The following is a 69972-nucleotide window of genomic DNA, read 5'->3' on the forward strand; positions in this document are numbered from 1 at the left end:
TTTTTTCATTACATTGTAGTTGTGTCGGCTTCGTTTTATAGTCGTAGTCTGAGCTTTCTTCGTCATTTCTGTTTTGTTGTGTTCCGTGTGTTCCTTTTCGTTTTTGTTCTGTTGAGCCTTAGCTCGTTTGTGTTCTCCTTCGATTTTGTTTCTGTTGAGTCTTAGCTCGTTTGTGTTCTATTTCGATCGTGTTTCTGTTGAGTCTTAGCTCGATTGTGTTCTCTTCGATCTTGTTTCTGTTGAGTCTTAGCTCGTTTGTGTTCTCCTTCGATCTTGTTTCGGGTGAGTCTTAGCTCGATTGTTTTGCTCTTGTATCGAGCGGATCTACTTGTGTCCGTCCAGTCCTTCTGTTCTGCAGGTCTGCTTCAGTGGTCGGTAGTGATTCTGTGGGTACCTGAGATTGGAGCAAATGGCTGAGGAACTGGAAGAGGTATTGAGGAGGTTTGTGTTATCTGAAAAAGAGGCAGGATGAGTACAAATAGGGGGTGAGGATGTTCTTCAGAGTGTTGAGGAATGCAAACGCAGTATTATTGGAAAGGTCTATGGGGATAAGGTGGCACATATAGTGGGAATTAGAAGCTTTGCTAGTAATGTGTGGGCCTTTGCGAAAAATTTGAAGGTGACGGAAATTGGAATTAATAAGTTTCAATTTATATTTGATAATATGCAAGATAGATAGAAGGTTCTGGGGGGAAGGCCATGGATATATGATAACCAGCCTCTAATAATACTACCATGGAGGGAAGGGATTGAAGGGGATGAGAAAGTGTTTACCAAAACTTGGATATGGATGCAGATTTGGAATTTACCTATACACTGGATAACCAAGGAAGCAGGGAAGAAAATTGGGGGTATATGTGGGAAGGTGAAAGAAGTTATAGTTCCTAATGGAGGAGGAAAGGAAGGGAAACATTTAAAGGTTCTAGTGGAAATTGATCTGACTCATCCTTTGCTAAGGGGAACCACAGTAAAGATGAATGGAATAATGAAATGGATAGATTTTAAATATGAAAAGTGCCCAGACTTCTGTTACTGCTGTGGGCTCATGGGGCACAATGAGAAAAATTGTAAGGACAAAGGTATGTATCTGAACAAAGAACCTCAGTTTGGGGTATGGCTCAAAGCTAGTGGACCTAAGAGTCCTAGTAGGAGACAAACGTCAGCAGAACAGCCAGTGAGAATGGGCAAAGTGGATAAGACTGATCAGTCTGAGGATAGAGGGAGGGGGCAATACTTGTTGACGTGGGGGTCAATGGGGGAAACGTATAGGTCAGGAAGGGCGAATGTGCTGGGTAATAGTGGGGATGGAATTACGGAAAGTTACAAGGATAAGGAGGGAGGAGAAGAGGGATTCATACAGGAGGTAGGACAGGGCAAGGGGACTGGAGGGGTGCGGGGTGGCACAAAACAGGGGATAGATATTAGAGAGACTAGGGAAGGGACAGTGGAAGAGGGGGGAGGACAGGAGGGGAATTTGGGGGACAAGGGCCAGATAGGGATAGAAATGCCTCAGAATGATGTCAGTGATGAGCAGGATATAATGTGGATTGATGGATGTCTGAAAGGAGAGGATTCACGAGGAAGGGAAGGGTATCAGGAAAGTATAGGGGCTGAGGGTAATGATGCAAGAGTAAGAGGAGGGAAGGAGAATAAAGGTGGTAAATACAAAGGAAGCAAAGCATGGAAAAGGCTGGTCCAGGAGGTGGGAAAAAGAAAGCCACTTACAGAATGCAATGAGACTTTAGAGATGGATGTGGATACTGGGAAAAAAAAGAGTGAGTGTATAGATAGGGAGGGAGAATGTGCAGCTGAGGGATTTGGTGTGCATAAGAAATCCAGGAAGGTGGTTCTGGAATGTAAGGAGAATGAACTGGTGCAGGTGGGGGAGCCCAACCTTAATGGGGCTCCACAGTACCCATGAAAGTTCTGGTGTGGAATTGTCGAGGTATGGGAAGACCCTTGACAGTTTCCCAGATTGAGGAGGTGAATAGACTCCACTTCCCAGAAATTATATTCTTGTCTGAAACCAAAAATAAGAAGTGCTATATGAATAAACTAAAAATGAAGCTGAAGTTTGATAGCTTGTTTGTAGTAGACCCGATAGGGAGATCTGGAGGCTTGGCTGTGATGTGGAGGAAAGATGTTCAGATCAAAAGAGTTTTATATACGGACTTCACTATTGAGCTATGCATTGAGGACCTGAGTAGAAAGATCTCCTGGTGGCTGGTGTGTATATATGCTAACGTGGATGATGCTATTAGGGAGAAACAGTGGAAAATTATTGAGAGTAGAAGAGCTTTGTGGGGAAACAGATGGTTGCTTGCTGGGGATATGAATGATATATTGAGTAATGATGAAAAGTGGGGAGGGCTACTGAGACCTGAGAGGAGCTTTAAACAGTTTAGGGATTTTATTAGGACAAATGAATTAATAGATATTGGGTTTGAGGGTAAGCCGTGGACTTGGAGTAATAATTGGGATAAGGAGGGGGAAGTGAAAGAGAGGCTGGATAGAATGCTAGGTAGCAGGGCTTGGAGGAGAAAATTTGAAAAGGCAAAATGCTGTCATATACACAATGAGGCGTCTGATCATTGTATGTTGTTACTGCACACTGAGCCATCAGGAAGAAAGTGGAGGAGAAGGTTTTATTTTGACAGAAGATGGTTGCAGTATCAGGAGGTGAATGGGGTGGTTAAAAAGGCATGGGAGAGGGAGCAGGTGGGGTCAAGGTTCTATCAGCTCAAAAACAGAATAAAGGAGTGTAGGGTAGCATTGCTGAGTTGGAATAGGAGTTTGAAGAGCAATGCTAGGAACGATATAGATAAAATAAAGAAAGAGATCAAGGAGCTAAGAGAGAGTGAGGTGCAGGACAGGAAACAAAGAATTTGTGAGCTAAAAAGATTACTAGCCGAAGCATATAGACAAGAGGAATTATTCTGGGGGCAAAAGGCAAGAGTCAACTGGTTGAGGGAGGGAGATAAAAATACCAGTTTTTTTCATGCAGTAGTGGCAGGAAGAAGGAAGAGAAACACCATTACTACTCTGCAGAAAGAAGGGGGTGGCTGGTGTGACAGTGAAGAGGAAGTGTTGGGTGAGATAACTGGATATTTTGGGAACCTCTTTACTTCATCCAACCCTGAGGCATCTACATCAATCTTCCAGTGTATCCCACAGGTTATTACTGACCACATGAATTCACAACTCATCAGACCAATAACAGAATTGGAGGTCAAAAAAGCAGTTTTCTCCTTGCATCCTAACAAAGCTCCAGGTCCTGATGGTATGAGTTCTGTCTTCTTTCAAAAGTTTTGGCACATAGTTAAAAAAGATGTGATTGCTGCTATCTCTAGTTTTTTCCATTCTGGTAATCTGCTCAAAGCCATTAATGAAACATGTATCACTTTGATTCCAAAAATTGATGTTCCTACTTTAGTTTCTCACTTCAGACCCATTAGTTTGTGTAACGTGATCTATAGAGTCATTTCTAAGATTCTGGTTAATAGGGTCAAGCCATTCTTGAATTGTTGTGTTAGTTCTAACCAGTCAGCTTTTATTCCTGGAAGGCATATAATTGATAATATTATGATAGTTCATGAATTCATACACTGTTTGAACAATAGGAGGGGAGGTTCAAATGCTTTTATGGCCCTTAAGCTAGATATGGCAAAAGCTTACGATAGGGTAGAGTGGGGGTTCCTGGAAAAGATCATGGCCAAAATGGGGTTCTGCTCTACCTGGATCAGTTGGATCCTTAAGTGTATATCCTCTGTGTCATATAGTTTCAATATAAATGGGGAGAAAAGAGGACTGGTTAGGCCTTATAGAGGACTCAGACAAGGGGATCCACTATCTCCATATTTGTTCCTACTGGTTTCTGAGGGCTTGTCTAGGCTGCTAAATACAGCCATGCGAGAACACAGGATCTCAGGGCTGAAAATTGCGCCTGCTAGTCCTGCCCTCTCACATCTTTTGTTTGCAGATGACACTTTGATTTTCTGTAGAGCAACAAAGGAAGAAGCAGGAAGAGTGAGGCAACTGTTGGAGATCTATGGGAAGGCTTCTGGACAGTATATTAACATAGAGAAATCTTCTGTGTTTTTTAGCAAAAATACAGAAGCAAGCTGTATTGGGGAGGTCCTAGATGAGTTGGGGGGAATGAAACATGTAAGGCAAAGTAAATACCTGGGGCTCCCTATATTAATTGGAAGGTCTAAGGCACAAGTTTTCAGCTATATAAGGGATAGAGTGAACAATAGAATTCAGGGATGGAAGGAGAAGTTGTTAAGTCAAGCAGGTAAAGAGGTGTTGCTAAAGGCAGTGGCTATGGCAATGCCAAACTATGCTATGAATTGTTGCAGGCTACCTATTGGACTGTGTAAAGATATTAGCAGGGATATGGCCAAATTCTGGTGGGGGAGTAAGGAAGATGAAAAACGAATCCATTGGATGGGGTGGCAGAAATTAACTGAGGTAAAAGGTAAGGGAGGGTTGGGCTTCAGGGATTTACAAGAGTTTAATAAAGCCATGTTAGCAAAACAGTTGTGGAGGGTGATAACTAAACCAAATTTGCTGGTGAGCAAGGTTCTGAGAGGGAAATATTTCAAGGGAGAGTCGATATGGAAAATGAAAAACAGAAATTCGGATTCATGGATGTGGAAGAGTATGGTTAGTGCAAGGGGGATACTGGAAAGAGGGGCGAGGAAACGAATAGGAGATGGTGGTACTGTTAATATATGGAAGGATAGATGGCTGTTAGATAGGGGTTATGGCAAAGTAACAACTGTAAGACCACCAGAGTGTCAAATACAAATGGTGCAGGAGCTAATACAGAATGGTGAATGGAATAAGGCAGTAGTACATGAAATCTTTAATGCAGAAGATTGTAAACGGATCCTGGCTACCCCTTTAAGCTTATATGGAGGGAAGGATAAACTCATATGGCCTTATAGCAAGAATGGGGAATACTCAGTAAGGTCAGGTTACATGGTGGCTAAGGAGATGCAACAAGAGGGGGCAGGAGTAGTGGTGCAGCAAGGAAGGAGTAGCAGAAATGAGCAGGGAACTGAGGTATGGAAGTTTCTATGGAGCCTGAATATGAAATATAAACTTAAGCACTTTATATGGAAAGGACTGCACAATATATTGCCGGTAAACGAGGTGATCAAAAGGAGGGTTGGGAAAGGTTCTGAGCTATGTGCTTGCTGTGGGGAGCAACCTGAAACTCTGGAACATATGTTTTTCTTCTGTAAACATGCAGAGTTGATTTGGAAAGCTTCACCAATGCAGTGGGATGGACTAGTGGAGTTTAGGAAGAGTTTCTGGCTATGGTGGAACAGTTTAATGGAGGCTAGGGAGAGAGATGCAGGAAAGGAGCACATTTGTCTCACAGTGAATCTACTATGGCAAATTTGGAAGTCTAGGAATAGGGTTCAGTTTAATAGTGAGGAAGGTTGCCCAGGGAAAGTAGTGATGAAGGCAGTCCAAGAATGGAATGAATATGAGGCTGCACAGCGGATGGATCGAGAGGATGAGGTGGAGAAAAGGAACCAGCAAAAAGCATCAACAGAATGGCTGCCTCCAACTATGGGGGTTGTTAAGCTAAATGTGGATGCAGCTCTGAGCACAGCGAATGGGAGAGTAGGGTGGGGAGTGGTTGCACGACAAACAGATGGAGGGATTCTGGGAGCTTGGGCTGGCAGTGGTGACAGACACACTGAAGCTATGGTGGAGGAAGCTACTGCAATTCGAACAGCCCTCATTAAAGCCAGAACAATGGGATGGAGGAGGATTGAGGTTCAGTCAGATTGTAAGGGAGTGGTGGATGGGATCAGGACAGGTTGTAGAAAGGAGCCGAAAGTGGGAGCAATCATAGAAGATGTCCTGAAATTGGGAAGCCAGTTTGATACATGTTCCTTTTCCTTTATCAAAAGGGAAGGAAACCGTGTGGGTCATCATTTGGCAAAATTTGCCATTCAAGTGACAAGTGATATAGAGTGGGAAGAGTCTTTCCCAGTTTGGTTAGTAAACTTAGCCAAGCAAGATGTAAGAGCAGTTGCTCAAACTATGTAATTTGATTTTAATGGAAGCTGTTACCGTTTTGGAAAAAAAAAATAAAAAAAATTGAACTGTTTGGTTACTTTCGAAGGCAAAAACTGAAATAAACGAGTTCTGCTCGAGCCCAAGCCCATCAAAGTAGCAAACAATACGCATGTCAAATCGTGGCCTGGGCTCCTTATCTGGTCCAAAGACATGGTGAATAACATTTCATGCCCTGGGCTACGCGTTACTGCGATCCATATCCTCTAGTCTGGATTAGACTTTAGTGCCGAAGTTATTTTCTTTCATTTTCATTAACCCATTTGTCAAAATCACAGGAATAATCTGCTAAATTAAATGATGAATGTTTCAAAGTCCTAAACCCTTGCAGGCATCGCAATGACAAAAATGTTAGCTTTACATTGCAGGTAACAGTAAACAGCACACGACACATGCAATGTCCAACTTTGGATTACATTACGCTCTACCAAACTTCTTGCATTTTAGATTACAGCCAAAACACTTGCTCCAGAGAGTAAGGTACTGTTTAATAATTCAATTCAACATTTAAATTTAATGAATTCAGATCTTAACATATTTCGATCGTTAGATAACCAAAAATTGAGCATCTTAATTAATTAATTGGCACTGAATTTCTTGGGTAAAACTTGCTCCAAAAATTAAGTGATAAGTTATTCACTTTATCACTAAATGTGATATGCACTCAAATGTAATAGATTAATACTTAATAATTCATAATTTAATGGATTCAAATTTCAAATTTCAGTTTTATCAAATGCATCATAAGACGCAATAAAAGCCAAAGCTTATCATTTTTTTTATTTATTTATTTAAAGTGAGAGGTGTTCAACTTAAGATTTCTTATTTGTAATCTCTCTCACTTTATCATCCAATCCAATTCTTTCCTTTTTTTCTTAAAATTGTTTTCTAACAGGGGAAGAGTGAGATTCAAAAAACGAGAAGGCACAGGGGATTAGAATTTAGAACTCTTATGTTCTGAGGCTCAATATTAACTACTAAACCAAGGCCTTCTCAACCACGAGTCGCTTGTTCCCAATCACCCTGAATATTAACTACTAAACCAAGGCCTTCAAACCCAAAAAATAAAAAATTGCTTGTTGCCAATCACAGTCCTTGCTGGAATAGGAACAGAGGCTCCAATCTTGCAAAACCAACTTGCCAAATGGAACGGATTTATGAAATGATCCCTTGAAAAAGATCTCATTTCTCATCATGAGGAATTTTTTTTTTTCTAAATTGCTTCTATAATCAATTAGAATTCGTTTGAACCATTCATCTCTTTTCTTGATTTAATTGGTAAATCTCAAAACCTTAAAATTATTTGTAAACTTTTTGACTGAGTTATAATCTAAAAGAAATTTTTTGGGAGAAGGAGATCAATGATTCCTATGTACTCAGATTTTTTTTTTTTCATTGTTAGCTAATTTTTCCATCAGACTTGTACAAGTCGTTTTTTTTTCCCAAAGGACTTGAACAAGTCTTAATCAGAACAAAAGACATCTTTAAAAAATAAAAAAGATAGGAGAAGGGATATTTGTTGTACGACGATCTCTTTAGATACGTAAATCCGGTTTGATTCGTGCGTTAATTAATATAAATAATAATAAGAAGTGTGTGTAAGGAGTTAGGAACATTTTCTAGTGGGATCCGAACTCTCGGATGATCCGTAGGAACATTTTTCTAGATTTTATAAATCAGTTTGTCTGTCTAACGGCTGTGTTATATTTTTAAAAATATAAGATTAATTAAATAAATTAAAATAAATATAAGAGAGAGAGTAAGTAAAAATTAAATTAAAAAATATATAAATATTAAGAAAATAATTATTATTAACATATATATATATACACACGCATGATAGGTTATATAAATATCTGGTGTATTAATGCGTTAGAAAAAATCCTTTATAAATTAACCCGTCAAGGTTAAAACAACGTATATTCAACGTGCACGTCTTCGTACGTGTTATCTGACGATGATGCAGCTCACATTGCATGCGCGCAACAAAGCGACAAAGAGCGCCAATTCCACTTCGTTTCTTGCGCCAGAAAAATAAATGTGGAGACCATTTCTACAGGCTATTAAACGGCGTTGCCTTTTGATGGATGGATGCCAGCTCCCTGTTGTTTGTCAGTGTCAGAACCACAGAGAAAATTCAAGTCAAGTACATTTCATTTCACATCATAACCTGTTAAAGTTCAACTCGACAAGAACAATTTTCGACCCTTCTCCAGCAGGACTACTGTCTTAGTTCCTCTCACCATGGCTTCGGTGGACGCTGCCAAACTTCATGCGCTATTTCTCCCATACTTCGCACCAAGCCATATGATTCCTCTGGTTAATGTTGCCAGGCTCTTTGCCGCCCAGGGCGTCAAGGTTACAATCCTCACCAGCAAGTACAACGCGGTCTTGTTTCAATCCTTCATCGATCATGCCACTGGATTAGGCCACGACATCTCCGTCCACAACTTGAAATTTCCATCAGCTGAATTGGGAATACCTGAAGGAATTGAGAACTTCAGCGCGGCCACCACAACGGAAATTTTGTGGAAAGTATACATGGGCGTGATGCAGCTCCAGACTGCAATGGAAGAATTTATTGAAGAACTGAGTCCTCACTGTATTATCTCGGACATGTTCTATCCTTGGACAGTTGATTTAGCCGAGAAGCTGAAGATACCGAGAATCTTGTTCTATCCGAACAACTTCATCTCTCACTGTTTGCCCCACAGCTTGCGGGAGTATGAGCCTCATAAGTCTGTTAAGTCAGATTCTGAGAGGTTCTTGATCCCTGGTTTACCGGACAGGATCGAGATGAAAAGGTCTCAACTGGAGGACCATATGAAGACCGAAACTCCGCTTGCTGAGGTGTTAAGGAAAGTAAGAGCATCAGCGCTGAGGAGCTTTGGCTCGGCTTTTGACACCGTTTACGAGTTTGAACCTCAATATGCTGATTACTTCGGAAAGGTGAAAGGGACAAAATATTGGACCATTGGCCCTCTTTTCTACTTCTCCAACAAGGAGAAAACTGATAATTCTGCTGATGGGAAGGACGGTTGCTTAAACTGGCTCGATACTCAGGCCCCCAACCGAGTCCTGTACGTTTCATTCGGAAGTATAGCGAAATTCGGCGACGCACAACTGCATGAAATTGCAATTGCTCTTGAGGCTTTGAACCAACCGTTTATTTGGGTCGTCAGGAAGAGGGAAAGTAACCCCGATGGTCAACAAGAAAGCTGGCTGCCAGATGGTTTTGAAGAAAGAATAACCAAAGGAAACAAAGGTTTGATCATCAGGGGTTGGGCGCCTCAGTTAAAGATCTTAAACCATCCAGCAATTGGAGGGTTTATGACTCATTGCGGTTGGAACTCAACGATGGAAGCTATGACTGCTGGAGTGCCATTGATTTCGTGGCCATTGTTTGCTGAGCAGTTTTACAACGAGAAACTTCTTCTCGAGGTTCTAAAAGTAGGAGTCAGTGTTGGGGCAGATCATTATCACGCAAGTCCGATCATAGAGGATCCTTTGGTGGAATCGGAACAGATACAGGCAGCAATAAACCGATTGATGAGCAGCTCTGAAGAAAGTCAGGAGATCAGAGACAGGGCAAGGGAGATGGCAGCGTTGGCAAAGAGGGCTGTGGAAGAAGGTGGATCATCCTATCAAAATCTGCTTGATTTGATTGATGCATTAAAATCATGTGCTTTTAGTGTCAATAGTTAGTTATCATCAATACTACTGGCTATGATCTTCGAATAAAAATTTTTGACGTGGCTGAATACACAAGTACTCATGTTGGCCAGTTCGCTATTGATGTCAACAGTTAGTTATCCATACTGCTACTATGATCTTCCCACGAAAATTTTGTAATTTGGCAGAATGCATGCATAATCAAGTTGGTCAGTTCGCTACTGATCTTCAAATTCGATGTCAACTGTTAGTTATCCGTTGCTACTACTGTGATCCTCAAATGAAATTTTGTAAACTGGAAAATGTGGGCAGAATACTTGTATATTCAAGTGGGAAAATGGGGCAGAAAGAATGCATACATATTCAAGTGGGTCGGTTCACTGTTGATCTGCAGATTTGATGTCAACTGCAGTGAAGTCATCTCTGGTAACTTGAATCACCATAAACTTGAATGACAGAAGCTAGAACGCGCAAAAAACAAGAAACTCCGAGGCCCGTCAGGAAACAGTTGATACCATACTATCTCTGGCAAACAAACAACTGAACAAGAAGCCGATTCCGCACTCAAATTTCAGAATAAGAAGAAATTAATTTAAGCACGCAGCTAATCGGTGGTGTTTGTTCTGAAAAGCTGAGAACGTTGTACTCAATTACTGTTGCTTACTGTTTGGTGAAAGTGTCTTCGTCACCTGGAGAGTCTTACTTATAGGAGCACTACTGGTTCTGTCTGTCTTGAACAAGACCCAGTGAAATTGTACCGCTTTTCATCAAAAATTGATCTGGAAAGCCGGCTTCCAAAGATTAATGATATTAATAAGGGAACACTTACATCAAGCAGAAATTTAATAGGCGACTAATTACTAAACGCCATGCCATGTAACATAAGTTATATACTGCCTGCGTCTCTCATCGTCTTAAAACTTTGGGTTAATTACATTTACCTCCCCTGAGGTTTAACCAAATTACCATTTACTCCCTGAAATTTAGACAAACTACAAAAAGGTCCCTCAAATTGAAAGATGTATAACAGATACACCCCTCCCGTTTGTCTGTTGCTGTTGACTGTTAAGATTATAATGATGCCATCATACAAATTTAATGAAATGCCTAGATTGCCCCTAAATCCATAACCTTCCCTTCCCTTCGTTGCTTTTCTTCAAAACCTAACCTACTCCATTTACCACCGTTGACATAACTATGGCAGCAAAATCATCGAGATATATTATCGATACCCACTTTCATGATCATTTTCTTGGTGAGCATGTTTTCACTGTCAAAATCATAATAAATTTATAGAAATTTAATTGCCCTCATCTCTATTATTCCCATAACAACCATCCTTTTAACTCTGTTATAAGCAGAGAAAAAACCCATTTGATAATATCAAACCCAATGACCAACTACAGATATAACCCAGAGTTGAAAAAATGATTATTTGGAACTCTAAATACCCGCATGAATCAAGTCAGATCCTGGTTGATAACCATTAATTCCTCACTGCCAATTTGAGTGAGTTTGAGATTTTACTCGTCTCTGGATTGGTCGATGTGATTGTGGTAGTTGCAGAGAAGGGAAATACAACAAACAAGATTATTGGCCGACAAAGGGTTACAGACTTGTAGAGACTCTTTTGTGGTGGATTGAGTGAACCTTTACATTGCTTCTATAAATTTTCTTTCATCGCTCAATTGTCGGTTTCCTTTTTTCACTCTACTTTTTTTTTCCATTCCTTTCTTTGCTTTTCACATTTTAATTTCTTTTTTGTTTTCTAGGCTTTCCTTCTTTCTTCAATTTCTTTCTTTTGTTCCTTTATGCACATATTTTATCAAATTTGAGTATTACATGCTTGGTTTTATTTTTTTCTTTTATACTGGTTAAAAACTGTTTTATTTAAGTAGCAAACTCTTAGTTTAATTTGTTATTATTGAAACCACCTTCGATTTTTTAACGGTAAGTTTTCTCTAACTACAAATTTTTACAGAGAGGGTAAATATGACATTTTACTACTTCTATTTAAGTTATGACATTTTACTACTTCTATTTAAGTATCTTTGACGGGGTTACTTAAAAAGAAGGTACTTGTAATATTACCACACCACAGGCATTTAATGGTAGTTTGGTCAAACCACAAAGGAGGTAGATGTAATTAACCCTTAAAAATTTGATGGAAATCAATAAGGATTATTCAGACTTTTGGCTATTTCCATTACTTGTAAGTGACAGAAGTTAGTGTGGGGGAGGAATCTGTTATTTGGTCAAATCTCAGGGATCGATTCGTTATTTGGTCAAACTTCAAGGGAGGTAAATGTAATTAACCCTAAAACTTAACGCCATGCCAGTTGTATTTGAATGCAACATACATGACACTTATCTTGGCGTCCATATATATGAAAAGGATTGCACCAGGACCATAATATGATTATAAGACCACAGAACAATAATGCTGGCATTCTCACTCTTACCATAGCAAAGCACAAAGGAATCCCATCTACGCAAACCAATAAAATACACTTGATTTTCATAAAGACGAGAGGTTTCCAGTTTAAGAACATCAAGCCATGTGATTCTTTCTTTATTCTCACGCCACATCAGTTCCAAAGCGGGGGAAAAAAATTAAAGCTAATGCCATTACTTAAACTGATAAACAGGAAGGTTGAGAATAGGAACCTCATCATCACAAGAGAAAAAAGCCATTTATGGCCCTAACACCAGCATATTACCTAAAGCTTTTCCATCCGATACCAGAGTTTAATACGTCACTACCAGACATGACATCTTGCAATGACGTTTTAAAATCAAAACCAAGACAACATATGCACACCTCCAAAAGACAGTTGAATGGGCACCAAATTCTAATGACGGGTCCAAGTGAAAGATAGAACATGTACAAAACAGCTGACTAACATTACAAGTTGCTGAAAATCAAACAGGGACACTTGTCCACCTAAGGTAGTTACAAATTGCCTATTATCAAACAATAGGTGGATATTGCTTGGCCTGCTGCCGAACCCTTCTCTTGTATTCAGCAGGTTCCTACAAGTGCCATATCGACTTATTTAGTATTTTAGCTCATCACAACACTATCTCAAACCAAAGATCTAATCTTAAGCATGAAAAGCACCTGCATATACATCTGATAGCCCTCAGTTTGTGCTGGATCAGCAGGGTTTGGCTGATCGAGCAGATCCTGGATGCCAACTAGAATTTGCTTCACTGTAATGGCTGGTCGCCATCCCTAGTAAAAGACAAGTCAAGTCTCCAGGTAATTCATCAATATATAAGAAACCAGTAAAAAAAAATCGAAAAGGTCATAAGCAAGCAGAAAAACTACTCACACTATCCTCATTAAGGATCGACAAACACACTGTTCCAGAGGGATAGACATTGGGGTGGAAAAACCCTTGTGGGAACTTGCACTTGGGAGGTTTGCTGGGGTAATCCTCAGTAAAGTGCATTGTGAGTGGATAGTAGCCACCCTCCCAGTCAGTCTGCAAGAATGAAAAGGTTAGTTCATGCTTCTGTTCCTTTAGATCTCTATAAAAGCATCACCAAGTGCATGCCAAAGGAAAAAATAAAGCTATCAGAACAAAGGAAAACGGGAACATGCAAATTACATGGATGACAGCTCCACCAAAATATATCAAGATTAGGGGGAAAAAATGGAAAAGAAAAAAGGTGCAATATATTGCAGTCATTGAAAGCGTGTCTACCACTAACACTTCAACCAAATTGCAAGAAGACCTTAACAAACACAAACCAGAAAAGTAGTGAACAACAGCTCTGTGTGGATGCCATCAAACTTCAAAGAACATGAGCATGACACAAGTTTGATAAGCTATAGATTACACTAGCTTAGCCACAAATTTCAGAATTCAGATGACACATCAATAGACATTTATGATTTGATTTCACAGAAAACAAGAGATCACGTCATCTTGAAAGTACATATTGACTAGCTGGGACAACATTTTGTTGGATCATTGGGGTGGAAAAACCCCAATTGGGATCGACAAACACACTGTTCCAGAGGGATAGACATTGGGGTGGAAAAACCCTTGTGGGAACTTGCACTTGGGAAGTTTACTGGGGTAATCCTCAGTAAAGTGCATTGTGAGTGGATAGTAGCCACCCTCCCAGTCAGTCTGCAAGAATGAAAAGGTTAGTTCTTGCTTCTGTTCCTTTAGATCTCTATAAAAGCATCACCAAGTGCATGCCAAAGGAAAAAATAAAGCTATCAGACCAAAGGGAAACGGGAACATACAAATTACATGGATGACAGCTCCACCAAAATATATCGAGATTAGGTGGAAAAAATGGAAAAGAAAAAAGGTGCAATATATTGCAGTCATTGAAAGCGTGTCTACCACTAACACTTCAACCAAATTGTAAGAAGACCTTAACAAACACAAACCAGAAAAGTAGTGAACAACAGCTCTGTGTGGATGCCATCAAACTTCAAAGAACATGAGCATGACACAAGTTTCATAAGCTATAGATTACACTAGTTTAGCCACAAATTTCAGAACTCAGACAACACATCAATAGAGATTTATGATTTGATTTCACAGAAAACAAGAGATCATGTCATCTTGAAAGTACATATTGACTAGCTGGGACAACATTTTGTTGGATCACCCAGGTGAAGCGAACTAATCTAGGGGACCAATAGTATACACTGCTCTAACATGAACTCGAGTACCCGAGATTCATATTACCTTGGGATGCCAACTTATTTAATGAACCAATTCATATCACCAATAATACATATAGTGTTGTTTATAGCTTGCCAATGGGCGACAGTTCAACAGAACCTAAAAGTAAATTTTTTTTTCCCTTTTGCAACATAACAGCGAACTAATCTAGGGGACCAATAGTATACACTGCTCTAACATGAACTCGAGTACCCGAGATTCATATTACCTTGGGATGCCAACTTATTTAATGAACCAATTCATATCACCAATAATACATATAGTGTTGTTTATAGCTTGCCAATGGGCGACAGTTCAACAGAACCTAAAAGTAAATTTTTTTTTCCCTTTTGCAACATAACAATCACAATTTTCCCATCATTATTTCTACCAGCACCAACCCTCCAACACATATATGATAAAGATGATGATGATGATAATAATAATAATAATAATAAGAGGTCATTGCAACTCCTCACTCATGCCTATGAGTTCACTTGGCTGACGTAGGATTTCACCAGTAATAGCTTTCTAACCTGCTATATTTGTTGGAAATTGCTTCCTAAGAAGTTCAACTATGGGCAAAAAGGCTGAAAAATCAGAGGAAGAGGTCTGGCAGTATTTCCAAAATTTCCCTCTGATAGCACTAGCTTTCACCTTCCTCTATCTTTCATCCATTTCTATAACAATTGACAGAAGTTTCTAGTCTAGGATATGCCTATACAATATGTTATGGTCCTATAGTTAACTTATTAATGCCATAAATGCTTCATAATCACATGCTTCTGATAAAATCACTCAGAATGTTTGTAAAATTCATTGAGATTCCCAAGCTCAATCTAAAAGATTCCAACATTAGGCATCCTCATTCCATCCAAAAGTGATATACCCACCAAACTTCTCATAGCAAACCCCTAGGGAAATCCCAGATAAGGGACGGCACATTTCCCGACTTGAGGCAAATGAAGATTTCCACAGAAACTATATTCCTAAACTTTTGTCACTTTCAGTATCACTAGCTGCACCTCTGATTATAGGTGGTCTCAAAACTATACTAACCACCGTTTCACCTTTACTATGATGAAGATAATTCTGCTGCCTTAGTGGCTCATCCACTTTTGAGTGCTCGTAAAAACAACATGAACCATTTCACTTGTCCTGCCACTTCAGTGCCCTCTGAAAGATCACACAAGCTTTCTCCTAAAGTGTTGGTGTAGATTTTTTTTAAAAAAAAAAGGTTGAGGGTATTAGATCAACAATTAAGGATCTAGTTGCAAAGAATTTCATGTCATCAGATTTAAAGGTCAGCCTAGCAAATATAATATTTGTCTCAGCCATTTTACTGTTCTTGCCTTAACAAAGAGTTGATGTTCGTAATGATCCAGAAATTTGTTGAAGATTTTTCCACTATCTTCTGCCTCTATTTTTCTTTATACTTGCAAAAGCAATCTTTACTTTTTTTTCCTTTGTAATTTATTTTTGAACCTCTTTTCCCAATTTAATTTCCACCTCAGAAGTCCTCCATATGTCCCCTATGGCAATCATCCCAACACAAATTTGTTGATTTAGCAGAAATTTTCCATTATGTTGGATGTGAGTACTTCTACATGAAAATGTAATTTTATTTTCACCATAACCAAACCATCCAAGATATTACGTAAAATCTATTTCGATCCTTGCATACATATTTCTGAATACTCCGGATACAGAGCAGCAGGAGTTGGTTGTTTTTCACATCAGCATTGTCGACCATCCAATCTGTATGTTACTTGTCACACTCTTATTTCCCAAATTGATGGCTATAAGCAATTACTATTTTCCCATTTCCTTCGAATTTTCAACGCCTACAGACCACATATTTTCTCTCTTTAATGCGTAAAACTGAATGAAAAGACAACATACTAGCTTAGTTAAAGATCTCATTCATATCTAAGCTGCAACTGGATAAGCACAAGAATTTGTCATTACCTTAAAAGCGCAATACTTTTAAAAAAGAAAACACGATAACAATGCAGATATAAGGCTTACATACGTCAGATCCTCGTAATGATATGGTAATATTCGAAAGTAGAACCCAAATGTGCTTTACCTAATTACTTTCCAATACTCAAATATTCAACTGTACTCAGCAAATACCATATTTTTAAGAGAAACACCTACCATCAGCAACCTCGTAGTTATCACCCATCACGCATTATACCACTGCAGTCGACACCCCATGAAGGAAAGCAAGACTACAATTAGCCAAATACAACACATACTACCATTAACACACTCAAAAACAACTCAGCCAAAATCATACATTCGGTGAGAATGCGTGTCTGCTGGAAAAAGTACATTCCTAAGTGTTATCACCAAAAAATACTGGAGCAATTCTATCATATATACGCATCAAGACATGAAATATTCAATTTAATTCAACCAATTCCTTGTCTCATACTATCACACCACCACAAAAGGTAAAAAAAATCAAAACTTCAAAACCAATAATGCAATTACCTAAAACCCTTAATACAAAAGCACATAAATTTTCTCAACCACATCATCTCCTTATAAAATGGAAAGGGCCACGCCACATACAATAAGAAATGTCTCTTTTTTTGGCAGTTTATTTGTATAACTCTATTAAATATTTGAAGCACAACGAAAAAATCGACACTTGCAAAAGGGAATTCTCAATTCAAAAAGGAAAAGATAAAAATGCAGGAGACTTACCCCAGCCTTCCCAGGGATGGTGCAATGCCACACCATCAAATTGACGGACCCATCAGCACCGGACTCTGGCTTTGCCACAAAACCCTGCAAAGACATACGTGAGAAAATGAAAAAACGAAAACCAATTCTCCTCCTGCAAAGACAAGAAATATTCCTTTCCAAAAACTTCTGCATAGAAAATAATCAAGCACAACGAAAACCCAGTAATATATGCAACAAACAAAAAAAATAAAAGAAACGATAAACCCAGCAAAAAAAATTATAGCAAATTGAAAGAGGGACTGACATGCGGATGATTTTTGCGCCAGGCCTTGCGTTCCTCAGCGAGACGGCCACGGGCTATTCCTCCTGACATTTTTTTCTTCCCTCTCCTCTTCTTTCTGGGCTATCCTTTTCTTCTTCTACTTCTCTTTCTCTGACTCTTCAACCAATTTTATAAGCGGATTATTTCGTCAGTTAGTAATGCGGACAATTGCTTTTTTTAAAATACTAGTTGCTTTTTGTTTTAGTGCTAGGGTAAACGACAAGTAAATTAGTATATTTGCTTTTTAAGCCCTTGAGGTTTATATTCTATTGAAATTTCATGCTCTTTAAAGTTTCCTTTTTCTATGCAATGTATCATCTAGGAATCTACTTTCTAGTGTAGAGTTGTATAACTACTCCTATTTGCCATCCAAGATTTAATTGACTTATTTAACTTCCAAGATGTAACAATTTTACATGGAAAAAATGAAAGTAGATGTGTTGTTTTGATTGGCACCAAAAAATAAAAAAAAAAACTTTTTTTATAAGAAGAATTTTAAAAAGCTTTTAAATGAATAAGATGCTTTTTCATTTATCTTGAATTATTCTTTATTTTCCCATTGAGTCTTTTCTTGTTAACACCAACTTCTATTTTGTAATTAGTCTTGAGTGCTCTTTTAAATTACTTTACAACTGCAAAATTAAGTAGAATGTGCATCTATTAAAGATAAAAAATATTAAGCATAGTCATGTGTATGTTAAAAAAAAAAACATACAAATTGCAGTGATGCACATGTAGTAAATTAACTTGTGAAACTAATCAGAGTTATTAGTGCATATATTTGCCGATATAGACCACCGCAGAGTAATTTTATAGTTATACCAAAAAATGGCGAGCAAATCTTAACTAGTTGTTGACTAGACGATGTTAGAAAAAAAAAAAAGAATTGAATATGATGTAATTACCATTCCTTTGGGTACCTTTAATAGTCTTCTGATAAATTATGTAGATTCAGTACTCCTGAATTTCTTCACTTCTTCTGAGTATTATGTATTCATAAGAACAGAAAAAGTGTTCGATATGGGATTATTTGAAATATTATTAAATACTTTAATTGTACAACATATAAATGAATTGACGTGACAACCGAAGAAGATAACATCACTTAGTGGACTAGATCATTTGGAACTTAAAGTGTTTGACCACATTCTTGACATCACTTTACCGGTTAGCATATTTTGCTTGTGATTATAATGGTTCTGTTTAATTTTTCCCTTTTTTTTTTTTTTTTTTTTTTAAATTGGGAGATTACTATTCATGCATGAAATTTTTAGGCGAGAGGTGTGACAAGATAATATGAAGATGAGTAATAGATCATTAAAAACCGTCAAACGGGTAGTTTGCTGATTGGCTCTCTAAATCTTTATTTGGAGATCACCGTTTCAATCATCGCTTGTTATCATGTGATATACTTTGGGACGGACTCTGCATCACTGCAAGGAAATTAGTTTGGCGTAAATCAGGATAGCCCTTGCATCAGCAAAGAAAAAAAAAAAAAAAAAGAGCAATAAGCCATTAGACCTCATAACTGCACTTTCATGCTTATATTGTCGGGCTTCCAATGGAGAAGGGTGAAAGTTTTGCCAGTAAGCAAGGCATCAAGAGGAAGAAACACAAATTATTACAAGTTTCGGTAGCTATAAGAAATAAAATAGAAAAAAGGGCAAAAAACCAAAGATGATGATGACGTAATTGTACGGTCACATTAGCTGGCTAGGTGATGTAATTGATCATCTTTCTGTCTTGATCATCACATGAGTAATATGCCTTATGGTTATCAAACCCAAAGGTGGACTAACGAGTTCAGACGTCGCACAATTATGGCATCACAGATACAATGAAAACGCCTCAAATTTTTTTTTTTTTTTTTTTTTTTTATAAATTGAGAGGATGTTTGTTCACTTTTCAGGTTAGATATATTTAAAATTAAAAAACAAGGTTAATAGTATCGAATTAAGAGATTAATTTATATTAAAACACTATAAATGACTTATATGTGTATGTAACTCTAAAAATTACGTCAGCCTCTGATTTTTTTTTTTCTAAAAATTACATTATTAATAGGAAACTCCCCAGGGTCGGGTCCATTTCTGAGGAGGACGCACAGCTTAGGATGACAATCCCATTGAGTGTGACTCCATCTTTATCTCATTCAATAACGAGCCAGGATCCACTTTATACAAGTCAAATTAGATCCAGACTCTTTTTCCCTTGTCGTAAAAATGAAGTTATACTCAATTTACCCATCATTTTATTATATTTGTATTGTATACAACCCCAAATGGGAATGGGCCACAATAGTAACCACTCAGGTATCTGATTATCTTGTTTCGCTCCTGGACGAGTCCATTGGGCTCAGATACGCGAATCTCAAAATATATTTCTGCATACAATGGTGGATTCATTTTAAGAAGGCAAGAGACATTTCCCTCTACAAAGAATACGAAAAATGAAAGTTGATTCAGCTGGCAAGACTGCTTCCTCGATAAAAACGCCTGTCTATGGTCTCATTCGCATACTCGCCATTTACGGTGATAATTAAAGTTGAACCAATCCAAGCTTTTTCCTATATAAAAAAAAAAAAAAAAAAATTCTCATGATCGCCGAAGTCCTGCATGGTGGTTCTTTTGCCTAGGGTATATCGGCATCTAGGGTGTCGGGCTCTACACTATTGCAGCAGCATATTGTGTACATTTGAGAAGCTCCACCAATTGCCCCAAGAAGAAGCCCATCGTATAAATTTCAGTTATTAATTCTGTCAGTACTGTCACTATGGCTTCATAGGCATTGCAAAGATTTAAACGATTGTTCAGAATAGTAAACTATGATGTATCATTTTTCGCCATTCAGTTATTTTTTTTGCAGATGATACACACGAACGTGTTCTAAGAAGTCCTGCGTTAGGAGCTCTCATTTAAACATTTTGTGCCATGCAAGTGGCAAAGCCACTAAACGATTGTGACATTTGCTTCCTCTTGTGGTCCTTAATCCTTGTGTATGGTTCGGAAATTTACAGCTAGTTCATCATGTTTTAAACGAAACTCATGAACCTTGACCAAAGTTCCTTTTCTTAGATCGTAGATATTTTGCGAATTCATGAATACATACATCCATTGAACATTCTAGTAATTTTCCCAAGAATAAGATCCAAAGACTAGTAATTTGTACATGCCTAAAAGCTAAAAGGGGCTCGATCGGAGTAGATTGCACATATTTTTGCACTAACGTGTTTTTCCTCGAGTTTTGACCCCTTGGATAATTAGTACGAAGGTGCATCTTGGAGCCAGACCCATATGATGACCATTTGCAATAAGGCACATGACATGTCCACAAAACTTTTGATGCCTGGAGATGAATGTAAAGAAAGGTCTAAAAAGGGGGTTGCAGTTTTGATCCAAAGACAAGGAATGATGGAAGACAAAATCAAAGAACCACAATCGGATTGCATAAATGCTTTGAGAGTGCAAGAGGGCCACAGCGATATGATTGCGTTGCTACAGACTCTGGCATCGCAAAGGGATAGATATATATATGTATATAAATCATTCTTGCTGTGACAAACCATAATCTATGCCAATGTACTTAGAATTGAGTGCACTGATTAACAGAGCCGCGGTATTGAACCGAAAGGAAATCTTGATTTAATTATGGTACTAATGATTTGATATTTAGGTAAAATTAAAGAGAGAGTTGGGTTTTGGGAAATGATCAAATGAAAGGAGACAGAAAGATGTAAAAAGAGAGGGATAAGCATAATGCTGGGATGGAAAGGAGGTGGGGGTGAGCATGTGATGCAAAGTTCCACATGGGGTAGAAACTTAGAAAAAGCGACCAACCACAAGGAAAAAAGCTAGTGAATGACTATATGAATGAGGGGGGCAGTGGCCTCTTGCTCTGATTTTGCCAAAAAGCAGAAACCTTATTGGTTAATGAAAGAGTTATGTACATCAATCATGTGGTTTGTCCTCCGGGTTATGAGAATGAATGCAAGGTAAATTGTACACATGCATTTTGCAAAACGCTGAAAGCTGTAAACATCTCATTGCCAACTAGAAAGGCCCGGCAAAATTGGGTAAAGCTGCAGGCTTGAGGATGCAGCAAGGAACCTTTTTGATGAATTGAATGTGGGATTATGCTCTTCACATAGAAAAATGGGTCCAAAGGGTTGTATTTTTTTTTTATTTTTTTGTGTGTATATGGTTAGAGGGAGGACGGATGGGCTGGCCTGCAGGATTGTGGGCTTTGAGATAAAAAGTACAAAGTCTAACACCACCCCCCCCCCCCTCACCTTCCCCCCTCACCTTAGGGACCTACTAGTTAATCTTGAAGTCTAGCTTAAACTCTTGCACTTTGTGCTTTTAATCTTCAATGACCGACCTCATGTAGGATACAAGGCCATGTGGCATAAGGAATGAATAATTAGAAGATTCAATCACCTGTCTTTATTGTATTGGCCTTTTCTGAGGAAGTAGTAGTAACAACAAACAAAAGCACTTGAAACCCAAGTACCAGAAGAAGAAAAAGGCTGATGAACAATTGCATTTCTTTCACTACAGTTATTTTACTCAAGTTGGGATGTTTTGTGTCATTTTTCTGTAGGCCAAATGCTGACGCACTAACCACAACGCACTAGGTGGCTGCAGGAGGAAAAAGGTAGAAAAAATTTACCTAACCAACTTCCAAAATATATATATATATATATATATATATAAGCAAAACTAGATCCCAAGACACGATTGAAGAAAAATGTGCAGAGTGGGGTCTTTGCAGTCGTAGTTACTTGGTTTGCATCCAACTCCAAGCTAACGGTAGGATTTGGAAAATCCAGTGAGCGGAGGGAGCGTTAGGTCGAGAAAAGGAAAGCTGAGGTTGAGATCATTTCCATCAGCCCTCCCAATTCTTTCTTCTACATGAAGGAGCTGGTAAACTGCAAGATTTGGCCCCCTGTTTGTGGGGGCAATTTGCTTAGCTTGCAGTCTACCACAAAAATCCTGAAGAAAAGGTCATTCATAAAAAAATGGCAGTTTCCGAAGCAACTTCTTCTGTACTTGTTTGAAACAAAAGTCTTCCTTCCGGCTTATGCATAATGCAGTATCACATTGTTCAAACTTTCGAAGGGTGCTTGTCTTTTGCCCAATTCTTATAGCTGACGTTTATGTATAAAATATTGTTGGTTGCTTGAGGTTTTCAAACATCATCGTTTTCCTTGTTATGGTACCGAATCCTAATTAAACTAAACTGTATATATATATATATATATTATGTCATCTTTAAGCTTGTTCCATTAGAGAAGAAAATGACTTATTTATCCAAGTACTCAAAAACGCTTTCTAACGTATAAACTAATTCTATCTGTTTTATCAGTACTCTAAACACAGTTGGGATCCTCTGTGCCACTACTCGGTGTCAAATCCAGTGTCAATTCCACTAATCATGTGATGGTAGAAGAAATTTAAATAAACAACATATGACAAATTAAATAAATAGGGCACTTGGCATAAATATAGAAGTAGCACTGAATTGCCATTACAAAATTGGCACTGAGGATTCCCGTGTGCTCTAAACAAGGGAAGATAGCATAATTACAATAGAGAATGAACTATAAGATTAGTAGTATTCCTCAAAATGTGCAAGATTTTTGTATACTATACAAAACTAGCAAAAGCTGCATGCATGTTGCAAAATTGAAGGGTTTTAATTAACGACTATAAACCTGTGAAACTAAGACATTCTTGTGAATATTCCATATTCTTGACACCAACAAGTTACACCGACCAGTAGTGATTAATCTAGTAAAGTCGTAAGGTGAGCATCTTTTCTTTAGTTTTTATTATATCTCTTTCGGTTGTCAACCATAAATAAATACAGCTGCCTAATTGACCAGAAGCTTTTGGCCTGGCAATAAAGAAGCTCCTCTGCAAGTATGGACCACCCAAATACGAATAGGATTAGTCAAGTACTACTACTACTGCATAAATACAACCCCCCACATATATATATATGAGCTTTGATTATGATTTGTAAAGAGAGACGAAGGATTTTTAAAGCAACATATTAATGGTTATAGTCCCTAGCTTGAAATAATACAGCAACAACCCAACGTCCATCATAACGGTATTTTGCCAACATCTTGGTGAATGATGAAAGGTGGAACCTAATCTGATTATCCATGGAACCAGCAAAAGACAACAAACATTTCTATCAGAATTAAAGGGATTTTTTATAGTTGTCGACTTAATGAAGTGGTCGTCGTACAATTTGTACCTCATCCTTCCCTCCCTTTACGATCCAACCCATGCATAACGAAGGTTTTTTGTCTTTAAATTCCAACATCTATGGCAAATACTAAGAGAGGGCTGCAAACACATAATACAAAACCAATAATCTATAAATTGATAAACAAATAATATAGAGGAACAGGAAGGGATGCGAGATAAGAAAAAGCATGAATGTGCACGTTCCGAGGCTGATCCCGGAAAGAAAGATGAGTACGAAGAAAGAAAGAAAGCCTAAGGTCTAGATTCTAAGAGAGCTAGGCATCAATCACAAGCCAAGTATTATTACAGCTCAGGCCGGATCTGTGGCTTCCAAATTTGACTAGCAACCTGATTCTTGAATACTGTACAGTGTAAACGCCCTTCTGTCAACTCTTTCTTTGCAAATTACTCCTATTCAGTTTCGAATTCAAGAAATGAAACCAATAATGCATTTTTTTTTGTGGTACTCCACATTTTAACCAAAAAAAAAAAAAAGAGTGCATTTGTTATGAGAAAATTAAGTGAACAGGCAATATACACTAAATCATTGAAAGTATAGTGAAATGCTTTAACCGAATAATTAGTACATTCTTAAACTCAATTGTTAATTCCAAATCCCTAGTTGGCATTTGTAGCCACCATAATAAGACAACAACCATTGACTGTGTCACATTATGTAGTTCTCTGAAAAAAATTTCAGACGGATGCGTAGTGCATCTATTTGGTCCGGTAGTAGTTCAATTCCCGTCGATCCTTCCATTGGTATAATTGGATCCCTCTTTAAAATAGGTTACAGTAGAAATAATAATAGATATAGAGTAGATTATTGTCCACTATTGTTAAAAAAAATAATAATAAGACAACAACCACAAATGGAAGTCCAGTCGAAGAGCCGGTGGTATAAGGATACTAGTGTCCATTGCTCAACGGAAGATTAGGCACCCTAAAAGTTGCAAAAAAAGAAAAATGATAATCATGATTAATTTCTGTGCCAAAGTAGGAGGAGCCTGGAGGCTGGAGTGTGAGTGAGTGAATGTGGGAGCCAGCCGATTATAATTTATACAGGAGACTAAAATTGCCATGTGAGGTAGGAGACCACCAGCTGGCAGTGCCTCTAAATCTGTGGGGCAATCCGTCCTCGACCGATCCCTTTACTTCTTGCTTCCCCTGCCACCTCCCGTAGTCCCTATGCCCCACACACTACTGTCCCTTTCCGCCAAAGTCCTCTCCGGCGCCTTTCATTTCTTCCTCCCTCGCACTCACGGACCTCTCTCTCTCTCTTAGTGTTCAGACTCCCAACCCTTTCACTGCACTCCAATCCCTAATTCCTAGCCTAAAATCATGAATTTCAGGGATGCAAGTAACAAGACTATTACAAAAAGCCCCTTTAATTTGTTCGTTTGGTACACAAGGAGGAATTTCTTTCTATATCAAGAATATTACCTATTATTCATTTTCTTTCTAGAATGTAATGACTATGGATACATCATTTGCTTCAGTAAAAATTTTTTAAAAAAAAAGAAAAGAAAACCGAAAGGGACCAAGGCAATTACCACTTGGCCCCTCAATCTTGATCATAATATACAGCATATACACACTATTACCAAAAAAAAATAAACAAAACCATGTGCATTAGATTGCCAAGAATAATTACAGTTGAAATATATCTACTACGTGTTAGATAATCATGGTACTCTGGAGAGGGCACTTTATCTTGCCTCCAAAAAAGGAATTTTTAATGCCAATAAGAAGCCGTCGAGTACGAATTTCTTTTCTTTCACAAACATAGCATGTATACACATTGCTGGGAGGTAAGGGTTGAATGTCATGAGTCCGAACACTCATCTTTTTTTTTTTGTTTTACCAAACAAACACTTATTCATTGATACAAAGGCATCTATTATCAAATTAGGAGATGCAAGAAGAAAACCACAAGGGAGCTCTCCTTTTTTTTTCTTCTTTGCAATTTTTTATCAACCTAATCATTATTGAATCATCCAATCTTAAAATATTTGTAACCATGCTACTGGTCCACGGCACCACCCTCTTCTCTCCACTGGAGGTGGGTTCAGCACACTGGTGGGAGTTTTATACCTAATCAACAACTGGACCAACTTCCCATCCAACGAGAGTTGGACGAAGAAGATTTCCTGTGACAATCTTAGGAAACCAATACGCAACAAAGAAAAAGTGCTATTTGTGCATTTGTATTCTCTCGATAATATTAATTAGGACAGCTAATTTGTCAAAGTTATATTATGGGGTTAACTTATTATAGGGGTACGTTCCATTTTCCAACAAACACAACTACTCAATATTAAATTAGTTAATTGGTGCGAGACATGGAGGAAAAAAGAAGTCGATTTAAGAAGTTTAAGTCACCATTTCCCAAGTATATTGTTGGATTTCGACCTCACCGCTACTCAAGTTATACAATCTCAAAATATCATGTGTGATTCTTACTTGTTAGCGAATCGTTAACATTTTATTCTCAATAAATTTTCCCAAAACCCAATGAATACTTTGTATGAGAAATTTTTTTAGAATAATACTGCAATATTTGTTTTTTGGTAATGTGATGTATATGACATTAAAAAAAATTTGAGAATATAAAACAAGAGTTGAAAAACGTGTTTTTAAAGTAAAAAAAAAAAATTTTTTTGATAAAAATATTAACTTCACGTCTATTACAAATTTAAGTTAGCAAATTTTTGTCTCGACCTAAATTTTTAATTACTTTTTTAAATTTAAAATCACATGCAGTTATTTTTTATTTTATGTGCAAAAAGTCATATCCCACTTTTTTAGTAGCAAAAATAAATATGAATTGGGTCATATTCCCTTATATTAAGGAAAAATGAATATGATTTGGGTCAGTACTTATTTTTTTATGAACAATAAAATGAATACGGATCGAATCAGTTACTTGATTCTAAATTTTAAATAAAATCTAATCTTTTTACCCAAAAAACGTGACTATGTATGGGTCATGTAATAGATTAAGAATAAAAAATGATCAAAAATTTATATTGTAATCAAATTTTATTGATTTAATCTTATAAAAGATGTAACATTATCCTTTTAAAAGTGAGGGTTGAAAGAATTTATTTAGCGAAATACGAGGACATTCAAAATGATATTTCCAAAGGAAACAAAAAGAAAAATTGAGCGTACGTGGCTTGGATGCGGAAAGGCAAAGCTACAGAGAACAAGAAGTACGTAGAATGACTATATATTTGTTTGGTACATACGTGGTACACACACACAAAAACAAAAACAAAAACAAAAACAAAAAAAAAAAGAAAAAGAAAAAAGAGAAGGGCAGGAGTGGCATCATCTGTTGCATAGCCTGCTCGTGTCCAAAACAATGGAAAACGATTCCGCGTCACGTGGCTTGCGCTGTGATGCACCTTTTAACTCTACCAAGTTTGAGGCGGCCAACCGTAGAATCGTCCACCACAAGTCTACACCACATCCCAGCATTGTCCCCCCAATTCTCCAGACGTGCGTGTACATGCAAATACCATAAAATTTGTGTGTAACCAGAGATGTTCCCACCTCCACGGTCTTTGAGACGAACACAAAAAACAAGTCCCACTTTACAGAGTCTTTGAGACAAAATAATACTCCTAGAAAATTAGTTAATTAGATAGAGTATTATTTGAAATAATTACTGTAACACTTAAAAGATGATTGAAAATATAAAAAGGTGAATTGAAAAATGTGTTTATAATGCAAGTAAAATATTATTTGAAGAAATCTGCTATCCAAACACTTAAAAGTGAAGGTAGCGCTTTTAATAACACAATAGCTCCTTTAAAAAAAAAATTGCTACTAAAATCAAAAGTTTAATTCCAAATATCTTCAACATTTTTTAGTGCCACTTGCATAGAAAAAATTAAGTTAAATCAAGCCGAATTTATTTGTTTCTTATTTTACATACAGTCGATCAATTTTGATTTAGTACGCGCTAAGAATAAGATAATCATGCAATTAGTAGGAGATGTACCATAATAATCACCTTAAACTAGTTAATTAATTGATAAATAATCTGTAAGAACCAATGTAACTGTCTAATGCCATACCTGAAGTTGGAATGGGAATGAAAACAAGACTAAATAGGTGGCATACAATGAAACAAAAAAAAAAAAGAGAAAAGGGCAAAAAGGTAAACAAATAATCCAAAAAAGGGAAAAGGGCAAAAAGGTAGACAAATAACCGCTAGAACAGGGAGAGGAGAGGGGGACAAAAAAAGAACAAACTATGTGTGTTTGGATAGTAGATTATTTGAGATAATTTTTTTAAAAATATATTATAATACTTTTTTAAAATGATATATATGAGATAAAAAAATAATTAAAAAATATGTTGATGATGCAAATAAATAAAAATTTGTAAATAAACAAGAAAATCTTAGAGAAGCCGTTGAGAACCCTTCAGGGGCAAATAGGGAAAGTTTGTGATGTAAGATTACACACTAATTGGCCACTGCCGAGGCTCTTCCGCATTGCTGCAGGTTGTGTGATTCCCAAAAAATAAAATAAAATAAAAGAAGTTTTTTTTATTGATATAAATCACAAGTATTGTATCTTTGTTCTAATTTGTTATTAATTTTGTTCAAAAAAAGATTGGCTCTTTGTTGTCGTTTTTATTTTCATAGATTTTAAGCCGCGCCCTTGACAAATTTCTTGAAAATTCTTTCTCAAAAAAAAAATTTTTTTTTTTTGCAATGTAATAAAAGGAAAAAGACCCTCCCCAGCCTCTCCCCTCCCACTCTGAAAAAAAAAAAAAAATAGAAAAGAAAAAAGACATGAAAGTGGTTGTTGTTATTGCTGCTGTCCTAGCAGTTACTCTAGCACACAAGCCAACCTTCTTTTTCTTTTGATATACACCCACAGGCTACTTCTTCTATTCCCGCAACTACCCTTTTTTTATACTTTCTTTCCTTTCTTTCCATTTCTATTTGTTGTACATTTGTTTCTGTCCGAAGCCTGAATCCCCAACAGCTGTTTGTTTTTTAACAGTACATCTTTTGTTTGGCTTGTGTTCTTCAACTGGTTCTTTTCTAGTTGCTGCATCACTCTCTAGTCCTAAACTCTCTCTCCAGCTCTGTGAAAAAACAACAAATATTAGCCCAACCGTTTTCAAGTAAAACCCAATCTTTTTGTTTACCACCATTTTACTTCTTTCTTATTTTTTTTTGACTGTGCTTCTCCAATGGAAACTGCTGCTCCTGCTAACCATTCTGGGGAAGATAAGGATTGCTGTGTGAAAGTCGCAGTCCATATTAGGCCACTTATAGGAGATGAAAGGCTCCAGGGTTGCAAAGATTGTGTAACAGTGGTCCCTGGAAAGCCTCAGGTACAGTCACACACAGTAATGCGGTTGCTGCTTTCTGAGTACTCTGGACTGAACTGTAATTGGAAACTTTGGTTGATGATTGGAATGCACCCTGAGATCAGCTTTTATTTTCTCTCAATGTTTGGTTTTCTTGGGGGCTTGTGGATCTTAATGTGATTCTCAAGTTTTCCAGAACTTTTTTTTTTTTAAGCTTCTTTTGCTTGTGGGGAAATCATGTTGTTGCATGTTGCAGTCTGTGCTGTTTTGTGCGAAAAAATTTCTTTTTTTCCCCTATTAATTGTAGAGGGTGGTCATAAAGTTCCCTTCTTTACATTGCGTATTTGATTCTTTTAGCTTACTTCTTCTTTTCATGGATGATAAGTTTATTCTGTATTCTACGGAGTAACAGAATTATTATCTTGGGAAAATTTTTGAGCTAGCGGTAAGGTCAATGGGCTGTCTTCTTTTCTAAATTTGATTGTGCATTTAGTAGAATGGAGTGCTGATTTCAGTTTCAATGTACTCTAGATTGAAGAAATGAAATTCAGAGAACTCTGTCTAGTTTTTAACCTTCTAGTGTTGCCTCCACTCAATGAATTTGAGGTTCAATGGATTAATCTAGATCTACTATTGTGTTATTTCTTATAAATTTTATAACTTTTACCCCCTGAATTTATCTCAATTTAGCAAAACCCAGGTCCAACTAGAGTCATGCATGCTTAGCATTTATCTTATTTATTCATATTCTTGTTAAGATAAAATGTAATTTTTTGTGTTCCATCCACCACTGAGATGTTAATTATGCTTCTTGTCTATGGTGTTGTCATCATACGTCTACCTTATTCAATAAAAAAAAAGGAGTGCACCTTATTCAACTTTTTCCCTTTTTTAAGCTGGCAGACTACTTTCTGCTATTGGTGCCTGGTGCTCGTTCTGGCACAATAATTCTTCATTATTATGTCTATGCCATGTTGAAAAAAATCAAAACCTACTTAATTGTCTGCATTTATGCTAATCTCTGAATCCGTAATGCTAGATCATCTCCCTATCTTTTGGGACTTATCTCGGAAACATTCAAGTGATGAAGACACGTCCCTTCATCAATAGGATATGTAGTCAAAACATTCGTTTGCTGCAAGTACTTTACTAATTGGGGAAATATTTTTCAAAACTAGGCAAAAAATTTGTAAGCTGAGGTTTCTAAGCAGTCAAATTCTTCACAGCAGACACAAGAATTTAGTTATTTATTAGCTTAAAAGCTTTGTTCTCCAAATTCTGCATAAGACAGGATAAGGAGTTCATTGTTTTGCAAATCGCATGTTCACGACCATAAGCAAAAGTTGACGACATTTAGGACATTATAATGCACCCGTTATCTGCAAGTGATATTTTCTTTTTCATTTGCTAGAACTCTGACTCGGTGTTTGTGAGCTCTTCTTGCGTCTTTTTTTGGATTTCCTTCAACCTCTTATTTTAGATACCATATACCTCAAACCTCTCTCTCTCTTTTATCGTAAACTTTATTACATATATTGATGTAAACTTAATATTTAACTGTCTCTTTCTTTCTCCTTCTTTTGTCTTAGTGTGAAACTCTTTGCTATTGCATATGCATTGCAATTATACACCTTTTAAAATCAGAGAAGCACTATACCAATATATTTGAGTTTGCACTTCAATTCCTCCTTTTTTCAAGTGTCCACTGCTAATTTTGATTCTGATACAGGTACAAATTGGTACACACTCGTTTACTTTTGATCAAGTTTATGGAAGCACAGGATCTCCATCATCTGCCATGTTTGAAGAGTGTGTTGCTCCTCTTGTCGATGGCCTATTTCAAGGATATAATGCCACAGTTCTAGCCTATGGTCAGGTAATGCTTTTGCCATCCTGAAGGAACTGTACTTCCTACATATGGACTGCAGCCGTATACTTCGTTGCAAAGAGTGTGCAATGTGATCATGGTTGTATCATTAATTGCAGACAGGTTCAGGTAAAACGTATACAATGGGTACCAGCTTCAAAGATGGTTGCCAAACAGGACTAATTCCCCAAGCGATGAACGCTTTGTTCAGCAAGATTGAAACTCTGAAGCATCAAACAGAATTTCAATTACATGTCTCATTCATTGAGGTTTGGCCTCATTTTCCTTTCTTTCACATGCATATAACGGTTCACTAGATGTATGTCGTTCCTTATCTCCTATAGCAACCATCTAACATTTGAATCTTCTTGTGAAGATACATAAAGAAGAAGTAAGGGACTTGCTGGATCCAAGTTCCGCTAACAAGTCGGAGACAACAAATGGGCACGTTGGGAAACTAACAATCCCTGGAAAATCACCAATACAAATTCGTGAAACATCAAATGGTGTTATTACATTAGCAGGATCCACTGAATGTAGCATCCAAACACTGAAAGAAATGGCTGATTGCCTGGAGCAAGGATCACTAAGCAGGGCAACTGGAAGTACAAATATGAACAATCAGTCAAGGTTTAACCAGACTTGCTTAAAATTTCTTTCGCTTGTAAAAAAGCTGAAATAATCTAAGTTTCTTTACTGCCAACATACCGGACATAGGCCTTCATAATCAATTTGCTTGTGAAATCCTGGACAACTATAGGCCATTCATTGACATTGGAGAAAAGATTAAATTTTCAAGTTAAATTTTTTTGTTTAAGCAATTTTTGTTGCTTGAGTTTCACATTTCAACCTTTAACCTCATATATTAGACATTCTCCCTATAATACTGGAAAGCTCATTAAGTGTCTGCCTGTAGTGTAGTAGATTAAGGCCACAAACAGGAGAAAGTTCAAAGTCAAAGGCAAAAGTTAAGTTCTTTGGAGGATGTCGCTAATGGTTTTCGTTCCTGGATCAACGATAATATGTTGATTTTCATCCGTACACCTCATATGGTGATTTGCCCTCCTGATATATTGGATTAAGTTGTTGTATGTAAATATGTAGGTGCAATGTCTATATTCTTTTTGTTCATAATGTGTTTTCTCACATTATGCTTCAATTGATTATGCAACTGGTTATGAATGTAATTTGGAAAGTTGGCTGGGAAAATGGTCATTGAGATTTTTTGTGTAATAGATTTGATGCAGAAGTAGATGATTCAATACTCAATTATGATGGTTGCTCTGTCTCTTTCAGCCGCTCTCATGCCATTTTCACCATCACAATGGAACAGATGCATAAGCTTAACCCAATGACTCTGAGTAATGGAAATGCAAATGAGTATACAAATGAAGAATATCTTTGTGCCAAATTGCATTTGGTTGATCTTGCTGGATCAGAGCGTGCCAAAAGGACAGGTTCTGATGGTCTTCGTTTTAAGGAAGGTAAGTAAAACTCCCTTTTTAATTACTGTCTTAAGCACGTTTTTGGGTCAACATAAAAATTTATATGAAATTGTTCTACCTACAGGAGTTCACATCAACAAGGGCCTTCTAGCCCTTGGTAATGTTATTAGTGCACTTGGGGATGAGAAAAAGCGGAAAGAAGGTGTTCATGTTCCATATCGGGACAGTAAACTTACTCGGTTATTGCAGGTCTGGCATGCTGTTATTAATTATGGGCATCATATAGCTTGCATTTGTTTATTTGCTTGGAATTTGATAATAAGAAACTCACAAAGGGTATCATTAGATTGGCTTTCAATGCCTACCCTATGAAGGCTTTGTACATTGAACATGTTGAAATGTGCTTGAACTGTATATTTTAGCCACCCGAAAGACTGTTAATTGCACAAGGTGTTGATTTTCTCATTGGAAAGACATAGTAGTACTAATCTTTAGTGTCAGAGACATCTCTTGTAGTTGGCAGAAGTATAGAACTTCCTACTTTTCATTATTATGATATGAGAGTTAAGTTATGGCACCTTTCACACATCTATCTCTAACTGTACCCATAATTCTCTTCCGTAATTTACTTTTGTTATCCTATGTTTGAATCATTTTAAGGAATTAATAAATAAAAAAACTGAGCGCACATGGCTCCTTCGAAAGATTTGGCTTCAAATCCTAGAACTTTCCCAGTGTTAATATCATGTGCAGTGAATTCCATGCCAAACAAATTCGTTTGTTTGTATACCACTTGTACAGTTAAAAATCAACACATACTAAAGAGGAACCAGGAATAAGAAAGCAACAAACTGAGGCTATCCAACTTAACACGTATCAGATGTACGTTTAACTTGTGCTTAACAGGCTAAGTGGGTATCTAACTTAACATGTATCAGATGTACGTTTACCTTGTGCTTAACAGGCTAAGAGGAGTTCAAATAGTCAACTCAGGTAGTCGTAGACAACCAACTTAAGGCTTAAAGGATTTTACTTTGTTTTTGGTGTGCCAATCTTCAAAAGAAATGCTCTTACATTCTATAGTTTGTTTGTTTCTCCCTCCACGTGTATTCATTGTCTAAGTTTTGGTTATTGGCAGGATTCACTTGGTGGTAATAGCAGAACCTTCATGATAGGTACTTATGCTTTCTTCGCTGTTTCCTACTCCAGATATGCTTCTGTTGCAACTAATGAAATTTTTTTCTTGCTTTGTGCTTATACTTTCTGAATGGACTTGCCCAGCCTGCATTAGTCCTGCTGACATAAATGCTGAGGAAACTCTGAACACTTTAAAATATGCAAATCGTGCTCGGAATATCCAAAATAAGCCGGTGGTAGGTTTTAGAAAAATTTCTATTTTCTTGTGGTATTGACATTATCTTTCTGGAGATTACTTCTCTCTTGGTGTTGTATATGAATAGGTTTTGGTTTTCTGTTAAACAGATCAATAGAGATCCCATAACAAATGAGATGTTGAAGATGCGGCAACAGCTAGAGCTTTTGCAGGCAGAACTTTGTGCCCGCGGAGGCGGATGTTCTCCTGATGAAATACAGGTTCTTAAAATTGTGTTTCATGATAAAGTAGTTAGTTTGGCTGCTATTATTCCTAACAGTTGAGACCCTTGAGATTCTGTTCAATTTCTGGAGAAAAGGTCTTGATAAGAAGTAATTTTTGTAGGTTCTGAGGGAAAGGGTTGCTTGGCTTGAAGCAAATAATGAGGAACTCTGTCGTGAACTCCATGAATATCGCAGTAGATGCCCTGTGACCGAGCAGTGTGAAACAAATGCTAAGGTATACAATCGAGATCACATGCTTTTATTATTGTTTTGCTTTCTCTTATCAGAAGAAATGCTTTCCTTTTTGGTGAATAAAAACTCCTTTCTTAGTTTTGCTTATAAATTGGAAAACTTATTTTCCAGTTGGCTAGCTCCTTCTCTCTGAAAAGCGAAGGGCTTAAAAGGGGCTTGCAGAGTATGGAGTCATCTGACTATCAAATGAGTGAAAGTGGTATGATCTCTCCCATATTCTGAAGTTGTTTGAGACTTTTTCTCCATTTCTCTTGGCCTATGTATGAGCTTTAAGTAGAAACTGATCGTTCTCTTGGGTGAGTTAGTGTTCTTCACTTTTTTCTATCCAGACCAACAATCTAATTTGTTTTGGGGTCGTTTTGACACCTGGCAGGTGATTCTGGAGACATTGATGAAGAAGCAGCCAAGGAGTGGGAGCATACCCTTCTTCAAGATTCCATGGACAAAGAGTTGAATGAGCTAAATAAACGTCTGGAGCAAAAGGAGGTACCCCTTTGCAATTAATTCCATGTTGACTGATATGTTGGCAAGAGGCAATATGAGTATCTCTACAATTCTCTACGTGCTTTATGCATTTTTGTTGGGTATATTTCAACCGTCAGTATTGATACTTTTAGATTCTTTTTCTTTTGATCTTGTACTGCATTCTCCTAGTTTGCTTTTTGCCCATTCTTCCTTGATCTGGCAAGTCTTTGTAAAATAACTCCAACAAGAAGAACAAAGAAGGCTTAACCGGTCCTCCCAGAAGGGATACATAGTGTTATCCTGCCTCTATTAGTTTGGGTGATGGCTGTTATACAGTAGTTTTCTCACTTTTTAGCCCGTCTAACTATGTGGTGTAATAACTATGTGGTGTTTTAAAGAGCCATCTACAGGAAATTGTGAAGTTATTGAATTGCTGCTTTTGTCATGTTGAGAGTATTTTGCAATTTCATGGTAAAAACGAACATCTGTAAACTCTTATATATTGCTTGGTGTTTTGCTTTTCCATTAGACATCAAACCGATCCCTTTATGTCGATATGTGGTGGTGTTTTTCCATTATGTTGTTTTCTCTCATGAGTAATATTTGAGTATTCAAGTAGAGGTGATCTTATAATAACTCTCTGTTTTACATTTTGGATTGTAAATTATTTGAGATATTTTTACTGTAACACTTTTTGTGATGTGATGTATGTGAGATAAAAAGGTAATTGGGAAGATAAAAAGGTGTATTGGAAATTGTAATGATGATGTAAGCAAATATATTTGGGCAAATAATTTCCTAACCAAACACACTCATTATGTTTAATCTGAACTAGTGCATGTCATGATGACTCGTCTTATGGTACCTTTTAATGGCTTTTGCAGTCTGAGATGAAACTTTTTGGAGGATTAGATGCAGTGGCACTTAAACAACACTTTGGTAAAAAGATTATTGAACTTGAGGAAGAGAAAAGGACTGTTCAGGTGAAAAATACTACTGAATGACTTCAACTGTGCATGATATTCTAAACCCACAAAATTGATTATTTGCTTTTTCTTTCGGTGTAGCAAGAAAGAGACCGATTGTTGGCAGAAGTTGAAAACCTTGCTGCTAACTCCGATGGACAAGCTCAAAAATTGCAAGACATGCATTCCCAGAAGCTAAAATCCCTTGAAGCACAGGTCATATCTTGATGAGTGTTTCTTTCATACTGAGAATCTATTTTTTTTTTTTGTCAGTATCTGACTTCCAAAATGCTTCAAATATGTGGCCAACAGATTCAAGATCTTAAGAAGAAACAAGAGAGCCAGGTTCAGCTTCTAAAGCAAAAACAAAAGAGTGATGAGGCTGCAAAGCGGCTACAAGATGAAATACAATACATTAAGGCTCAGAAGGTAGAATTGCATGTATTCTTTCTCTTCTTCATCTCCCTTTTTTTTTAAAAAATTCTTAAGAGCTAGACTGACCAAACAGTGTCTGAAACTATAGGTCCAATTACAACAAAGAATCAAACAAGAGTCCGAACAATTTCGACAGTGGAAGGCATCTCGTGAAAAGGAACTCTTGCAGGTATTACTCAAATTGGTGCTGCCTTAACATTTATGCTTTGAAGTCCTAATTTCTGATTCTGCTTCACTTGGCTTGCTGCAAGTTGGACTACCTATTTTATTAACTTGATTCGTCCATTTCTTAAGATACTGAGATTATTTTCCCCTCTTGTAAGATTGATTATTGATTCGCTTCATTTATAACCACATAGATTATGATACATTATGCTGTGTATTAATATGCATATCCATACAATTGCAGTTGAAGAAAGAGGGAAGAAGGAACGAGTATGAAAGGCACAAGCTGCAAGCTTTGAATCAGCGTCAGAAAATGGTAGGATCTCATTTAGTCTGAAAAATGATTTTGATGCCAATTTGAAATAATCCAGATTTCTCATTTGTTTGTAACCCACAATGCAGTAATATAATATGGTGAGTGAGGTATTGGTGTTCATTGTATTTCCCACTTAAACTTCCCAAATCAGTGTTCAAATACTAAACAGTAGAATAGAAGATACTTATCTAGTTTTCTTAACCAATATTGCATCCTTCCTTGAAAGGTTCACAGCTTCCTTTAAAGGTTCATTTTACATCATTGATTGTCTCTCACAAATTCTCCATCTGTTCATTGCCTTTTAAAAAAAAAACTGGCTAAGTACTTGTTCTTTATTTTCTAGCCATGAAGTTTTTAACATAAAAACAAATATTTTCCAATTTTTGACTTGTGAAGTTGACAATGCATTTGAATTTCAAGGGTGAAAAAAGTCTATGAATCTTTCTTGTTTTCCTATGTGTATATTGGGATTTCTGACAGCCCACCTTCAGTTCAAATTCTCATCTTCTAAATAAAACCATGTTTTATGTTGGATGTCCCTATTGAGTAAATTCATTTATGCGCTTTAATGGGACAAATTCATTGCAGGTTCTTCAAAGAAAAACAGAAGAGGCTGCAATGGCTACTAAAAGGCTCAAAGAGTTGCTAGAAGCACGTAAATCCTCAGGTCGTGACAACTCAGGTTGGATCTCTTTAGCTTGTGCTTAATGTTTTTTTGTTTATTTAATTTCAGTCCTTTGTTTTCTTTATTGAAGTAAAAAATGTTGGATATTAAGAACTCAAACAAATGGAAATTTGATAATGTACTGGTGTGATGGAACTTCTACTGGTTAATAGAATGAAATATCTTCTTTACCACAATTTTGCTTCAAATGTGCACAGTGCTTTCTCGTTTCTCACTGCTTTGTTTTTCTTGCAGTAACTAGCAATGGAACTGGCTCCAATGGGCAGGTAATGGTCAGACCTTGCCCTCTGCATGTCATTCTTTGTATCTTTAACTTGGCAATTGTTTGATGATACCAAGTTTTGTATTCAGGGAAATGAGAAATCCTTGCAGCGCTGGCTTGACCATGAACTAGAAGTGATGGTGAATGTTCACGAAGTACGTTATGAGTACGAGAAGCAGTGTCAAGTGTATGTATCACTTCGATCACAATGTTGTGCTGGCATTAAAGATTATTTTTGTGGAGGAAAATTTTCATTCATTTGGTTGCTTGTTTCCTCATCTGCAGAAGAGCAGCATTGGCAGAAGAGTTGTCTGTCTTGAGACAAGCAGATGAATTTGCAGCGAAAGGAATGAGCCCTCCAAGAGTGAAAAATGGTTTATCTAGGTGTGGATTTTTTTCCTTTTCTTTAAATTTCTTATTTCTTGGATGTTGTCCAGTATTTGATTTTGTAAGCTTGAAGTTTGTGGCTTTAAGGTTGAATTGATGCACCGATGCCTGTCATAGACTAACTATTTAATATCTTATTGGGTTCAGGGCAGCTTCAATGTCACCAAATGCAAGAATAGCAAGAATTGCTTCTCTTGAGAACATGCTAAGCATCTCATCCAACTCACTTGTAGCAATGGCTTCACAGCTTTCAGAAGCTGAAGAACGGGAGCGAGCTTTTACTAGTCGTGGACGATGGAATCAACTACGGTCCATGGGGGATGCCAGAAACTTGCTCCAGTACATGTTTAATTCTCTTGGAGATGCAAGGTTTTTTTCTACCTGCTCTAGACTCTAGCTTTTTTGCAGATTCCATCCCTTTTTCTTTGGCAGGGCTCTGAAATTTCTTTTATAAATAATCCTCAAAGCTTGAATGTTAAGTGCAGTATGTCTTTAGGTGTGTTTTGTGCCAAACTACTTAGCCCTGTTATATGGTGGCCTGCTTTCTTATTTTGACACCTTTCTTTACTTACTTCTTTGAGGTGCCAAACTAGAATTCATCTTTCCATTTCTATCAAATAGACACATGATAGAGGGAACAGAATGTAGGTCCCTTAATAGCTGCCCCATATTCTTGGCTGCGACATGAATAGACTTGGTGTCTTGGTGAGCTTGAATAGCTAGCGGAAAGTATTGTTGCTTTGCAACAGTGTCAAATTTTCATTACAACACACGTTTTTCTGAAACTTTTACCATCTAAAAAGATATATCCGTCAGGCAACGAGGAATTTGACTTTCAAAACACACCTCATCATTTTCTAACGCTATTCATAGGTGCCAGTTGTGGGACAAAGAAATTGAAATCAAGGAGATGAAGGAGCAGCTCAAAGAACTTGTGGTTTTACTGCGACAGAGTGAAATTAGAAGAAAGGAAACTGAGAAGGAGCTCAAAGTTAGAGAGCAGGCGGTTGCCAGTGGATTGGCCACACCGCCGCCCGTAAGCTTCCACATTCTTGTAATAGTTTCATTTAGTTCTCCATTTCATTTGCAATGCTCCTACATGTTCCATTGGGGCTGCTTTGCCATTTTGATGGAGGGAAAAAAATTATGGACTTAAAAGATGTCACTGAATACTATTTCTCTTTATGAATCACCTCTACGGAGCTGGTTCTGACTTCACTCGACCTTGTTGGCCTCATATTTGCATCTAATTCAACAGTTCTCATGCAAGTTACACTAGTTTCTACTGCTTTCTATCCTTCAGTTCCTTTTCTTGCTGTTATTCCTTTAAGCAGGTTTTTGATTATGTACAATTCTCCATGAACAGGCTAACTCTAACAAACACTTGGCTGATGAGATGAGCAGTCCCTTGTCTCCGATCCCTGTGCCAGCACAGAAACAGCTCAAGTATACTGCAGGCATTGCTAATGCTTCAGTAAGAGAGTCAGCAGCCTTCATGGATCAAACTCGAAAGGTTGCTTTACTGCATGTTTTCTTTTACCAGTTTACTGTCCATTTGCCTGGTTGGTTTCACACGTGATAAGCTCGGGTTTTGCAGATGATGCCAATTGGACAGTTATCAATGAAGAAATTGGCAGTCGTCGGGCAAGGTGGGAAATTATGGAGGTGGAAGAGGAGTCATCATCAATGGCTATTACAGTTCAAATGGAAGTGGCAGAAGCCATGGAAACTCTCAGAATGGATTAGACACAGTGACGAGACTATCATGAGAGCAAGGCCTCGCCAGCAGGCTCTACCGGATATCATGTGTAGAAATAGACGGTAGTTTGTTGTTCTTGCTTGTACATTCTTCTCCTTCCCTTTTCGGCTCTCAACACATGGCACAATGAAGTACGTGGAAATGATTGCAGGTAAATTTAGCTGCTTTTCAGTCCTAAAATCAAGTAAATGATTTCATTGTCTTTCAGGACGACTTGTATTTTGCTGACATTGCTAGACTCCCAATAACCTATGTTATATACTTGTGGATTAATCCTTCTTTTCCCGTGCCAATTGTTCTTGTTCCTGAGTTATGGCGATGAATTTCTTACATATGCATGTATATATTTATTGCATATGAAGCAGGTGCTGTGTGAAAAGGCCGTTCGGGGAAATTTTTGTCGATTCTTGTACAGGACCAACTGAAGTTTGGAAGTTTTGTTCAGACTTGGAATTTTGTAGAAGTTGAAGTTCATCAGCTGCATCATCTCAATCCATGTGGTGTCATCACGCAGGACTCCAGCGTGAAGCAGCAACAAAATCAAATGATAAATGGGGGAGTTGCAACGCCAATTCACCATTGTAAATCTTTGTGGTCATGCCAACATTTTGGTCAAATATAAAAATTTTGAAGGGAGCTGTCTCTTCAATAACTGACTGAAGCATGTCAATAATCTTTTCTAATCGTTTCTTTTCTTAGGTTTTCCCCTTTAGTTTTCGCCAATTCATTTTAGTATATATTGTGTTAAAGCCTGAAAGATTGATTTTGTGCAAAGAAATGAATCTTAAGCATTCTTTTTATAGCAGTGAGGTTCTTTTATTCTAGATTCTAGTTTGTATCTTAGTTGTGTGCAACTACAATCGAATTTCTGCAAAGGACAAAGAGAGAAAGCCTCCCATTTTAGCACTATATTGTACTGCTCTTTATTCTTACCCTTAACTGGAAGAAAGTAAAAGTAAAAGGATATATAATGTTGCAAACAATTTGACTCTCTCTCTCTCTCTCTCTCTCTCTCACACACACACACAGAGTCTATTGATGATTCTTTTTCTTCTTTTCTTTTGTTGTTTAATTTAGACAAAAAGTGTCAGATATCGGATTAAATTTCAACCAGACGTTTTTGCTAGGAGTGCTTCATAATTTAGGTATTGGTGCTTTGCAAATTGCACCAATACGATGCTTTACCCTTCTGGCCTTCTATCAGCAGGCAAATGAATGATGCATCTAACTTAGGGAGATCTCACTATTTTAGAAAGAAGCAATTTAATGGAGGTTGAAACTTTTTTAGTATTATAGAATATTCATGGATAAATATAAATATTGATGTTGATAGGAAGCAAATTTAATCATTCACTATCATATGTTTATGTATGATAAAATTCAGAAAACAAATAATAGAAAGAACACCTATATCTATTTTTGGAACACTACGTACGTAAGCATCTATTTATTCTCCAGCCACCTCGACTACATTCTGAAGTCTGAACTCTCAACTCAAAATTAAGTGCTGCACAGTAAAGTAGGATGATTAAAACAGCAAGCTAATTAATATTCTCAAAAGAAAAAAAAAAAAAAAGGCAATTAGTCTCCATTCCACCAAATCTTACACTTATCTAGTCCATCACTCTCATCTTGACCTTTTTTTTTAATCAAAATATACCCTTCCCCACTCTCTTCCTTTTTTTTCCCCTTAAAAAGAAATTTACATTCATGTCAATGAACATGTAGGGAAGACAACTATTCTGAAACAGGACCGTATCATACTTCATCTCCTTAAATATTCATTGACTCTCAATTAGTGCCCAGAATCATGACCCTTTTTAAGATACGAAGGTGATGTCAAACTCTGAGCATTTTCTTTCGAGTATACAATATATACAATAGAGGGAATTGAACAGCATTATTCATCACATTGAGCGATACATAGATCATCCTCATACATGACCTTCTCCCTTTGGTTAAAGCTCAATCCTAAATCCGCCACTTCTGATCCCAGTAAGAAGTGAACTCAGGTTTTGCAACACCAAAAAGCATAATGCTCCTCCTTCCGCTCATTGCTTACAAGACCTCCACATTGCAAGCAAACAAAGCTGCTTCCATCAGAAAATGCATCCAGCACAATCTGCTTCCTGCCGGTCTCTGCAAGTATTGAAGTTCCATCAACATCAAGCTCACGAGATTGGTCCACCTTGTTGTGTTGAGATGATTGAGAATTCAACGGCGTTGCCTCTGCAAGTGCACACTCAGCAAGCAGGGTTGCCAACTCATCAGCAGCAATACTTTCTTGAACTTTGTTCCTGTACAGCTCCCTAGCCCGGTTAAGAGCATGATATACAGCCTCTTCCCCACCTCTCATCCTCATTGCAATCACCACCTGCTACCAACAAGAACTATAATTAGATACGTTCAAATGAAGTAACCATTCCTCAAGCTTTAAAATGTAACAGCATTTTCAGTACAAAAGAATGACACATTGAAACCATCAATCCATGTCCGCACTACAAAAGACGAGCATTTACAACCTCCAACAGCCTACAGGTACACACTACAAAAATGATAAATTGAAAACATTTGTAACTTAGCCATGGTTTACAATTCAAATCACTAATATCTCATCCAGTACTACAAGCCTCAGAATATTTATGTAGAATGCTGTGGTCTCACAAGTCAGAATTCATGTCGCTTCATAGTTTTAGTTTGCACTCCTTACATAACATTAAAAGTCTCCTTAACCATATTGTTTACGATCTTAATTTTCAAAGGCCATTGTTAAAGCATATTAACATCAAAAGAAATAGTATAACGAATCAAACTCGAACATTAAATTTAACTAGGCTACTGTAAACAATTTAGCAAATTATAGCAACAATTTACGTGCAAGAGCAAAATTTTAAACAAGACGAAGTTTGGTGTGATCAGTATCTACTAACTCTCTTTAACTGTCATCCTCAAGTGACCTAACGGGACTAAAATTCTTACATCAATTCTGGCAAGTAAAAATACAACAAACCCCACTGAGAATCCTAGACAACTACCATCACTGAAAAACTCGACACCAAAGAGGAGGGCACACCCAAAAAAAAAAAAAAAATTGATATGCAGCTATTGCAGTTCATTCAATACAAATAAAATCCCTCTTCTTCTTGCCCCTTGAGGAGGAATAAGGTATGCTTCGCTGCTTTGCTAGAAACCAAATGGTCCATGGCCAAATCAAAAGTAGAATCCCCAACAGGATGTGACATCAGCAGAGCAAAATGAGGTGCCCTGGTTTTGGCCCTCAAGGTCAAACCCTCCCCCATTTTCCCTCATGTACTGTAGCTTCACGTGGCAGAATTGGACATGATAGCGATTAGTAAGACGTTAATTTGCATCAAAAACAGAAAGCATTGATTACGATGACTTTCCAGATTGGTTCGACAAAGTACACAGTAGAGAATAAGATTTTAGTTGAACCATGCACAGAGAGGCACAAACAAAGTTGAATTCGTTACTTGAAACATATTCAAGAAATTTGAGCACAATGCACTCTAGGAAACATATAAAATCACGAATAAAATCTCTACTTAATAACCAATAGATCTGCAGCTCATGGCCCGTAGATGCTTCCAAGTACCAACGTGAATAAACGTTAAAAATAAATATAACAAACAACTCTGCAAATAAGCCCATTTCTTAATCAGCCATAACAACAGAGATTACTTGTAGGAGTCGAGAAAATCAAAAGAATTAGAACAAGGAAGGACGGGAGAGAGGAGTAATAAATTAATTACCGCATGGAGAGCTTGGGAAGGATTGCCTTGCTGAATTAGTTGGCGAGCCGTCGAGAGCAGACCCGTCATGACATCGCTCTGGTCGGACGGAATAGGTGGCGGTGGCGGTGACGGTGGCGAGGCGGTGGAATCCGCCTCCATCATGTCAGCATCCATCCCGTGGTTCATGGCATATCAATTTTCAGTCTCACCACAAAATGCTTCGTTTCTTAATACTAATCGATTATATTCTCATTCCACCAAAAATACATAAATAAATAAATAATTATCGTAATATGGTATCTATGCAGAAATAATTGCAGATACCACTTCTTACGAAGAAGTTGTGTGCTTAAAAAGAATGTCCAAAAAAAAAAAAAAAAACAGAGAAACTCAAGGCCAAGGCCGAGGGGAGAACTTTTCCGATTTGGAACTGGATGGTTCTAGGAATTTCTTCTTTTCAACAGTAGTTGTTGTCGCTGGCAATTGTACTTTCGAAGCGATAGTTTTTTTAGGGCCTTTTGGGCTTTGTTTAGGACTGGACTTGCGTCAGTTTTGTGGTGCCAATCTTTCAGCAACTTAACCCACAACACAAAAAAAAAACAAGCTCCTTCATCCAAGAACTCGGGTCTATTTAGCAAACGAGCTTTTGGCTAAATTTGTCTTCTACCAATTTTTTAACAACTTTACATTCAATAATTTCAAAAAACTCTTCAATATTTTTAAATTACACACTTTAAAATACCTAAAATACACCAAAAAAATTTCCATCTTCCACCTCAACCCACCACCACCTTCGATTCCGACACCGGCCACCTCTTTTTTTTTTTTTTCTTTCTATCCTCCTTCATCCCTCTCCTCCTCCCCTTCCCTATTCCTCGCCACCTCGCTCTCTTGCCCCCCCCCCAGCCACTCTCTCCTGCCCTCTCTGCCGAATCTGGTCATGCGACCAAATCGTGCTAGGAGAAGAGGAAGGGTGGCAAAAGAGGGAGATGAGGAGGGGGAAGGGGAGGAGAGGGGAAGAGGGAGAAGAGGGAGAAGAGGGGAAGAGAGAAAAAAAAAAAAAAAGATTGTTTCGCTTGTTCCGGCTGGGAGGGAGAGGTGATAGGGGAGAGAGAAGGAAGAAAAAGAAGATAGGAAAGAAAAGGAAAAAGAAAAGAACAATAATTTCCATCTTAAAAATTTTTCCTACATCTTTTACCGAAAACTACCATAAAGTTTTAGATAAACATCCAAAAAACTCATTTGTCAAACGGGGTCTCTTTTGGACTTGGATAACGACATGCGAGAGTTCAAACACGCAACGGATCTTCTGTCCCATGTTTTATTATATTGTTATTTCTCCTTCATAAACATCATGTTTTAGTTCTTTTTTGGTTCCTTAAGATCCAATAACTATTAATTCAGTAATACACAAATTTTAACAAACTCAAAAAATCAAAATGCATAAAAAATTGAGATTTTTTATGCATTTTCTGCTGTATTTTTTAATTTTATATTATATATTGTTTTTTTGAAGCTGTTGTATTTATTTTTTACTGAATTAATAGTTATTGAACCATAAAAAAATAAAAAAGAACTAAAACATGATGTTTATGAAGGAGAAATAGCAATATAATAAAAAGTGAGACAGAGAATGGCACAGAGTGTGGGACAGAAGATCCGTTGCGGTTCAAATAACACCCTTACCTGGAGGGTGGGATGGATTGGGTGGTAGGAGGCGACTTTAAGTGAGATTCCGAGTTCAAAACCTCCCATTTGCACTAAATAAAATAAAAAATAACACCCTTACCCTAATGTAAACATAAAACAACATTATTAGCAGTTTTTATATTTTTCTTGGAGACTCTAAATCTTACAACAGGAAAAGAAAAAGGAGAGTGCTGGAGAGTTGAAACTGGAGACCGCATGCATGGTCACTTGATTAATGTACCTAGCAGCTATGCTATGCTATGCTAGGTTTTAGGGACTAGTAGTAATATATTTATGCAAGTTATTCTTTATGAAAGGCAACACATAATTAGGAGGGGCAAGATTTATAATCTCAAAAACAATGAGACATCAAAAGGCCTTGGCACAATGAGTTTATGTCCTTAACCTTGGCAACTTAGAAGTATACGTTGATGCATAAAGTCAATTCGCCTTAATTTTATCATTCTTTTGCAATTCTATAATTTCTTCCATTTCTTTATCGTTAAGAAGTTCGTTCAGCAGAAACAAAAGAATAACAGTCACAATATATTAATTTAGGAGTAATACTTGTAATTAGAGAGTTGTATAGAATCTCACTTGAGATTTTGTTAATTACCTTGGGAAAATGTACTAGCTAGATGGATCATTGAAAGCATCAAAGATATGATTACTGCACTTACTTAGTTATCGTGTGAGATCGTTTATTGATTTGATAAATCATTTGACTCTCTCAAAAACTTTTCTGTTTGTTGTCTATGTGGAAGGAATGCAAAAAAAAATTTCTTTTTTTTTCGGTTTCTTGTGGTTGTGAGCTGTAGCGTACGTACGATATCCCTAGCTTTAGTTCCTTGTTCAATTGGTTTTCTACGGCTAGGTGCAAGTGTTAAATGAATGTGAAAAGTATTTAAAAGAATGGCGGCATTATTAAATTTAAAGCTTAATTTTACTTTCCTTCAAGAGCTTTAAGGGTGGTAGTATTGCAACTTCTCACCGTTATAAGATGCAAAAAAAAAAAAAAGAAAGAAAGAAAAAGAAAATACCAATATACAAGAAAGACCGACATCGACTAGCTCACTGAGAGCTGACCAGGTCTGGTGCGTATATTCGATCAATTTTCCTCCATTATAACAGCCTCTTTAATCTCTTGAATCATTTTCAAGACTTGCCACATTGTCGGCCTCTGTTCCGGGGAGGCGACACTACAAGCAATAGACACCTCAAGAAGCATTTCTAGTTTGTTGTCTTCCCCTCTATTTTCCTCATCCCTGCTTAGTTTCACCCAGTTCATCATGTCGCCGGGCATCAGAATTGGAAGTTGCGACGGATGCTTCCCGCTGAGAAGCTCAAGCAAAAGAACCCCAAATGAGTAAACATCTGACTTGGATGTTGTAGTATTGGCTTGAGTTTGGTCGTTGTTGAACTTGAGTGCTTCCGGAGCTTTATAGGCCTTAAAATCAGGGTGCTCCTCATCGGAGGAGGCGGCGGTGGCAGCAATGGTGGTTGCAAGGGCGGAAAGGCAATAGTCGGTAAGGCAGGCTTCGAAGTCGGAGCCAAGGAGGACGTTGGAAGACTTGAGATTGCCATGGACGAGCCTCCAAGCTTGGTGAATGTAGGAGAGGCCCTGAGCTACGTCCTCTGCTATTTTCAAGCATGATGTCCAGTGAAGTGGCTTTGCTCTTGCTGACTTGGAACCTGAAGAATTACAATTACGTTTGCATGTTGACAAGTCAAAGAATTACAATTACGTTTGCTTGAGCTCGAGGGAAAAAGTGTTGCTTGTACTAGGATTGAGGTGATCCAGTCAAAGAATGCAACGTGGATGGATGGATTCACTAGAATCGCTACATAACTATAACTAACTAGTTTGAAATCGCTTAAAATACTAGTAACATATTACTAAGATTGCTTTCCATTTGAAGGTAGGTTAGGTTATCCGTCTAATTCAAGTTAATCCAACTAATCAAATTATTTTTAGAAGGAACTAGTAGATATTTTCTAGAAGAAAAATAATATTCACATATAATTTATACTATTACTATATATCTGTTGACCTCCTGTATCAAAACAATTTTTCAATTTATTTTTAATTTTTTTTAAAAAATCAACACTTGACTCGAGGCCTCTATCTATCTTGGGGGTGCACTGACATTTTGGACCCACAATCTTTTCCCCAGGACACCTCTTGATTAAAAGGCTTAAAGAGATTGGTGGGGTCATCTTCAAAAAAAAAAAGAGAGAGATTGGTGGGGTCCAAGCCGAGAGTATACTAGAAAGGTTGCCTAAAGAATAATGCTAAGGAAGTTGTGATACTTGAATCGTGATGGAACAATTCTTCAATTCTACCAAACCAAATAAACTAGGCACACGTGAAAGAGTGTTGTGTTTTCCCGAGCTTTATTGCATTAATTATGCAGCTACCTACGGGTTAAATCAAAAGGGGCCTTCTTTTTTTGACAGGTGTCCATTCAGCAATATATTTCAAACTAGTTTTGCACCCCTTCGTAGAATGGGAATTGTCTAAAAATAATAAATTATTTAGTGTAGTTCATAAAAATATTTGCATAAAATACAAATTTATTGTATAATCTATGATAACCTTTCTTAAATACATTATTATTCAAAAATAGTCTTATAATGTAAATTTAAACATCTAATTCAGTAGTGATTAATAATTCAAAAATGCAAACAAAAAAAAAATCGACAATATGATGACATTCAAAAACTTGGAAATAGAGAAGATCAAAACTTGGTTGATCTTCTGTAAACAAAAGAATGGCCAACCCGTTACCAAAACATCAATTTTGGTGCTTAATTTAAATGGCTTAAAGGTTAATGTGAAAAGAAAAGAAGCCGAATGAAATATTAATAAAAGATAAGAATTCAGAATCAATCAAGTCATAGGAACACATTAACCTTCTAAATCTGTCCATGGCTAATAGAAACCAAAACGAAAACATAAGATGTATTTTGCTATTCAGTCAAAAACATAAAAAAATCAAAAATAGTCTGATGTATATTGCATGACATGAACTGCTATATGACAATAAACTTGATACCTTGCCATTTATGTAATCAATGACACCTTCTTGTTCTTTAGAAGCTTTCTACCAAAGTCTAAAAAAAAAACATTGAAAACTGCACAAAATTTTTTTAACCCCAAAAACCTAGAAAATAAAAAAAAATTAATACGTTGTTGAAGACAATTAATAAATTGTCAAAGACAATTAAAAAATCGTGTAAAAACATAAAGTTTAAAAGGCCACTTTTAAATCACTAACCAAAAAAGCAATATGTGTTCTACTTGAATTGAAGAGTGAATCCATAAATTGAAATAACAAATTAATTACAAAAATCTTGCCAGAAATAAAAATCAAACTGTAACTTTTGAAGACTTAGAAAATTCAAATTCAATGACCTAGTTATGAAGAAGGTGTAGGAAAGTACAGACCACATACAGCGAGCATAAACAAAATCCAAATGTGGTCCTTGCATTGAAGGGAATAAAAACGAAGATCCAAATCCGGTCCTTGCGTTGAAGTTAAAAAAAAAAAAAAAAAACTTTCCAAAAAAATTGTGGAAAAGTGTAAACATCTGCTTTGCTTGATAAAGTGATGAGCAATAGACTGAGAACCATATATATGAGTAAAAATGTATAGCATCGATAGCGATAATCTAGTAAATATAATCTAATATTTGAATTGATGTTTCGAACTTTTGAGTTGAAGATGAGAGAGAGTTAAAAACATAATTCAAAATTATTTATACTAATCCCCAGGAAATTTAGGTTTGACGATTAGGGTTAAGGAAAAAAAAAAAGGTGAGAGAATGGAAGAGATAATTATGGAAGGATTATCTAGAATTGTAAAGTCAAGAGAAAAAAGAGGGATAGGATAGCGTAGGTTATTAAAGGGTTAACTCATAGAGTGCGTTGCACCTACTTGCTATGTCGATAAGCCATGTAGGAAAGAGGTAAACTAAAAGGATAAGGATGAGAATACGACTTTATTATATATATATATATATATATATATGATGTCACATTTTTTGAAATATTACAAGGTTAATTCAAAAAAATAACTACAAAATACAAGATAGGATTAAATACAAAAAATATAGAGATGTAAAATAATATAATAATTATGTAAGACAAGTTAAATTAGTTTTTGATATGTTAATAAATGTCCAATGATCATCCCTTACAAAAAACCATCATAAAAAGCCGCTATAATAACGGGTACGCAAAATTCAAAGTCGACCAGAAGTCAATTCTCAAAGGGAGCTGCTAGATTCTCTATTAGTATTATGCTGGAAGCCACAGCTTACCAGAGTCAGATTCCCATCCAAAACGGGACAGCCACTGTCCTTTTTATAGGGAAATGTTTGGGATACTAATCCCCGCATCTTAAAGTTCAAACCTTCGAGTTTACTTTACCCCACGAATAAAGCAGTAGATGTAACAAAATCCTGGACTGGACTGGACTGGGGACAAAAAAAAATCACGAGAGGGCCCCATTTAATATTTTTTGTGTCTCAAGAAAAACAACACTTAAATTTGATGGCCTGGCCTGGGACTTCAATTTATTAGGAAATGACATTTTAACATATGTCATGACAATGGTAAAGCAATATCTATGAGCATGTCAGACAATGGCTTACAGCTGAGGTTCGACATCAGGAGAGGTTGCAATATCGATTTGCATGGGGTTCATATTCCATATTATCATCTCAAGTTACTTGATCAACTAGTGAGTGAATACTATTTATTTCCTAGTTGAAATAAAGGAAGGATTAATAAGCAAAAAAGTGTAATTAATAGAAGCAATTATCAAGAACTCACCGTGAATTAGAGAGAAAAGACTGCCATTAGGCTGGTAATCATAAACCAGAAGCCTCTCTTCTTTAGCCTGAAAATATGCCCGGAGGGGAACCAAATTCGGATGCCTCAAGGACCCCACTGATTCCATGTGCCCCTCAAACACCTCCTGACTTGTACCCGCCAATCTACTACCGTCCAGTCTCTTCACACAGACAATCAACCGGCTGTCAAGCACTGCTTTGTAAGTGGTCCCCATCGTTCCCTTCCCCAGCAGCTCCGCCGATGCCCTCATCAGCTGCTCCAGCGTATACACCTGTGCCTCACCCGCACAGAATACCAGATTCCCGCTCTTCCCCATCCCGGCGATTTGCACTCCCTCCTGGACCCTCCTCACCTTCTCCTCCAGCTCGTAATTGTCTTCTTCAATCCTCATCAATGCCTCGGCATTGGCATTTGCAGTTGCTTCACCAACCACAACTTTCCCAGCTGAACTTTCCTTTTTCTTCTTTTTTACCGTCCTCGTGGCAAATGCAAAACAAATGAACGAACAAATGAAAAATAGCCCGCTCCCGGATAGCCCGATTATAAGCGCCGCCTTCCCATGCGCTTTCCTGCTTGGTTGGCTGCTCACGCCTACTTTTCCCCGTTCAATTTGTGAGCTTTGATCGGCGGATACCGATTTCGGCGGCGGAGGTGAGGCGACGGGACCGAAAAAATGTTGCATTTCACGGCATTCCTTGTGTATTATTTCTCCGCAAAGTCCGGGATTCCAGCTGAACAACGACGCTTTGAAGCGTAACAATGTCGGGGTGATAGGGATTGGACCGGTGAGGTTGTTACTAGAAATGTTGAACATCTGAAGTGTGGATTGGTTTAATGCTGGGATCGAACCGTTGAACCGGTTTGAGTCTAACCGGAGGGTGTACAGCCTGTCCAGGTTGTTGAAAGAGATCGGGACCGGACCGGTTAAGTTGTTGTGGGAGAGATCGAGGGTTTTGAGACGGTGGAGAGTTGATAGCGAAGGTGGGATTGAGCCGGTGAAGGAGTTGTGGGAGAGGAAGAGAACTTTGAGGTTGACCAAACCGGAAAGATCAGGGATGGGACCGGCGAGGGAGTTGTTTTGGAGACTAAGAACTCGTAGTTGGTCCAACCGAGTCAATGTGCTCGGAGCAAAAACTCCACCTAAATCCATTCCCTCGACGACAAACCGGACCACTCTGGTTTGTGAGCATTGCACTCCAGCCCATTTGCAAAATGAGGAGCTTGTTTCGGGAGAGAACCCAAGTTTGCTTCTCAAGCCAGCTTTTGATTCAAAAGCTAACAAAGCTGAGGCATCAGATAATGGCAACACATCGATTGAATAACGCGAAGAATGAACCAAAGTAGCTAAGAAGCTTGAGCAGAATATTAGGAGAGAAATCACATTGTCCCGCAACAACAAATGTGCTCTCATTGTGCAAGCAAAAACCAACCTGTTGTACAAATGATGATGAAATGAGAATTTTTTGAGCAAAGCCCTCTGTTTATCTCTTGATTGTTCTTGAGCGGACTGCTGTTGATTCTGGGGTTGTAGCCTAATAGTGGCAGTACATTGGCCTACAGTTTTTTCGGTTGCATGTGATCTGAGGGTTAAGGGCTATGAAATTTGAAGGGCAGGAAGGAGGCGGATTTGCCGGACTGGAACAGAATGGGGCAGTAAGTGACAAAAGCATGCAAAGGCAGCTGTCCGAAGTGTACTGCAAACTGCAAAGACAAAGTCAGAATCACGTGAAGTCGGGAAGAAGGAAATGAAAGAAAGTTGAGGGGTGGGGAATTACGATGGCCCTTCTAAAGTTTTAGGTGGCTGTAGTTATTGTCGGTATTGACACAGTGGGTAGTACCCACTGCCTTGAGAACTACTCTGTTTTTCTGCTATGGTTTGACTCGTGTCCTTGCGCTCGCCGAATGATCTCAAATTGTGACTACGTACTTGCCCTGTTGCCCAACCTTGCTTCTACCACTTTCGATCGTGAGATATGGATAATTATTTAGTTCGATAGAAGGTTATTTTGAAAAAAATTTGCGTGTAATAATGATGTATCATTTTTTTAATGCGATGCATATAAAATAAAAATATAATTAAAAAGATAAAACAAGTGATTGAAATTTGTATTTATAATATAATCAATTTTTTTTGAAATAATAAGCAATCCAAAACAAATTCATTACAATTTGTGTCTGAATAAAGTGATTGAAAATTGTATTTATAATACAATCAATTTTTTTTTGAAATAATAAGCAATCCAAAATAAATCCATTACAATTTGTGTCTAAATAAGTATTTACCTGCAAGTTGTAATTAAAGGTGCTATCGAGCCGAGTCGAGTTCGAATAGCACCATACTCGAACTTGAACTCTATCACAATCAGTGTTGCTCGAACTTGAACTCGAACGAGTATATAAATTTGGACTCGAGCTCGACTCGATAAAATAAAATTAATCTCGAACTCGACTCATTTGAGTTCGAGTCAATATCAAGCTCGAACTCGAGTTTTGAACTAAACCTATAAATATTTTCTCAAAATATATAATATAAATATAATATGAAAACTCGATTAAGCTCGTCGAGCACACGAGTATTTTTTTTTTGAGCTCGAACTCAACTCGTTGAATGTAACGAGTAGCTCGAACTCGGTTTGATCGAACTCGAGCCACGCTTTTGACCAAGCGGCTCGTGAGTAGGATTGCACCCCTAGTTGTAATACATAATTCGTATTATCTCATCTAGCATAGGAATAATAGGTTCTAAATTCAAACTCTCTTTTCTCACCGCACTTCTTAAGTCACACCCTTCCTCTGCTATTTAAAACAAAAAAAATTTAGTATTGAATGATTTTCGTTAGATTTAACTCTTAAGCTTGATTTGATAAGGAAATTCTTTGAAATAACATCTAAACAAAAACATAGTTGGTTTGCATCTTTTAGAATTTTTTTTTATTAAAGCACATTTTAATATGTAATATATGTTAAATAGAAGGGTATTATGAAAATTTGTTTAGGAAATGTCCCAAAAAAATTTCCCCAAATAATTTTCAACTCGAGACCAGCTCGATAAATATTCATTTGAGTTTGAAGTAAATATAATCAATCAAATTGAAAAACAAATTTAAACTCCTGGAAAAAGAAAAAGAAAAAGAAAAAGAGAGTCTACAGCTCAATTAAACTAGTTTTAACCTTTTAGATGTCAACGACGGAAGAATTATATGTGTTTGGATAGTAGATTATTTGGAATAATTTTGTGAAAAAATATTGTGACAATTTTTTGATGTGACATATTTGAGATAAATAGATGATTGAAAAATGTGTTGATTATACAAGTAAATAAAATTTGACAAATAATCTCTATCCAAATATGTTTTGGTGAGTACTGCGACTAAACTATTTAGGAAGAATTGTATTATGCAATTGAAGGAGGAAGATGAAGATATTTTTAATCTACCTGTTAAATAGTAGTGCTAGTTAAAGAGTGAAAATTTCGAAATAAACCCCAAAAACATGCACGTAAATGTGGATGCAAATCGATTACGGAGCTAAATCCTTGTTACAGCAAACTGCCCCAAAATGAAAATATTGCCATTTTCATTTACCATCGTCAGAGGCCCCATCTCTCCTATTCTATGATTACTCTCCTTTCTGGAACATTTGTCTACAGCTTTTTTCAGGTTGGCTGAATCAGTAATGACCCAGTGGCTCAGGCGAGTGGGGAAAGAGGATGGCTGGGAACTCTCAGAAATTTTAACATCTCACGCTTTTGGTCTGTGGTCCGGTCAATTATTCATTACGGGGCTTTATCCCCAAAGTCTGCTTCGCTAGGCAGTAGGCACCAAAAATGCCAAAGTTTTTTTCTACTCTTACATCCAACCGACATCCTTAAATTTTGTTTGGATTCCTTAATGTATATTTAAATTTATAATACATCAATTATTAAAATATATTTTAATTATACTAGAGTAATTGGTAATTTATAAATTCAAATACCTTTAAAATTACGTTACATTTAAAGGAAATTGAGATGATTCCAAATGTTTCGTCAAATTTTCGATCCAAACAAAATGGTAAGAGAGACAAGGGCAACTTTATCTTTTTCTGCTTTGCTTTTATTCTTTTTTCTTTCGTTCGCTATTTCGCCAAGTATAAATTCGATGATTAATGTACTAATAAAAAGAACCAAAAAGCGTGCCCATATGAAACACGCTTTAATGGGATAGAATGCAATTTGTCAGCTTAATCTCTTTATTCTTGGATGGTTCCAAGACAAGGACACATCCTGTGCCTGTGTCTGGAAAATGCGTCTGCATATACATATATATATATATATATATATATATATATTATCAGACGGAAAAGCTGTTTCGGATCAGTAATTAATTATTGAAGATTGATCCAGTTGAATTGATCTCTACAATACACCAATGGCACGCTAGGTTTTAAGATTTAATTTGCTGAAAAAGACAATTATCAGTCCGTTCGGGTAGGAGACTATTTGAAAAAAAAAATATCTAAAATAATATTGTAGCACTTTTTTGCGACATAAAAAAAAGTTGAAAATTGTGTTTGTGATACAAATTAAAAAAAATAGAATTTTTTTTTGGCAAATCTTGATAATCAAAGTGAAAATTGTTTAGCTGCAAGTAATTTTGAGAACATAGACGCACAACCCTGCACTTTGCAGCATCATTTCAATTGCTATTGAAGCTAATATGGTTTATGAGACTAATGCAATCTTTTAGCTTGAGCAATTAATCTCTTTCCTTCTTTTGTCAAAGTTTTTGGTAACAAATTGATGTTTCGTTTAAATTTTTTTGTTGAACTAAACAATTATTCAATTTATTAATGTTTTTCTACGGAAGAATTTCAAGTTTCATACCATGATACCAAAACCATCAATACAAAAACTTTGTTATGTCCTAATTCCCAAACGAAATCAACATATTTGGATAATAGATTATTTGAAATAATTTTAAAAAAATACTGTATTACTTTTTTGACATGATGTATTGAAATAAAAAAGTAATTAAAAAAATCTATTGACGATGTAAATAAATAAATTTTGACAAATAATTCATTCGTCCAAACCATATTAATGTTTTCCTTGAATGAATTTCAAATAGAACCTTTTGCTTGAGTTGATGGAAGTACTTTCCCTAGTGCTACGGACTCCGGTCTCCTTTACACATAAACAAAGCGTAAGCAGTGGGCCTCTCTATACTTGGCCCAAGCGAGTTGTACCTTGGTCCATGTGTCATAATCCATTTTTTTTCCTATTGCACACATCACCATTTTTTTTCTTTTGACAAAACAGCAAATTTTTATTGACAATGACTTGATATTACAAGAGAACGTGCCCTCTAGATCGTCCTGTGCAAGCTTCGCAGGCCACAATGGAAAGTCCATCTTCCACTTGACATTCTAAAAAGTCGATCTTGCTTAATAATTCAATTCAATATTTAAATTTAATATGTTCAGAGTATGCGCACCACTTCTAGACAGTCAGATTGCACCTCAATTTTCTTCCACCCTTCTTTTGCCATCACAAGGCCATAGTTTCTTCTCGACAAAGGCTTCACCTATTTCTGCTCCTGGAGACCCCAAAGCTGCCACCACCTCCCCTTTTCAGTTTCTTGCAACAATTCCCATCCCCGTTTAGATCGACTTAGATGACACACACTGCTGCATCTGTGTTGATTCTAATGCATTCTTGATTCCTCGGGCGCTCCATTGTGTCATGTCACCTTGATTCCTGTGTTGTTCTGCCCCCTTCATGTGCCCGGTTGGAGTTGGACGCAATATTGATCATGTTTCTGAATATTGCACACATTACTCGAGTGATGAATGCGTTTAATTGAACTTAGATTGCGTCCAACTCCAACCGGGCACATGATCACGCCAACTTAAAGACTGTTGAAGGGCCACCAAGAATTTAGTCTCAATGAAACTTAAACCAAGCCTCATGCTATTTATTAACAATTAAGGTCTTAGTGGTTAAATGATTTTCTCTTGAACAACTATCTGTAATCAGTTTAACACATTACCATGATAAAAATTGGCTTTGCACGAAATGTGCTACTTAATACGTTCTCAAATCCTGGAATGGTGCAGTGAGCCTGTGACAGAATGAAAAATAAATTTTCTAAGGTCAAATATATACATACATACATATATATATACTCCCTCCCTTTTTTTATAACTGACGTTTAAGAAATTTGCTCTTAAGTACTTTTATCTGTCGTTTTACTATTCCCATGCAGCATTAATTATTTTTTCACAATTTTACCCTTTTATCTCTCTTTTCCAATACAGGGTTCTTAATTACTACTCCTAATAAAACAGCACTATTTAATACTCTAGTGAGAGAAAACATGGATGAATTGGACAATTAATGAGGGTACAAAAGGAAAGTAGTGTATAGATTTAAACAATGAAAAACTTTTCTTAATTGGTGTGCAAAACCTTAAACGTCAGTTATAAAAAAAGGGAGGGAGTATATACACACACATAAACTTTGTAGTCAACATAATTGTTTTTTTGTAACTCTTGAAAGGTGCAAATATCTCAATATATGTATATATAAAAATTTGAGCAAATATTATATACATTAACAGTGTATACACTATTACTGTTAGATTTATGACATATATGCAAAAGTTAAATTTTAAATTCAAATTTTACATAGTTGTCATTTATTCAATGCTGACAGTATATACACTGTTAGTTTAGAAAAAATTAATCCTAAAAATTTTTAAATTTTTTTACAAAAATTCAAAAAAAGAAAATATGAATTTCTCGAACTTTGAGAAAAGTGATCCTCCCCTGGCTCCGTCATTGGACTGCGGTGTATCTTGAGAAAGTGACACTTGCCATCCTATGAAATCTTTGGAATGCACGCAATTAGTGAATCCGCTATGTAATCATGAGCAGTGGCAATGCATTCATTCATTGTACGGAGCCAACATCTGATATGCTAAGATGGATCGAGGTCATATTAACGTATGCATGATGTATCAATCAAAATATGGGAAGACATTTCTCTATGTATGCCATGCTTGGATTGCTTGTTTCCGTCGAAAAATATTATCGTTTTCCGTGATCACATTTCTCTATCACCTTTTTCCCTCACATATATCAAATCGCTACAGTAATTTTTTCATGAAAAATGACGGAAAATGCAATCCAAACACAACATTTAATTTTTTTGCTAAGTTTATATGTTATAAGTTTTTCAAAAACTTTAGTTACAGTAACTTCAAAAGACTTTTCAAATTTTTTAAATTATATACTTCAAAATATTAAAAAAAACACACTTCAAAATTTTTTTTAAAAATTTCTATAGTAAGTTATAGTAAAATTTTAGACAAATACTTAAAAAATTCACTTGCTAAACAGGATCTGTATTATACTATAATCCACTCGTAGAAGCTATATTATACTATAATCCACTCGTAGAAGAAGATGACGTGCAATTCTAGCTCTACCTTCTTTTAAGTTGTTACCCGATAGGCAAATCAAGCATTTCGATTGATGCTTAATGGTCGCACAAGCTTAATACACACAACTTCTATTCTTCTTTTTTTTCCGTTCCCTTCTGGATAAAAATATGGAAAGTAAATGAAAATTTTCAAGAAAGTTCTGAATTAATTTTTTTTTTTGGGACGTGGCACAGTGGAAGTGAATTTTGCAAGCCTATAGGCGAAGGAAGAAAAGGTGTAGCCATAGTATACAAAAGCTATGTTTTCAGAACCGGACCGGGTATCGACTCGACCGAGGTCAGGGGTCAATGGGTTCGACCGGGGATCGATAGGGGTCCAACCGGATGATGTCATAAATAAAAATTATTTAAAAATTAAAATATTATATATAAAAATCTAATAATATGTTAATATTAATAAAGGTATATTCATATATATTTGATGTTTCAAATATATTTAACAAGAAAATACAAAGAAATTAGAACAATCAAGTAACAATTTATGTTATTTAATAAATATTAACAAGTTTAGAATTAAAATTATGAATTTAATTGAAAAATAACATCAAATTTTAGGACAATATTTATAAAGTATGAAATATTTGAGGTATATTAATAAGTTTTAACAATTTAGGGGGCCAAAACATAATATTGAAAAGATTGAGTTTTTTTTAAAAAAAATGCCCATTGAACCGAAAAAATCGATTTTTTCCCGGTCAAATCCGGTTTTTGACCGGGCTTTAAATTTCCGATTTTTTACCATGATTCAGACCGGACACTTGGCCAGTTCCCGGTTCGACCGATTTGACCGGCCGGTCCGGTCCAAGTTTCAAAACAGAGTACAAAAGCACCTTCGATGTTGCGGTGAGTTTATAACAAAAAATGCGTACTTTTAAGATGTTGAGTAAGTAATTTCATATTTTAGCCCTCAGGGCATATGGGGCAGCGGTTGAGGGGTCGGTTGAGTTGCTAGCTTCCCCATTGACCGGAGTTCGATTCGTGCCCGTTGCGCTTCACATCATGACTCGTTCGGGAAAGCTGTATGGGGCTATTGGCTTCCCTCCGGTTTGGTGTGCCGGCTCGGGTCCAAATGATTCGGGTCAGGCATGTTCCGGGTTACCAAAAAATTTTTTTTTTCATATTTTAAGGAGTCTAGTATTTGATAACTTAAGAGCCCTTGTATCATATGTGTTTTTTCACAGGTCGCCGCAACCCTAAATCAAACCTAGTTGATTCTATAGAATTCAACTATTTTCCCACTTCTTCCTGTCATGCTAATGTCTCCATTAAAACGATAGCCTTAATTTAATTAGAAGGAAAAATATGTGATCTGTGACTCAGGGCTTCGTGACATCACGTCATCTAACACCAATAAATGATGATTAATTGATTTGATCCTCTTGGTGGACATGCTGACATGATGATGGTTTGGAAATCCATAGGTCGAAATTCAGAGTGAGTTAGTTGAGTCTTACTATGTTTGACTTGGCACAAAGAGATGTCATGTCAATTATTTTTGTCTAATTTCACAACGTGTATATTTATTTCTTTAAAGCGTAACTTATTCTTGAATACAAAGTAAATATAAAACAAAATTTTGTAAATTTCATACCAAGCATTAAAAGTATATGTATATATAGTGATCTTACCTTACATTTTATTTTTTGGGTCAATCTTGACCTTGAATCTTTCAATGACGATCAATTTGATGACTGTGCTTGCCATACTATGACTATCAAGTATGTAGAACTTTCTTTTTGACAAAAAAAAATGTAGAACTTTCTAGAACTCTCGCCCGGATTGTTAATTGTTCTAATGGAATAACAACGTACCTCAAGCACCAAATTTGATTTCAATTCTATTGAAAGATTGTTTAAAAAATAGATCAAAGATTTCTCAGTGAACACTTATTAACACACCTAAATTATTAACTTATTATACGAATACACACAATCACTATTATTGTACTACCCTACATTTAAACACTCCATCAAATTAATTACCACTTTTACAAAAAAAAAATTGTACTTGAGACCTTTATAATGAGTGTTTATCAGGTACCTCATAGCCAAACCATTATACATAAGAGTTCATCCATACCATGAGTTTGTACCTTGTAAAAATAATCGGATACGATTGACTGGAACTGTGTATACCCTCCGATAATCTGATCGAGTCACGTCACTTCAAGTCTCGCCATTATATTTTCTTGTAGAAGTGATAAATAAACAACTAGTAGCGTTTGACAAGGGAGGATTGGTGGAATCATTTTCTTTCCGGGACAAATGTGGTACACACAATTTTTAAATGGTAATTGACTACTTTGCTTGTTAAAATTCAATGCGCCAAGTACGTGTTTTGAAATTTGCAGATGCAGTATTAAGGACTGCCGACCATGATAATCGTAGCACTTGCAAAAATTGCCAAAATCGCCAAGAATCGAGGTAAGCAAAAGCGAGAAAAAAGTTACACAGTTGCATGTCAACTGCCCCCAAAAAAAAAAAAAAACACTGGAAAACAGAGTATACTTTGGGAAGTGCACAAACTCAGCATTTTTCAGGAAGGTTCAGTAATTTGAACCTTTATGCTTAGATTACAGTTTCATGATAATTCTTGCAAACTATATAGTTGAAAACGAAAAAGTGCAATCAGCTATGAAGGAGAAGGGGCCGATTCAGAAGCGGCTAATGGTGGGAATTTAAAGTGGGGAAGCCAACATGGAATGTAGGTGAACGTTGCCCAGTAAGGACAGTACCTTGGTCGTGCAAAGAAATGAGCACACTCCCACACTGATCTCTGAAATGGTAGACCAGCAATGCAGTTCTTCCTTACATCAAGAACTCCCTTCTTAATCAGATTCCAGCAAATTGGCCCAACTGTTGTGAAATAATTATCAGACAGCGAAAGGTTGGCCAAATTTCCCAGCGCACAGACCACCTCTGGCACCATGCCATACAGATAATTCCCGGCAAAATTCAGCACCTCTACTTTCTTCAGGCATCCCAAGGAGAAAGGTATAGGACCTGTTAACAGATTGTTACCCGCGTCAAATACCACAGCTTCCTTTAAAAAACCCAATTCATAGGGCAGGCAACCGGTTAACAAGTTGTCAAGGAGTAACACTTCAGTCAGACTGGCCATGGCTCTAAATAAACCGCGAGGAATGGGGCCAAAGAATTTGTTATTGGCTAGAGTGAGATAGAAGGCGCGAGTGTTGCCAATGTTTTCAGGCAGCCTCTGCATAAAATTGTTGTTGTTCAGAAAAATTGCATCGAAAGCCTGCGTGAACAATTGAGGTGGTACTGAGCCTGCGAAAAGGTTGAACCGAATGTCCAAGAAAGACAGACTATTCATACCTAGAACGGCGGTAGGAAATGGCCCAGAAAACTGGTTATTACTGATGTCTAGCTCATATAGGTAGGGAAGCTTGGAAATGTCTGCCGAGATGGTCCCGGAGAAGTTATTGGAATTGGCATGGAACAGGGCTAAATCAGGGAGCTGATCAAGGAAGCCATCCAGGGTTGGAGCACTAAGTTGGAATCCATTGAAATCAATAGAAGCAAGAGCAATAGCCGAACAGTTGTCCGGGGGGCTAGTGCAATAAAAGCCTGTATAGTTGCATATATCAGCCCCAACCCAAGATTTGGTGATTCCTAGAGGATCAGAGGTGATTATTTTCTTAAATTTCAGGATAATGGGGTACACCACAGCCAATCTCAGGTCTGCAAAAATCAGCGGCTCCAAACTTCCTTCTACAGGTTCTGCAACCGGTGCGTCTGACAATTGGTTGCTGCTCCCACCAATGATGACCTCAAGCGGTTCTGCATTTTTTCCTTGGGTGCTAACAATCAGAGAAGCTAAGATGAGGCTGAGAATAAGATGCTTAATATTGGTAAAAATTCTATGCATTCTGTTCAGTAGAAAGCCAGAGGCAGAAAGAAAACAAAGGCCATTGCAGAAAAGGGAAGATCATTTCTTTTATACTACCAATACTATTTACTAGTCTTGAAACTTCTTTGTGGTGTGCAGCGTGCTAGGCTTGTGTTTTATTCTTCTCCAATATTGATAGTCTTCTAGACTACAGCCAACATTAAACATGGGATTACAGACCACTACTTTGGTTCTGCTGATAACATATTAGCAAACATGCACGACAACAACAACAACAGACCACTATGCACTTAGTAATAGCTATAAAATGCACTATGCACTTAGTAATAACTATAAAATGCATAACTAGGATCTATAACACATAAAAATTACTCCAGTAAGATCGCTATGCACTACTAAGAAATACTCCAACTGGCCACCAAGAACAAAAGGTTTAATGGTGGGCACAATGGTGCGCGCATGCTCTCCATTATTAAAGGTATGGCTGAAGAGGACATCTATAGTTCTTTTTAGACAATTTGCTGTTCGATTTAGATAAACTGACTAGTCTCATCTCCTCCTTATAATAATATGTTTATGTTTCCTTTTTCTTCTGTCATTTTTCTTGTCGGGAGAGTGAAAAATGCTTAATAAAGTGTGTGGATTCGCTATTTGTGATATATTTTAGGCCTAATCCAGCTATCTAGCATCAAGAATTGGAAGTGTCTGCATTCCACTGAAAACAATCTTGCATCTTCAAAGTGGAAGGAGACTGGATCGAGGATAGTTATTTCCATATTTATTTATGATTTCGAGAAAGCAGCAGCATTAACAGTTCGAGCGTATTTGCCCTTTTTTTTTTTTTTTTTTTTTAAATTCACAATGGGAGATTTAATTAAACTGAAATTATCTTGTAAAAACAAAACAATTGAGGGAAACATTGATCCATCTCTTTGCTTTCTTTTAGAATACAAGAAGGGTATGTTTCCAATTTGTTTGGTGGGACTACTTCAGCTTTATTTCCCAATATGTTCACAATCCTAAATTTTCTAAATGACCCAAATTTTTGTTGTTGCATTAGCAAACATTAATCACAGATGATTAATTTTGTCAGAAATGAGCTGAAACTAGTCTCTTTTCTTCGGCACTTTTTCCTTCGCTCAAGTACTTGTTACAAGTGGTTTAATTAATTGAACAGAAGCTTTTGCTTTCTTTCAAACCATGATGCTGCAGAATTTGTTTATAAAATATTCCAATTGTAACTATAATGAAGGATTAAGCAAGTAAGTTCTAAATAGTATCACGTATAATTAATGGTGCTCACACTAGACCTTCTTCCACAAAAGCATTTCGAGACGTCTGGTCATCTTAATTTCAAAATTTCTTGGCCAAGACAGCGAATCTATTAGTTCAATTTCTTCTACACGAACATATTAGAGATTTCCCGTCTGCAAATTCAAGTTTTCTAGTTGGTTCGGATGGAGAGGTTTGGGTAGAAAAGAAAAGAAAGTCAAGGAAAAGAATCCTTGACTTTGTTGGATATAGCAAGTTATGATCCCGCATTGGAGATTTCATTAAAAAAAAAATTATTATTGGGAATAAATCACAGGTATTCACATCCGTTTTGAGTTCACAAAAGATGAAAAGATTTGTAGAAGTTTACACGCCAATTTAAATGGTGGGAAATTATGAAGAGAAATTCCAAAATTTCACTTGCATTTGTCTTGTTTGACTATTGGGTTAATATACATTTAATGGTCATAAGATTGGCACTCGGAGACTCTCAGGGCACAAGATCTGAAATTAATTTTAATTTCACTCTTAACATTTTGTTTCAATTGACAGTAATGTTAGTTATAACTCTTAAGAAGTGTTTATTCCTTTGAAAAGGTACCAATTTAAATAGGGTTTGTTTTTCTAGAGACATATTATATTCCATCCATTCCACGTACATTGATAGGTTTGTATCCTTTTTCATCCATCCCAAATTATAGTTCACTTTCCAATTAAAGAATGTTGTTGACTTGTAACTTTTCTAAAATACCCTTATTTAATAGAGGTTATTATTAAATATAACCTAACTTATTTAATGTAAAGCTAATTAGTCATACTTCATTCAATGTAAGAGTATTTTAAAAAAAATACTAAATTAGATTTATTCTTCCAATAAAATTGAGCAACCGTTTAGAAAAGTTTTCCGCCCAAGTTCAAGCGGAAAAGGAGAGAAACTTGCTCGGAGCCTGCTAATATTTTTTAAAAAAATAAAAATATCCATCTTGTTTTTACAAACCTGTTGAATAAATTTAAATTTCCACTTCTTCTCTTCACCTCTCAGTCTCACTCTCTTCTTTAAATTTCTATCCTAGACTCTTAAACCAGGCCTCAGTACAGTACTGGGCTATTGGTCACCTTTCCTTCTTTTCATAACAAGGCCAAGGTAGAAACACAAATACCCCTTGGAGCCCTGTACACTTCAGTCTGACGTTGGATTCTCAGTTTTCACAAGCCGAGTTGAATGAGTTTATCTATTTCGAGGCCGCCCACGGTTTCATTGAGAACAACATTTTTCCAAAATCGATGATTGAGTCTTTAAACTACTATCACAGAGTTCAGAAATTTATTAAGAATGTCGTACTATTTTTTATTTTTTTTTTTGGTGGTAGGAATGATGCATTGAATTAAAACAAATAAATTTAAATGTTGACCGACTCATTCAAAACCGTACGATGAAACAACAATAGAAGCCCGTCATACTTTTCTTCAACAGACAAAACAAAAACGTTTTTCAGCCATGAAAAGAAATACTCCTACTCCTACAAGATATGATATGTTACGACTCGTCAAACGGACTCCACAATGGATGTTCCGTCGTCGCTTTCTCACACCGACACCGGCAAGACAGAACATAATTGTGGTGTGCTTTTGACCATTTGAATTTTAACGCCATTCACCATATAAAAGTTGCCCCGAGTCTTCAACTTATTCGATGAAGCAAAAGTAAATTGGGGAAACGCGATGTATCCATCCATTGACTTTAGAAGCTTTGCTTGACGAAACATCAATTGAACTCCTAGTCAAAGTAATTTATCGTCGTCTAACCACGTCAATCGTTTAAATTTTCTGCCTTGAGTTTTGACTTTAGTTACCAGATTTTATTTTACACACAGGAAAAATGCTTTAGCAGATAAGAATGCCGACTTTCTAGAAGAAGCAATAATATATATCGCAAGAAAAAAATATGGAATCAGTAGCTGTTACGAGACTTGAAACATTTTAGAGTCTTAGACCAATGTTCTTGACTTATTTTAACTCTAGTGCATCTGTTTAGCTATATGAAAATAACGTCTTCGAACCCGTTTGGATTGCATTTTCTAAAAGGATTTTGAAGAAAAATTACTGTAACATTTTTTAAAACGTGATTTATGCGAGACTAAAAGATAGTTAAAGAAAATGGGTCAAATGAATATTCAAGAAAAAGAAACAAATTTTCTCTATAAAGTAGCAATCTAAACAAACCATTTTTTACTATTGATTTTTTTTTTTTGGCTTAATCATTGACAAAACCTTTTTTACAGTTGATTTTTTTTTTAAACGATTAGCTCAAGGCCTCGTGACAGCAATACTTTTAACTCCAAGAAGAAGACTACACTGCGGAATAGAATTACTTTCCTTGAGAAACACTCTTATCTTTTGCTTAGAACTCGGGAAAAAATCAACAAAAGCGTTCGTTCGTGTGTGTTTAGAGGGTTATTGCACGGCACAAAATTTATCCAATATACATTCTCGAATAGCAGTTACGGGTTCCCTTTTAATAATAATAATAATAAAAAAATCAACAGAAGCTTCCATCCGTCAAAGTTGTAAATGAAGCATAAAAAATGTATCTTTTGCTTAGAACTTGGGAAAAAATCAACAGAAGCTTCCGTGTGTTTGGAGGGCTATTGCGTAAAATTGAAATTTATTCAGTGTGCACTCTTGAACAACAGAGTTACGAGTTTTCTTGTCAATAATAAAAAAAAAAATCAAGAGAAGCTTCCATCGGTCAAAGCTGTAAATGAAGCATAAAAAATGTTGTTCAAGTAGAATCAGCCCATAATAATTAAACTTATAGAAAGACGAAACGACCAATTCGTACTTAAATGTGAGAAGTCAAGAGTTGATAAATCCAATCCAAAACGAATAAAATAAGTAACAAAAAAAAATAATGAAAACCATAAGCCACAATGTGCATTTTGGAAAAAATTTTCTTTTTAGTACATATATTTGACTTGGACTGAATGAACCCAGAGAGAATCAAACAAGACTTTCGTCATTGATGCACTCACAAGAGCGCAGAGATAACTGAAAATTTGCTGCAATATTTGTTTCTTTTTGGTTCATAATAAAATGCTTTTTAGATACATTGGATACCATCCAGAAAACTGTTCTTTGCTTTTGACCGGACAGAAAAGAAAGGTTACAAAAGCCAAATGCAAAGCTGAAATTCTCTCTCTCTCTCAGAGATTAGAGTTGACAGGCTCATATGAAATGTTGGCACATGTGAACTAGAAATTGCTACGTCTCCATGACTTGCTGCTGCGTAATTTGATAAACATTTGGATGTCATGGTCACGCATCTATTTTACTCCATAATGCAACCAACAACAAACAAGGAACAAATATCTTCGTGTAATAATTAAACACAATTAAAGGTATCTAAATTATTTAACACTCCAACGATTGAAATATAAAAGAATTGAAATTCAAAAGTCGTAAGCTATCATCAAATCCACCACCCCTTTTTGACTTTGCCATCCATCTGCGCAATAAGCGTTTGATGGTCAATGACACATCAACCAACGCCAATGCTCATCAAAGATCAAACCAACATCTCTGCTTTCTAGTATTCTGTCTGTATTATATTCCCACAAAATCCGACCATAATCGCATATAATCTAATCTCCCCCACATTCATGCACTTATTATACACATACACCCATTCATTTAATTAATAATTAATTCAGACACGTCATATGTATGTAGCGTTATTAACAACTTGCCAATCCCCAAAGTCAAATGTTGATGCCTTAAATAAGTAATAACCATCCACCCACCCATGACCCACCCCTCTTCTCAACTCTCAGCCATTCATCACAGCCCCCTACCAATAAGAAAAGAGATGTAGTACAGCAGTAATAAAAGTCAATGTGGCAAATTAATCGATTTTACCAAGGAACAAAATTTTAGTAGGCTAATTTCCAAAAAAACAGACTTATAATAATAAAATGATTAAGGCCCCGTCTGGAGTTAGTTACAGTAGTTTATAAAGAAACAATTCTAATATAAGTATTTTTTTCAACAAAAATAATGTTATTAAATTAACAAAAGCTTTTCCAGAAACTTTTAATGCTTTTTATAAATGCACCGCAACCCCATACGGAAATGCAATTTTTAGTGCACGCCAATGCCAATGCTCAAAATACGTTTTCCTCCTTTTGACAAAATTGTGAAGATTTCATATTGCTAAAAACTTCAAAAGGAGCTATAGCTAGCTAGCTAATGACAATTGGCCGCTTAACTAATGGGGTTGCACAAAGTCTAAGCAAGTCATCCATCGTGCCATACACGACACGTCTGCTGCCCATCAATTACACAAGTTGACCATTTTTTGAAAATTTTCTTCACCCACAATAGGGGGTTTTGACTACTACATATCTGCGTATGCATTTCATTACTTTAATTAATACTCAACCACCACAATTAAACAGGGAACATTAGTGAAAGTGGACGACATCTACCACCGTTCATCAATCTGAAACTGAAGTTTAAAGGAAGGAAGAAAATAAATAAAACCCCATTGATATGGAGCGAGTATATAAGGTTAACAAGAAAACAAAGAAAGCCCCACTAATTGACTGATTCAAAATCCACAAATTTGCCATCTTTTCTTTGCATTTCGGAAAGTTACTCGATGCCGAATACAATTAGTCAAAGAGAGAGAACAAAATAATGTACAAGTGGCCCCTGTTAACCATTAATGTCTAGGCAGCTTCCCGACCCTAAGAGGGTTGACCGACTGAGCTTCGTTCCTCAGTTCTTCTCCCTTCTGCCTTCCTCTTCTGGACGGTTCTGATTAGATCATCTTCGTGGTGGGGGCCGGGGGGCCAAAACTTCTCCGCTCCGTGGAATGGTGCCAATCAACCGATTGACGGTTGAGATTAAGATGATTCAAGAACTAGAGCTCCTGGTGCCTCCGTAGCAGAATGTGAGTGATTATGCTCCCCTTCATATGTAACTATGAGCATAGTCGGATCATCCAACGCCCGCTCCACATGCTTACGGGCCGGGCACCCTCTTAAGCTGCTACACTTGTAATATCCCCTGAAAATTGAAATTGAATCCCAGATAAATCAGTGAGTAGACCGGGTCAAGTCAACTTTGAACATTGGAAAAAAAAAAAAAAGAGAGAGAGAGAGAGAGAGAGAGAGAGGAAGAAGCTGCCAAATGACCGGAAAACCCTTGGGATAAGTTCTAGAAAGTCAAAGTCTTTGATGGCTTTCGGTACTTTTCAAATAAATAACAGGGTCATAATTGTACGTTCACGCGTCAACGAGTGAACTAGTGAGTCAACTCACTCACCTAGGATGAGGAGATCCCTTGATGGGCTTTTGACCATACTTTCTCCAGGAGTAATCATCCGGTGGAATATCGGCCATTTTCATGCTTATAGCTGGCACTCTAACCACTCTTTTCACCCTTGATTTCCTAAATCAAATCAAGATCAAACTCTAATCAATCAAATGACTCCAATAAAGTCTTAAAAATGAATTCAAGAAAATTGAACTAGTAGAAAGGATCCAGCATCAATATTGGCAGTAATAATTGCTAACACCACTCCAATTTGACTTGTTCCTTTTCCCTCTTATTTTTTGCCTGGGGTCAAGAGTATGGTACCTTTTCTTAGGACAATGGCATCGACCACCTGAGGAAGCAGCGCCACCGCCACCGCACTTCACAGCGGAATCATCCATGGAGCTACACTTCCTCTTTAACGACGACGTGGAGAGCGGGGGCTTACCGGCGGACGATACATGAGAAGAAAGATTGGTAATCTGAAACCCAGAGGACATAGACGGCTGCATGCTCTCCGTATCCCCGGTCAACGACGACATAAATGAATTTACAGGCGATGCAGCCGCAAAATTTATGGTGGTGGAGGACTCCTTCCTCTCAATATTCACGTTCTTCATTAACTGGTGGTGGTTGTGCGGCAGCGGCGGCAACCCTTGAATGGGCGTCGGACAATAAATCCTTGAACTAGATTTCACCTTCTCCTTATCATCATCCTCTTGAAACAAATTATTCGCGGGTTGACTTGTTGCTGCAGGGTTACTCTGGGGTGGCTGTCTTTGCGGTTGCGGCTGCTCCGGTTGTTGGGTCGGCGGCAGCGGCGGTGCCGGTTGAGGGGGATTAGTAACCGGGCCGCGGCGAAACCGGGCGTGGCCGGTTCTGGTGCGGTCGAGAAGGGATATGAATTTCTTGAACTTATTGACAGCGGCATCGGCCACAGCTTGATAATCGGACGATTGTTTTGAAGAAGGATCTTGATAGATTTGAGAGGGTTGAGATTGGGATTGGGATAGCAGCCTGATGAGCTTCTCAACGCTCTGAAGTCCAGCAGTCGCGGCTTCCTGAACGGCGCTTTCTTCCATTTTGGAAGCAAAAGTATCGTTTCTGAATCCTGTCATCAACTCCACAGCCATCTCCAGGCCCTAAACCATCCACTACAAGGAAGAAATGGGGTTGAAAGTTGAAAGAGAGAGGCCAAGAAGATGATGGTAAAAGGGAGAGATAAAAGGGAGAGTTAAGGGGGCTGATGGGGTTGAGAAATGAGGCACAAGGTGAGGGGCGGAAGGATTTGTATAGGAGGGACGGGGACCGGGGGGATGGAGAGTCAAACTTATGATGCTCTTTTTCTCTCTCCTGTCTGTCGCTTCTGACCAGCTTCCCGTCAAAGGCTAGAACCAGTATGGTGGGCCCACGTGGTATTTACTTTCTTTATTTCCGTTTGTCTGCTTTTGAGAAAGAGTGTGAAAGAGCATTGACTCCATCGCTTGTTTTTCCTTCTTTAGGGGGTGGGGGGGTTAAGGGGTGAACCGGTGGAGGAGAGAAATCAGAAATGTGTGGAGTTGATGAGAATGAGGGGGTGCAGAAGGTCAAAAGGCAGGAATGAGCCGTTGGATTAAATGGGGGTTGGGGAATCAATCAATTGAAATCGGGGAAGTACGCGGGGTCTTCTGGTGTTTAACTGTGGTTAGGTTGGTGCCAGTGAGGTAGAGTTGACTTTTACCAGCTTTTGATGCAAAAGTCTATCCGCATCTGGGAGAGTTGGGGCTTTCCGGGACCCACATTGCATCGGCTTTTACCGGACACCGGATGTCTCCTTGGTTAATTTTTTCCATTTTTTTTTTCTTTAAAATTTTTGTGAGGTGCTTGCCCTTGGAAAGTGTCAAAGGGAATATAAGAAGAGATCTCTTTCCAGCTTCGGATTCTTTTCTTTCTTTGTGCTACTAGATTAGTAGTTTTGTACAGCTATCATTAGTTTTGGATGGGAGGAAGATAATATATGGAATATCATGGATGACTTGATCTGCCTAATGGAAATCTTAATCAGATTTCACCACACCACAG

The 69972-nt window shown here is 37.1% G+C and overlaps 8 protein-coding genes across 9 annotated transcripts; 3 read left to right on the forward strand and 5 right to left on the reverse strand.

The window, feature by feature from the left end:
• Positions 1-1947: 1947 nt before the first annotated feature.
• Positions 1948-6069, forward strand: LOC113749274. Its single transcript, XM_027292959.1, has one exon. The coding sequence runs from the start codon at positions 1948-1950 to the stop codon at positions 6067-6069; it is 4122 nt and encodes a 1373-aa protein (XP_027148760.1).
• A 2219-nt stretch (positions 6070-8288) lies between these two features.
• Positions 8289-10065, forward strand: LOC113749673 (soyasapogenol B glucuronide galactosyltransferase-like). The gene has a single exon (XM_027293496.1). It carries the CDS (start codon positions 8341-8343, stop codon positions 9799-9801), a length of 1461 nt encoding a protein of 486 aa, XP_027149297.1. The 5' UTR covers positions 8289-8340; the 3' UTR covers positions 9802-10065.
• A 2308-nt stretch (positions 10066-12373) lies between these two features.
• Positions 12374-17605, reverse strand: LOC113749905 (SUMO-conjugating enzyme SCE1). The gene is made up of 5 exons (XM_027293779.1): positions 17461-17605; positions 17175-17258; positions 13104-13256; positions 12890-13003; positions 12374-12801 (listed from the first exon to the last, which is right to left on the reverse strand). Exons 1-5 carry the CDS (start codon positions 17527-17529, stop codon positions 12739-12741), a joined length of 483 nt encoding a protein of 160 aa, XP_027149580.1. The 5' UTR covers positions 17530-17605; the 3' UTR covers positions 12374-12738.
• Positions 17606-28678: 11073 nt separating this feature from the next.
• Positions 28679-40476, forward strand: LOC113750881 (kinesin-like protein KIN-4A). Of its 2 annotated transcripts, none has more exons than XM_027294820.1 (26): positions 28679-29096; positions 30802-30948; positions 31059-31208; positions 31316-31569; positions 32236-32423; positions 32509-32633; positions 33523-33559; positions 33666-33757; positions 33867-33977; positions 34102-34215; positions 34344-34431; positions 34606-34718; positions 35582-35680; positions 35765-35878; positions 35975-36091; positions 36186-36266; positions 36507-36578; positions 37167-37260; positions 37498-37529; positions 37615-37712; positions 37811-37909; positions 38060-38281; positions 38786-38966; positions 39279-39425; positions 39510-39822; positions 40037-40476. In XM_027294820.1, the coding sequence occupies exons 1-25, from the start codon at positions 28953-28955 to the stop codon at positions 39735-39737; spliced, it is 3147 nt and encodes a 1048-aa protein (XP_027150621.1). In that variant the 5' UTR covers positions 28679-28952; the 3' UTR covers positions 39738-39822; positions 40037-40476. The 2 variants fall into 2 exon arrangements, with proteins under 2 accessions (XP_027150621.1, XP_027150622.1); XM_027294821.1 differs by having other exon boundaries at positions 28680-29096; positions 38786-38948.
• Positions 40477-41235: 759 nt separating this feature from the next.
• Positions 41236-43859, reverse strand: LOC113750882. The gene is made up of 3 exons (XM_027294822.1): positions 43442-43859; positions 41378-42045; positions 41236-41332 (listed from the first exon to the last, which is right to left on the reverse strand). The coding sequence occupies exons 1-2, from the start codon at positions 43607-43609 to the stop codon at positions 41680-41682; spliced, it is 534 nt and encodes a 177-aa protein (XP_027150623.1). The 5' UTR covers positions 43610-43859; the 3' UTR covers positions 41236-41332; positions 41378-41679.
• A 2238-nt stretch (positions 43860-46097) lies between these two features.
• On the reverse strand, positions 46098-51662 carry LOC113749741 (probable inactive receptor kinase At5g67200). The gene is made up of 2 exons (XM_027293570.1): positions 49950-51662; positions 46098-46804 (listed from the first exon to the last, which is right to left on the reverse strand). The coding sequence occupies exons 1-2, from the start codon at positions 51379-51381 to the stop codon at positions 46221-46223; spliced, it is 2016 nt and encodes a 671-aa protein (XP_027149371.1). The 5' UTR covers positions 51382-51662; the 3' UTR covers positions 46098-46220.
• An 8251-nt stretch (positions 51663-59913) lies between these two features.
• LOC113749776 (uncharacterized protein At4g06744-like) lies at positions 59914-61377 on the reverse strand. Its single transcript, XM_027293622.1, has one exon. The coding sequence runs from the start codon at positions 61339-61341 to the stop codon at positions 60085-60087; it is 1257 nt and encodes a 418-aa protein (XP_027149423.1). The 5' UTR covers positions 61342-61377; the 3' UTR covers positions 59914-60084.
• Positions 61378-67162: 5785 nt separating this feature from the next.
• Positions 67163-69181, reverse strand: LOC113750159 (probable WRKY transcription factor 7). Its single transcript, XM_027294107.1, has 3 exons — positions 68236-69181; positions 67921-68046; positions 67163-67662 (listed from the first exon to the last, which is right to left on the reverse strand). Exons 1-3 carry the CDS (start codon positions 69042-69044, stop codon positions 67500-67502), a joined length of 1098 nt encoding a protein of 365 aa, XP_027149908.1. The 5' UTR covers positions 69045-69181; the 3' UTR covers positions 67163-67499.
• Positions 69182-69972: the final 791 nt, after the last annotated feature.

The sequence above is a fragment of the Coffea eugenioides genome, chromosome 10, assembly GCF_003713205.1.
Source record: "Coffea eugenioides isolate CCC68of chromosome 10, Ceug_1.0, whole genome shotgun sequence".
Classification (NCBI taxonomy): domain Eukaryota; kingdom Viridiplantae; phylum Streptophyta; class Magnoliopsida; order Gentianales; family Rubiaceae; genus Coffea; species Coffea eugenioides.

What these genes read in the sequence shown, in the direction of transcription:
- LOC113749274 (XM_027292959.1), top strand. Translation starts at nt 1,948, where the DNA reads ATGGGAAGACCCTTGACAGTTTCCCAGATTGAGGAGGTGAATAGACTC.
- LOC113750881 (XM_027294820.1), top strand. Translation starts at nt 28,953, where the DNA reads ATGGAAACTGCTGCTCCTGCTAACCATTCTGGGGAAGATAAGGATTGC. An exon ending in ATATCCAAAATAAGCCGGTG is followed by an intron (nt 33,758 to 33,866) that starts GTAGGTTTTAGA and finishes TCTGTTAAACAG; the next exon opens with ATCAATAGAGATCCCATAAC. An exon ending in AGTGTGAAACAAATGCTAAG is followed by an intron (nt 34,216 to 34,343) that starts GTATACAATCGA and finishes CTTATTTTCCAG; the next exon opens with TTGGCTAGCTCCTTCTCTCT.
- LOC113750882 (XM_027294822.1), bottom strand. Translation starts at nt 43,609, where the DNA reads ATGAACCACGGGATGGATGCTGACATGATGGAGGCGGATTCCACCGCC. An exon ending in CTTCCCAAGCTCTCCATGCG is followed by an intron (nt 42,046 to 43,441) that starts GTAATTAATTTA and finishes TGTTGGTAGCAG; the next exon opens with GTGGTGATTGCAATGAGGAT.
- LOC113749741 (XM_027293570.1), bottom strand. Translation starts at nt 51,381, where the DNA reads ATGAGAGCACATTTGTTGTTGCGGGACAATGTGATTTCTCTCCTAATA. An exon ending in TCTTTTCTCTCTAATTCACG is followed by an intron (nt 46,805 to 49,949) that starts GTGAGTTCTTGA and finishes GTAATTCTTCAG; the next exon opens with GTTCCAAGTCAGCAAGAGCA.
- LOC113749905 (XM_027293779.1), bottom strand. Translation starts at nt 17,529, where the DNA reads ATGTCAGGAGGAATAGCCCGTGGCCGTCTCGCTGAGGAACGCAAGGCC. An exon ending in CCATCCCTGGGAAGGCTGGG is followed by an intron (nt 13,257 to 17,174) that starts GTAAGTCTCCTG and finishes TCATTCTTGCAG; the next exon opens with ACTGACTGGGAGGGTGGCTA. An exon ending in GCTATCAGATGTATATGCAG is followed by an intron (nt 12,802 to 12,889) that starts GTGCTTTTCATG and finishes TGGCACTTGTAG; the next exon opens with GAACCTGCTGAATACAAGAG.
- LOC113749673 (XM_027293496.1), top strand. Translation starts at nt 8,341, where the DNA reads ATGGCTTCGGTGGACGCTGCCAAACTTCATGCGCTATTTCTCCCATAC.
- LOC113749776 (XM_027293622.1), bottom strand. Translation starts at nt 61,341, where the DNA reads ATGCATAGAATTTTTACCAATATTAAGCATCTTATTCTCAGCCTCATC.
- LOC113750159 (XM_027294107.1), bottom strand. Translation starts at nt 69,044, where the DNA reads ATGGCTGTGGAGTTGATGACAGGATTCAGAAACGATACTTTTGCTTCC. An exon ending in TGCCATTGTCCTAAGAAAAG is followed by an intron (nt 68,047 to 68,235) that starts GTACCATACTCT and finishes GATTTGATTTAG; the next exon opens with GAAATCAAGGGTGAAAAGAG. An exon ending in AAGGGATCTCCTCATCCTAG is followed by an intron (nt 67,663 to 67,920) that starts GTGAGTGAGTTG and finishes TTCAATTTTCAG; the next exon opens with GGGATATTACAAGTGTAGCA.